Source organism: Papaver somniferum, unplaced genomic scaffold (genome assembly GCF_003573695.1).
Source record: "Papaver somniferum cultivar HN1 unplaced genomic scaffold, ASM357369v1 unplaced-scaffold_24, whole genome shotgun sequence".
NCBI lineage: Eukaryota > Viridiplantae > Streptophyta > Magnoliopsida > Ranunculales > Papaveraceae > Papaver > Papaver somniferum.
Window position 1 is genome coordinate 3,547,157 of NW_020634374.1, and position 72,089 is coordinate 3,619,245.

Consider the following 72,089-nt stretch of genomic DNA (forward strand, 5'->3'; position numbering starts at 1 on the left):
GTTCATGTCAAATGTTTGTGTATTAATTTCTTTACTCATTATACTTATGTAGTTGTTGTACTACTTATGTGCTTCATGTCATATCATAACTATTCAATCATGTTGTTGGTTTCAGAAAGCACAATCTGAGGAAGGTGCTTCTGCGAAATTTATAACTTGAATTGTGTAAGCTCATCTTCTTAAGAACCAAATATTGTCACCCGTGCTTGATATAAAGCCTGGAAAAAAAAGTAGTTGTTGTCTATTGCTTTCTTTTATATATTTATAATTATTAACTTGGAGTCTTGGTTCCCTGTTTGAAAACTAACTTGAATGGTTTGGAAACGTAGGCTAGCTTATTTGCTTTGTAATCGGCAACGTAGTTATCATTCTGAGGTCTCGAGTTATGTCTTAGCTTAATAGGTTTATCTGACAGATCCCTTTGGATTGTATCTTACTAATAATCTGTGAAAGAAATGCTTATATACATAGTATGATACACTTTCTTATTATGGGTTAATAAATGGTGTGATTTTTGAAACCTAATTTTGGCGTGGTCTATGTTTAGCAGTGATGGATCTATTAGGAATGATTATGAAAGAATATGAGATTATGAATATTTCTCCTCAGGTAGTGCATTATGTCTAGAGAACTACAGTTGGTGGTTTGGTTAGAGGAGACTCCAATTAATGATCTTTTATCCCTGTGGTACGCGAGTTATCAATGACAAGTTGTGTAGATTTCCTGGAAAATACTGTTGAACTGTACGTGGGGTATTTTTATAGACTTTGATCTTTTGTGCTTGTTGTTCCATGTTGGACTTGTAGTCTTTCGACCCTTCCATTATGCGTCATAGAATATTGATTTAAATCCCTTTCTGTTTACCTTTTCAACTGAAGTGTCAACTGAATCCCTTTTTGTTTTGTTTGCTGCAGGTGCACCAAATATATGAATTGTTGGGCTTAGTTCATCATTTTGCTGGTTTGCCCTTGTTTTTAGAAATTTTGAATTTATAAAGACTTGTAGCACATCTTTGAATAAACCTGTAACTTACTAGTACTTGTATTATAGTGAATAGCATGCCGAATCTTGGGTTATATTCTGCACCTTTTATATTCCACTATATATATATATATAACATGTTGCATATTGATACGAGCTTGAATATTATTCCCATGTGATATTAGTATTTGCATACCAAAAGCATTCCACAAAAGTAATTCCCTTATAGTCCTTTACTTTTCCTGAATTCCCTGCTTTCCTCATTTATGTTTTCACTCTTGTTGCATGATTGTATACCTGCTACTGATGAGCCAACTGTTGTTTACATGAACCAGATCTCGGTTTAATTTCTCAAATTACCTCACACGTGCTTCCAACACTAAAAGAAAGAATATGAAGTATACTCTAGTAACTTATTTTTTTCTACCGTGTATTATGAACTGAACGAAGTCATTGTGTTGTTGTTGATTTGCATTGCTGGAACGAAGTTCTTTGTCGTATGTGAACCAGGGACACAACACATGGACGCTCTACTTGATATCATTTATGAAGTATTGGCTAAGTTCATCTTCATCGGAGGAGCTAATTGTTTTGTTGATTAACATGTTTTTTTAGCTTATTGTCTATTAGCATCTTTTTGTTAGAACTTACTAGCTAGCTAGTTTGGACATGTATTGTCTTGAACCAAAATTTCATCATTTTTGTGTAATTTTAAACCCAATGGATAAAATGAATGTGTGGAATTCTCAAGTTTGAGTTTAAATTTGAATTTCAGTTTGGGTTTCATTTGACTTGACTTTGAGTTCCTTTTGACTTGACTTTGACTTCCATTTGATTTGACTCGACTTGACTTTGACTTGAGTTCAATTTGACTTGATTTGACTTTGATGCAGTCAGATTGTTTCAGATTTAGCCATTCAGGCATTTCAGCAAATCTGAATCTATATTTTTTTTTATATTATAATTTAAATCTGAGACCCACGGTTAAGGGTCTGTAGCTCGTTACCCTTAAGATACGTCATTATTTTGAGACACACGGCTTAGGGTCGTACGAAACAGCGACGCTTTATCAGAGACCTCAACAGAGACGGTTGAAAGTAGTCGTATAACACGTATATATGACTTGTCCTGACGGTCGCGGAACTTCTGTTTTCCACTAGTGTTGTTCTTCATTCTCAGTCTGGGATGCTTGTTTTATTGCTCTAAGTGGATGATATTTTATTAACTGGAAGTTCTGTTATGATGATTGATGCTTTGATATCTTATCTTAAACAAGAATTTGCAATGAAGGAACTTGGCAGTCTGGGTTATTTCCTTGGTATTGAAGCTGTTAGAAGTAATGATTCTCTTGTTTTAACTCAGAAAAAGTATAAATTGGAGTTATTGTCTAAAACTAATATGTTGGATTGCAAGTTGTGTGACACACCAGTAGTCAAGGGTCCAAGGGTTTCTTTACATGATGGTACAATCTTAGACAATATCAGTGAATATAGAACTGTTGTAGGAAGTTTACAGTACTTAACAGTTACTAGGCCAGAATATCTGTTTTGTTGTGAACTGTGTGTCACAATTCATGCATAAACCTACAGATGTGCATCTTCAGCTAGTAAAGAGAATTTTGAGGTATTTGAAAGGTACACTTAGTGTCGGTATTACTTTGAAGAAGAGCAGTTTAACAACTTTAACTACATATACTGATTCCGATTGGGCAGGATGTCCAGATACAAGGAGATCCACTTCGGGTTATGCAGTATTTTTGGGTTCTAATTTGATTTCTTGGTCCTCTAACAAACAACCTACTGTTTCTAAGTCTTCTGCTGAGGCAAAATATAAGTGTTTATCTGTTGCTTCAGCTGAACTAAAGTGGCTTGTGGATTTACTATCTGAGTTACATATTTCTGTTACAAGTCAACCTTTACTCTTGTGTGACAATACAAGTGCTTTGGCATTAGCATCTAATCCTATTTTCCACGCTAGGACAAAGCATATAGAGATACGGTATCATATTGTAAGGGAGTTGGTGGAAAGTGGCTTTCTAAAGCTTCAGCATATTTCAAGTGAGGACCAGTTAGTTGATCTGTTTACAAAAGGGCTTTGTTCACCTACCTTTTCAAGGTTTTTGCAGTCATTACTAGATTCAAGTACAAAGGCTTCTGCGAGTTCTTTCTCTGCTTCATCAAGTTCAGTTTCTGATGTTACTTAGTGGCTTCTGCAAGTTCTTTCTCTGCTTCATCAAGTTCAGTTTTTGAATACTTAGTTCTTTGTAATGCTTTTACTACTGTATGTTTCAAACTGTTATGTTCTTGTCATCCCCTAACAGTTTGAAATGTCAAGTCAAGAACTGTTGACTTGACCTGTCATGTGCTGTGTTTGTGTGAATAGTTTGTGTGTCTGTAATGACACTACAACTATAATGATTGGGGCAATTTAAAGATAACCATGTCTCTTGTAATTGTCACCTTATTCAATAAGATTTGATTACCTGTTTCTCAGTGAAAACACCTTTTCATAATTGTTTTAAGGGACAAATGGTAAAATGCCCCATCCCCAACCTTGTGAAAATGCCCCGGACGTCAGGGAATAGATCAAAATGCCCCAATCTGTTAGATTTTCCGTTAAAGAGAGTTAATTAGTCGAAATTTCCCTTCAGGGTACATTGTTCATAATTTAGGGTTCAGTGTTTAAAATTCAGGGTTCAGGATTTAGGGTTCAGGTTGTGGTGGTGGTGCGGTGGTATTGGTGGTGGCAACGGTGGTGATGGTGGCGGCGGTGGTGGTGATGGTGGTGGTGCTGGCGGTGGGGGTGGTGATGGTGGTGATGGTGGCGGTGGTGTTGTTCTAGTGGTAGTGGTGGTGGTGGCATCGGTGGTGGTTGGTGGTTGTTCATTTGGTGGCGACGGTGGTAGTGGCGGATTAGGGCATTTTGATTAAAAAGGATAAAAATGTAATTTCAAAACTCCATTGACCGGTCAAGATGCCCAATTTTGATCAAAATGTCCCAAAAATAACGGATTGGGGCATTTTAATCTATTTCCTAACGTCTGGGGCATTTTCACAAAGTTGGGGTCGATTTTGGGGCATTTTGCCTCTTGTCCCTTGTTTTAATAAGTCCTGATCATGTTTTGTAATTGGAAGTGTTTATGGCAACCATCCTCTCATTTTGGTTGCACCTAGTATTTTCAAAATTGGCTTTAGGGAAATGCCAGTGGAACAAAAATGGGCTTTAGTTTTTTTTTTGGTAATATGTATTTTATAAATACAGAAACTAGCTGAGCCTTACAACACGAGGGAAGGCTCTCCCCATAACATCACTAGTCAAAATAGAACACAAAAAAGCAGGAGGGGAGTCAACCCATACACAAGAAATACACTCATTAACAGCTTTTTTCGACAAAACATCAGCTGCAAAGTTCCCCTCCCGATAGTGATGTCGAAAACTTACACTTTCAAAAGTCTGAGACAAGTGCAAAATGTCTCTCTACAGACCTGTACAGTACCAACTACTATTGGTTTGTGTGTTGCAAAGATTAACAGCATACTCTGAATCGCTTTCAACAACAAGCTTGGTAACACCAATACTTGCTGCCAACTGCATCCCGTCGCGGATTGCCCATAATTCAGCAACATTGTTGGAGTTCTTGTGAATATAATGCGCATATGCAGCTCGAAAACCACCATCAGAATCACGTTACACACCTCCAATGTCTGCACAACCTGCATCAGTTTTAGATCCATCTACATTAAGCTTAACAAAGTCATCACTAGGAGGTTACCGTTGAATATAAGTAGATGTGTTATAACTAGCAGAAGTTTTGGAATTAACTGCACAAGAGAAATCTGCAGCAGCATTATATGCCGAAGCAAGAACAACCTTACAGTCAAAAGGATGTGCACTAAAAGCAGTTTTATTTCTGGCACACCAAATGTGCCAAAGGGTGTAGGGGATGATCGTCTCCCATTTAACTTTATCATCAGCTGTTTTCAAATGGAATATATCCATGAACCAGTCAAGAGACACCAAAGAACCCTTTACTTGAACACCATAAGCAAAGGCCAACATCTCCCGAATAGGCTGAACACAACCACATGATAAGAAAAGATGAGAAATACTCTCCTCAGCCTTCTGACATAGAGGGCAATAAATGGGGATATCCAATCCTCGACGTTGTAAATTAGCCCTTACTAAAGTCTTCCCATGAGCCAACAACCACAAAAAAATGTTTTATATGAGCGGGGCAACAAATCTTCCAGAGTTGTTTCCATTTACTACCTGTCCTAGGAGAAACACCCTGCGACTGCACTAACCGGTTATAACAAGCTTTAACAGACACACTACCGTCACGACTATGAGCCCACACCTGTTGATCCTTAGGAGGAGAAAATCTAGAAAGTGGAATTGCCAAAATCTGTGTCTGCAAGTGAGAGGGAACAACTGCAGATACTGAGGACAGATTCCATTCATGTGAGCTAGGAAAGATGAGATCAGAGACATGTAAATTTTGTTCCACATGGGACTCAGTACCGAGAATATGATCAAGAGGTACTTGTTAGAATACGGGCATCCAACTCAAAACCAATTGGCAATGAGTGAAGAGGCTCTAAGGATTATAAACCGTAGGATCTTAGAATGCCCAAATAATGTGGGACTAATAATTTCAACACGCCCCCTCACGTGTAGCCTCGTTGGGTCTAACACGTGGACAATTAAATCGGGTGACGCGGAGTAAAAGCGTGGTCTAATGACTCGTCGTAAATAGCCTGCTCTGATACCATGTTAGAATACGGGCAATATATTATATTTAGAGATATATTAATAGACAATATATTATATTTAGAGATGATATATTTAGAGATATTTAGTTACCATAATATTCTGGGAGAATACCAGATTTTCTGTAATACTCAAACTCTATTTATATGAGTTTATGGAATAATAATAATCAAGGATTGATTAACCTCCGATATGGTATCACGAGACCAACCTCGATCCATCTTCTTCTTTCTCTAAATTACCAATAATCATCCATGGCAAGTGACAAAAAAATCATTACATCCGGCTTTCGCCGTTTCTAACATCAAAGTTTTGATCCCTATTACTCTAGATATCAAACAAGATGAATATTCTTCATGGGTTTTCCTTTTCCAACTTCATCTACAAGCACACAACCTCGTTTTTCTTATTGACGATTCCGCTCCACCACCAGATCTTGATGCTGCCACCATACTACAACTTGATGCCAATTGGCAATGAGTGGAGAGGCTCTAAGGATTATAAACCGTAGGATATTAGAATGCCCAAATAATGTGGGATTAATAATCTCAACAGTACCTCACAACACCAAGAATCCTGCCATACATTCACTTTTTCACCAGTCCCTATAGCCCATTTTAAGCCTTGTTTAATAAGCTCCTTTTCTTTGAGAATACTCCTCCAACTCCAAGTAGCACGACTAGGTGAACTTGTTTCCCAAAAAGGAGAGTGCTTATAATATTTGGCATGCAAAAGCCTCGAGACTAGGGACTCAGGATGAGTAGCAATCCTCCATGCAGTCTCTGCAAGGAAGGAGATGCTACGATACTCTAAGTCCCGTATACCCAATCCCCCAATCCAAATAGGTTTACAGACTTTATCCCAACTAATATCATTAATTCGAGGCTTACCAGTCTGATGCTTCCATAGGAAATTGCGTCTCAGTTGATCCACTTTATGAAGGATAAACTTAGGAATACGCAAGGTACTCATTAAGTGGTTCAAAGAAGGGTCAAGAACAGACTTAATGAGAACATCTCGACCTGCAAAATTTAAGGCCTTATTTTTCCAACCACCGAGACAATTTGTAACATCCGGTGTTTTTAGCATGGCGCATGCTAAAAGATGCGTCGTGGCCTGAGATGAAGCTTCATCCAAAAATTCCTTCGCATGGTAAGATGCATTTGGCCAGGGGCCATATTTGGTGCCAAGTAAGGCACATCGCGTAGTCATATTGGCTAAGGCCAATATGGCAATAGTTGGAAGTCACATTCGCCAAGAGCCAATTTTACATCAAATGGTGCATTAGTCCAGTTGGGTAGATGGCCCTGGTAATGTACATCCAGCATGGCTGGACATCGGGTTGGCAGTGGACAGGAAACATGGTGCCAACATGGCTGGACACCGAGTTGGCAGCGGACAGCCAACATGGCTGGACATCGGGTTGGCAATGGACACCAACATGGCTGGACATCGAGCTGGTAACGTACAACCACCGAGTTGGCAGCGGACAGCCAACATGGCTGGACACCGAGCTGGTAATGTTCAGCCAACATGGATGGACACCGAGCTGGTAATGTACATCCAACATGGATAGACATCGGAGTTGGCAGTGAGCAGCCATCTTGGCAGGTCATTCAGAAATTCATGGCAACGGCCATGAATAGTGAAGCAAGCATGTCAATATGCTCCCCTTTCCATACTTGTAGAAATTCCATTAAGACATATATAGGGAGGGGTACTTGGTTGGAGGTGCATATACGGACCATGCACAAAGTAAGATAGCGTTAGAGATGTACAACCATCACGGCTGGACATTGAAGTGACCCATGGGCCAAAGACGGAAGTACAGCCATCACGGCCCTTTACGGGACCTGGCTCAGGAAATGTTCAGCCGTCATATCCGGACATTAAAACTGGATGGACTCTTCGTCTTTGGGATAAGTACAATAAAAGTACTGTTAAAATCTGAATTAAGAATACCCCTTGAGAAAAAATTCTGAATAACAGATATAACAGAGGGGCCAATTATATCCCAATAAGTCTTATAAAAAAGATACCTTCAATCTCATCAGGTCCAGGGGCCTTTAAAGGTCCCAGTTGATTAATGCTTTGGAGGATTTCATCCTCGGACACTTCCTTAGTAAGAAGTCTATTATCCTCCAAAGAAATAACTCTAGGAACCAACTTATCTAAACCCCCCGGATCAGGAGGGTTACTGGACGTATATAAAGATTTAAAATAATCATTGATAAGCAACTCTAGACCTTCCTCATCTCCTACCCAAGTTCCAGCATCATTTTTAAGATAAGAAATCTTATTACGGTACCGACGAACAAAAGTAGAAAGATGGAAAAACCTAGTATTTTGATTACCACATCGCAGCTACCGGACACGGGTCTTTTGGGCCCAAAAAAGCTCTTTAAGCCTTAACATATCCAAATAAGTGCGAAGAAAATTTTCCTCCCTTGCTTTGTTATCCACAGATGGAAACCTAGCAAAATTGTCCTGCGCTTGGCATAAATTGGCTCGAGCTTTAGCAACATTCTTATGAATGTCACCAAACAAATTTTCATTCCATAACTTAGCTTCAACCGAAAGCATCTTAAATTTTTGTAGTAATGTAAGATGATCCTAAGTAACTGGATTCCGCTGGGCCCAAATTTGATCAATTAAGTGTCTAAACCTCAAATCTTGCAGCCATATAGCTTCCAATCTAAAGGGCCTAGGTCTGTATTTAAATGTAGGATTTGTATCCAATAAAACAACTCTATGATCAGAAGTAAAAAAGTAGAGATGGGATACCTGAGCATTGGGAAACATTATTTTCCACTGAGCATTCATAAGCAGCCGACCAATGCGCTCCTGAATGTTCTTCCCATGAATACGTTTATTCGACCAAGTGAATCGAGGCCCAGATGGAAGTTTATCCATTAGCTGACAAGCATTCATGACTTGGTGAAGTTCTTGTAACTGGGCATAGGTTGGAATATTTCCCCCCTTCTTGTCATCAGTGGAATAAAGAACATTCAATTCCCCAAGTACTAACTACCTTCTATTTTGTTTGGCATAATATGACTGCTCGATCGTGGTAAACATATGGAGTGTTTCACCTACCAAACACACAACTTTTGAATGTAATAACTACTGCCTTTTGTATCTTACAACGGATTAAAATTGCTTCTCGGTATAAAAATCCCCCATTTTTTGCTTCTCTCATCTCATGCTACTGCTAGATATCAATCTTAGAAGTCGGTAGTCAGTTTTCTTTTCGTTCCAAATTCCAACCCCTTCAAATTATCTCTGAAAACCTTTAGAACTTCATAAAACCTTATAAATATCACGTTTTTTACAAAATTTCCCAAAAATCTCAAAATCTTATAAATATAACAGTAGTCTGAGATATCTCTCATTGTTTTTTCAAGAGTCAACAAATATCACAACAATCTTCTTCTCATTGTTAGAGATGAAGACCATGAACAATAGTTATTCTCTTGATGGTGGCGACCAAAGTAGTTTTAGTATTCTGTTTTTAAGAAATCTTCTGATTATTCATCCCAAAAGAAAGAACAAATGGGTGTTAATCAGTATCAGTGGAATCGGAAACGTATAATGCAGTGCAAGGCAATGAGTGTATTTTATATTGTGTTATTCGTGAATATCTGAGTCAGGTTATTTCTAGCCCCCGTTGTTTCACCAGATAGTGGTATCGTGTGATTTGTACACAATGATGGACTATCATGCGACTCGATGGTCTTTGGCAATTTCAAGTGGTTTAATGACACCGGCAATCAAGTCAAGTGAAATTTAGTGTTTTTGTTTGTTCTTTTTTTTTTGAGTTTCTAGGTTATGACTTGTGCCTTAATAGCACAGATTTTTTTTTTAAAGTTTATAGGTTATGACTTGTGGCACAGAATTGGTTTGTTCTCGGTATTATCAAACGTCTTCTGATAGCATTTTTTGGATCGACTTTTTTTTTTATACATTCAGCTGGGCTAGTGCCCAAAACCAAAACAAAAAATTACAACAGAAAAACAAAAAACAAAAACATCAAACAAAAAAACCACACAACAAGCCTAAGGCTTTCACCTAAAGTAAACTTTTCTACTGCTATCCTCCAGAAGAATAGTCTGTAAATCATGACTAAACTGACTGGTAGCTAGTCTGATGAACTTGCAACTAGGGTGAATACCAGCAAGAAAATCAGCTGCTCTGTTTATCTCTCTGAAGCAGTGACTAATCTTTACCCTTTCAAATTGGCTCAGCATTAAACAAACCCTTCTCCAAATGGACAGTGAATTCCAAGGTGGCTTGGGGTCAATCATCTTGAGAAGGAGAACAATAGTAATAGAATCAATCATGATATGAATTTTTGAAAGATTATGCTCAATAGCTAACCTCAGACCTAGTTTAACTCCCTGAAGTTCATGAGCAGCAACTAATATAGGCTGAGAACCTCCATAAGCACAGTCCACAACTTCTCCACTTCTAGTTCTAAGAAGAGCTCCAAAGCCAGAAGAATTTCCAGTTAAGGAACCATCAGAATTGATCATAATTTCATCTTCATCAGGACCAATCCACCAGCAAGGCTTCCAGATTTTGGGAGTAAAAATGCAATAAATATTCCAGTTCTTCATGAAGTATCTATTTGCTGGAATATCACTGCAAAACCTGATATGAGCACTGAGCTTGAGCTGGATATCTTGAGTAATGAGCAAACTGACTTGCAGAGAAGAATTACTAGTAGCAGCAAAAATTCTGTTATTTCTCTCTCTCCAAATCTGGTAAATAAAGCTAGTAAAAACTAACTTCTTTATAGAGCTAATCAAATCATTCCCATAAAAGAAGGTGAGACACCATTGAATTTCATGCTCCCATGTCTGAGTATTGCCCCTTGAATATCCTAGCTTCAGCAGTAAACCCCTCCAGATGAGGGCTGAGAATGGGCAGTCATGGAAGAGGTGAGCAGCAGACTCTACCATTATCACAGAGAACGCATTTATTAGAATCAGTAATACCCCACTTTACAAGTCTATCTCTAGTCTTCAGTCTGTTGTGAAGGGCTAACCAAGCTATGAAAGAGCGCCTAGGTATGTGCAATTTGAACCAACCAAGGGAATGCCAGAATACATGAACTAAGTGAGTAGATATATCTTTATAAGTATCCTTCATGGCAAAAACACCTTTAGAATTAGGTCTCCAGATAATAATATCCTCATGTTGTGGACTAAGCTTAACAGAAGCAATCTTGAGGAAAACATCAGCAGTAAGTTGGGAAGTAGGAGCAGGAAAAGACCAATAATTTCCATCAATAAAATCAGACACCGTAGCATTTTCATTTGGAATGTATTGAGCAATAATATCAGGATCAATCCAATCAATTAGCTTTTCGTTTGGATGCCAATGATCCAAAAGGAATAAAGTTTGAGCACCATTACCTACAATATGGGCAATTTGGCCTTTGGCTATGTCTCTGTGATCCAATATTCTCCTCCAACACCAAGAGGAGTCTTGAGGAGTTTGTATCTTCCAAAAGTCTATATTCTTTATAAGGTTTTTATGAATCCAGTCAGTACAAACAGAGTGTCTGTCAGTAACTAAATCTCAAATATGTCTCAAATTGGAGGCAGTGTTAGAAATAGAAAGATCCTTAACCCCTAAACCCCCCTCCTCATAAGGTAAGCAAACAGTATCCCATTTTATGGGGTTATGTTTTTTCCCTAGGTAAGATCCAGGCCACAAAAACTTCTTGAATATGCTGGTTAACTCCTTGATAACTCTTTGGGGAAATACAAAACAAGAGAAGCAGAATTGGATCATACCAGTAAGAACAACTTTAATAAGCCTAAGTCTGCCAGGAAAAGCCAAATGCTTTGCCTTCTAAGTTTTAACCCTAGCCAACACTCTAGAGATAAGGGGGCACAGTCGGCATAAGATAGTTTTGTAGAGAGCAGAGGTAAACCCAGATATCTAATAGGAAGTTTATCTGAAGTACAATCAAGACAAGTAGTAATACCAGTAAGCACTGTGGAGTCCACTGCTGAAGCATACAGAGCGGTTTTTTCTTTGTTAACATCCAGATCAGAACAGCTACTGAAAGCATCCAAGTAATTTTTCACGGTAGTAGCAGCTGCCACAGAACCTTTAAAGAACACCAGAACATCATCAGCAATGCATAAATGTGTCAATTTAGTTAAGGAGCATCTTGGGTGAAAACCATAAGAGCCTTGAGCAACTTGCTGTTGAAGAAAACTATTAAATATCTCCATAACAATAACAAAGAGGTAAGGGGAGAGAGGGCAGCCCTGCCTCAAAACTCTAGTGGCACCAAAGAAACCATAAGGGGCTCCATTTATGATAATAGAGTATTTTGCAGAAGAAATACACAAGAAAATCCAATTAAGAAATTTTTCTGGAAACCCCATTTTCTTCATAGTGCTGATGACTGCCTTCCAATTAACAGTGTCATAGGCTTTTTTAAGATCAATTTTAAGAGAACATCTTGGAGTACCTGGTCTTCTATGATAATTTCTCACTACCTCATGTGCTACCATAATGTTATCTTGGATGGCTCTTCCAGAAACAAAGGCTGATTGATTAACACTAATTAAGTCTTGCAGAACTTTCTTCATTCTTAAGGAAATAATCTTTGTGATGCACTTGTAGATCACGTTGCAGCAAGCAATAGGTCTAAAATCAGAGACCTTTGAAGGATTATCACATTTGGCTACTAAGGTAATAAAGATGTTGTTAATCTCTTTTAAAATTCTAGATTTTGAGAAAAAAATGTGGATAGCAGCAACAAAATCATCTCCTACAATAGACCAACAAACTTTGAAAAAGTGACTTGAAAACCCATCAGGCCCAGGAGCTTTATTTGACCCTATAGAAGAAAGAGCTAAGACAATCTCATCTCTAGTAACATCAGTAGTTAAACTCTCAGCAGTGGCAGAGTTAACAATAGAAGGAAATTGTAAAGAATCAATACCACTAGTATCAGAGTTAAAAGCACCTTCCTCATCAAAAAGATTTGAGTATAGCTCAATGCATTCTTTAGCAATAGGAAGATCTTCATCTAACACTTCACCTGAAGAAGAAATGATAGATAAGATGTTGTTTCTTGATCTTCTTTCCTTCATGGAGTTAAAGAAAAAAAGAAGAATTTGAATCTCCAAGGTCCAGCCACATAACTCTAGATTTCTATTTTAACATGGATTCTTCATACTTAACCAAATAAGAGTACTTCTTAACAGCTACTCTTTCCTTAGAGGTCACATGAGGACAAAGAGGCCTTTCTTGCACTTGTAATTGAGCTTGCTGCATTTCCTTCTTAGCCTCCTGAACCTTAGCAGACATATACTGAAACCTTTCCTTCTTCCATTTTATAATAATTTGTTTCAGTCTTTTCAGTTTTGCTACTAGAACATACATAGGGTTACCTTGGATTTTGTGCTGCCAATTATTCTTTACTAATCTCAAGAAATCTGGTTCCTCGGTAATGAAATTATAAAATCTGAAAGGGGGAGGACCATGTTTTCTCTTTTCAAAAATAGTAGCAATACCTGGAGAGTGATCAGAAATGCCATTAGTAAGAAATTCAGCTTTAGAGTCTTCAAACTGGTTTATTCACTCCAAGTTAACAAGGATTCTGTCCAAGTTAGAAGCAATCCTCCCATCTCCTTGTTGTTCATTACACCAAGTGAATAAGCAACCTGAATAATGAAGATCAAACAAACAATAAGCTTGTATGCAATTTTGAAAGTCTACCATTTGACTAGAAGTGACAGCAGCACCCCCAACCTTCTCATCAGAGTAAAGAATGGAATTAAAGTCCCTCATTATCATCCAAGGTCTATTATTAAAATCATCAAACGCTTCTAATTCATTCCACAGAGAGAGTCTTTGTCTTGGATCATTGAAACCATAAACAAAAGTAAGTATGAAATTAAAATTTCTAGAAGTAGACACATCCAGAAATACAGATTGTGGAGAAGAATGTAAAACTGCAATGGTAACTTCTAGAGGATTCCAACCAATCCAGATTCTCCCTGAATTGTTATTAATGTAGTTATCCACAAAATGCCAGCCTTCTTGGATATTATTTCTAATCTGAACTTTATTAACTTCTTGAACATGAGTTTCAAGGATGCCCACAATGGACAATTTATTCTGTCTAATTAAGCTACCTACTTCTACCTGTTTGAGGGGATCATTTAGACCCCTCAAATTCCAAGCTGCTACTTTAAGCATTATTAGTAACAGGAATATGAGGCTTCTTAAGTCTACTGACCTTTTTTGGGTCAATAGCTCTAACCTGCAATCCCTAAGAAGAATGATTAGAAGAACTGGATTTACCAGGAAAATGAGCTCTAGCAGTACCACTAGAAAGAGAGTCCTCCTTAAAAGTAGGTATATGAGAATCATTAGTAGTACCATTACCACTACCAGTATTGGAAGTATGTGTAATATCCATTAACACCCTTGAAAAAGAACCGGGATCTAAAGCAGTAAAAGTATTATTAGTAGTTATAGGGCACTGAACTAGATTCTGATCAGAAATAAGGTTTTCATCATCACTTATATTAGCAACAGAAGTAGAGTCACTTTCATCTTCAATAGTAACATCATCCTCATCATTAGGTTCTCTATTCCTTTTTGATGCTTTAGACTGTTTTACTACCCAAACTTCCTTCACTTGAGTCTTTTGCTTTTCTGCAGAAGCTGCAGCAGCAACAGCTTTTTCTATTTTGTCTTTAACACATCCATTCAGAGTATGTCCAAATACATGGAAATGTGGACATTTTGGAGGTTTCCATGAATACTCTACGTCAACCAAAAATCTCTTAGTACCATCAATCACCACAGGAATTGTAGTAGGAAAATCGAAATTAACATCAACTTCCACACAAACACGAGCATAACTCATTCTAGTACAATGTAAAGTCTGGTTATCCATCATAATTGGTCTTCCTAAATAACTAGCAATTCTGCTTAAACCATCAGAGTCCCAAAAATGAAGAGGAACTTTTCGAAAATTCATCCAGATTGGAACCGATTTTAATTCAGCAATCTCACTCTCAATATCTGGATGCCATGGCTGTACCAAGAACAATTGATTGGAAATATACATGGATCCATGTTCTAAGGCAGTTGAACGTTCATCATCATTGAAATCAAATATAAACGCAAATTCACCATGAATGGTAAGAGAGAAACTACCTTTAGGTTTCCAAGCTCGCTCAGTGACTCTTTTAACCAAATTGTAAGCCAAACGCTTGCCAACAAAAACCCCCACTACCAGATTTTCACATCGTTTAATTTTACGTTCAAGCTCAACCCCTTTCACAGCCACCACTCTTTGACCATCAACCAATGAAGTAGGAACAAATTTCATAGTAGCCGCCGGAAAAGCATCTTTTCGACCTGGGAATAAAGAAGAAGATCAAGTTTTACCATCCACCGCTGGAGAAGAAATCAGAGAATCAACCAGAGGATTCTCACCAACACTTGAAACCTTAGCACTAAGAGAACCAGATTGATCTCCTAAAGAAAAGCCAGCTACCCCTGAGAGATGGATGATAGCGGCGGAAAAAGCGGCAGAGGAGAAACCTCCATACCACCAGACGGAGAGGAAGGCGGCAGAAACCCTAAGAACCAATCAAAAGGCACAAAAACACCACAAAGAAAATCGCACCACCACATTGTTTCTCTCTCCTCACGTGAATACTCTTTTTTTTTTTTTTGGATCGACGTTATTGCATACATGTCATGTAATGGAATAAGAGTTTCCTAACAGTAAAGGAATTTTATTTGTACTTCGAAAACAAAATACCAACAATAATGGAATTTTATTTTTTCTATGGACATTGCATGGTACACTTGCTAGTCAAGGGAATAAGTAAGCGTGTTGAAACTTGAATCTTGTAGCCCCTAGAATTTGTGGTCTTGCGTGCCTGCATGGGTCCGGAGAGTAGCTGGCTTGAGATAAATGTTTGTACTTTTTTGTGTATATATATAGTGATTGATTTTTGTCAAGGATCTAACAAAATCTCCATCTTTTTTTGTATTTTCTTCAACGAAGGCAATATTCTCGATTGCCCAATCAATATTCATTCTCTGCTTCAGCAATGGAGTCTTTGACCAGAAGAAGAACACAACTGGCGATCTTCTTGGCATTCCTGTTTCTCTTCTTCATTAGCTTAAACCTCTCACTTACCATAAATTCAGGTACGTTTTTATGTAATTAGTTCCATTTTCAGTAACTTCAATTTAAAATGCATGATTAGTGAAGACTTACACTGAGTATGTGTATGTAACACTTCATCTTGTACAACAATTTGCAGCTCCATATGATAGTCATTTGAGGAAGTTGCTAGCAAGACCACCGCGAACCGCAAACCGGCCTCCTACACCTATGTCAAATCCTAATAAACATTTTGAAGTTCCTCCAGGACCTCCTCCTCCACAAGATGATGGGACGAGGTGATGATAATGTCGACGGACGATGTTCTTTCTGATCTCATCACACACACAGATATGAAGTATGTTGACAGACCATGTGTCGAAGACCAAGAATAATACAACCCGGATGAGTATGAGAGTTGTGTAAACTGAAGTTATTGTTCCGAAGATTTTAACATGTAGAAGAAAATAATAATGGCGTGCTGCAATGAAATCACGCCATTATCATTTAGGAAAAGTTTAGTCAAACTTTAAAAATTCATAAAAGTAGGCTGACCGATCGTTTAATTATTATTTTCTTCAAGTTATTTGGGCATCGGAGGCCACTCCTTGGTCCCCACACGCCAATTACTGGGACCCAATCTTGGGAAAATTTGGTGATTTGGTTTGCGAAGTTGTTGTTTGGGTAGCGTGCTCATAGTTAAATGAACCGAAGGCTTTGGCTGGAACCTGGTTTGCTCATCTTGCAGATTTGCAAGCACACTTTGGCACCGCGTCTTAGCCTGCTCATGCATAAAGGATAGAACTCAAAAGAAATTTACCGAAGTGTATGATAAGTTCCTTATTCAAAAGCTCTGGCGATCTCTTCTAAGAACTAGTACAAACACTAATAGACGTTGTTTGGATAGCACATCAGAAGTAAATTTTCGACTTCTAAAAAGTTGAAAAGTCAGAAGTTAGTTTGGCTGTCAGATTTCAAAACAACTTTCAGAAATCAAAAAGTTAACTTTTTATGAAGCAAAATAATGTTGTTTCTGACTTCGACTTTTGAAGAAGCAGAAGTCAAAAGAAGATTTGTATACAAACGCGCTATAAAATGAGGACTAGTTGGATACCTTTGAGCTTCAAGTAATCGTTGAAGCCGTAAAAATTGTAGGAAACTTTTGTGTTTTACAATTCATTTGGCGGTTTCCTTTTGGGATAAATATATATCATTTTGACAAGACCACCATCTAACTCCTTTAAAATCCTAAGCTCATAAGGCTCCACGTTGAACGGTGATCCTCACCCACTCACAGAATTGCTCCATTTCATTTTTCCTCGAAGGAGAGAAAAAAGAGGAATTCCCACACAAATTTCGCCCAAAAAACATAAAACCAAAAAAAACACATACCAAACCCTAAGAACCAGTTTTCTGTTTCGCTCACAAAAAAAAAAAAAAAAACCTAAGAACAAACCCTACGATATGCTTTGTTCATGGGATAATGATGATACAAAAAAAAGAAAAACAACTAGCCAATATGTATGACAAAGAAAAGAACAAACCCTAGGATATGCTTTTCTTTTCTCGCTCTTTCTTCTGCTCAGTGCTCTTTGTTTTCTCTTTTCTTTAGCAGGTAAGAGTTTTGATCTGTTGGTTTCGTTATAGGTTTCACCCACAATAGGTACAGCTATGTTCTTCTCTACCCAATACATCGAATATAGACGATTGGTGTAGTTGTTAATGAATTGTACATGATTATTGTGCTTTCTCTTTTCAGGAGAAATCGAAGCCATGTAATTGTGATCTTCTATTCAATCTCGTTAATCCAGTTACCAAAAATAGGGTTCTTTTCTCTATCAATTGTTCATGCATTGGGGGGGGGGGGATGAGGATAGGGTTTTTCTCTCTACGGTCACCCTCTATTAACTTCCATCTTTTTTTTCAATTTCTTTTACACATTCAGATTTTCTTCGCTAACCTATTGATTTTTTGCAGCAGCGTTAAAAGGAGTTCACTTGCATGAAAAATTGTTGTGTATATTTTCCAATTTAAATCATATATTGAAACACATGATTATGCTGAAGTTTCTATTTGATACGTATGTTCATTTAATAGTAATTTTTTGGTTAATTTTGTTGTAATATGATCATTTGATTTGTTGAATGATCCATCTTTCCATTTGTATTTGTGTTGTCGCATACATACGGTGTGCATATTAATTTTGGTCGGATTTATGTAAGTAAAGTTATGAAGATCACATGGATTCTACACTCTGTTAGCCATACTGTTGCGAGTCTTTCTCAAGACTCTCAACTGAGCCAGTCTACAACAGCAACCGGTCTACAGCCGTGTAACTAGGACTTATAGTTAGCAAAACCTTGTTCTTTCCTTGTTACCGTCTATGTAGCATCTGTAACAGTTTCTGAAATAGTTCTGATGAACTATTAGTATAAATAAGAAACTCATCTCCACACTTTGGTGTGGAAGATATTCACCAAAAATAGTGTTCTAAGTTGGTATCAGCTTGTCGATCCAACGCTTCCGCAAAAACACAAAAAAAAAAAAAAACCTAAAACACCACTAATGGCTACAACATCTAGCCTTCGACAAATCCAGATTCATCACCTGGTAACTCTCAAACACACAGAAACCAATCATCTCCTTTGGAAGCCACAGTTCAAACCTATCCTAAAGGGATATGGTCTCACGGGTTTTATTGATGGAACCAAGGTAAATCCTGCTAGAACCCTACCTGATAGTGATGATATCAACCCAGATTTTACAGAACATGAGGCATGTGATTCACTGTTGGTTGGATGGCTAAACTCCACTCTTACACCTGAAGTGCTCGCTGAAGTTGGTGGACTGGATACGGCAAAGCAAGTCTGGGATAAGCTAGAAAGCTATTTTACACCAAAAACCCTTGCACATCAGGTGAATCTGAAAAGGCAACTTCATTCACTACAGAAAGGTAACAAAACCCTTAAACAATTTTTGCAAGAAGCTGAGAGTTTATTTGAGCAGCTTACTGCATATGGATGCACGGTTTCAGATGATGAGAAGAAACAGGTCATTAGTAATGGTCTAAACCAAGCTTATGACTCAATTATAACATCGTTGAGCATTGCTGAAAATATGTCTATAGATAGCATTTATACTCATTTACTAACCTTTGATATGCGGTTAGAACAATAGTTATAGTCTTTGCAGCAACCTTTGGCTAATGTAGTTGTTGCGAGTAGCAAGCCTGATCAGAGGCGTTTCAACAATCATGGGAATCAATATCCAAACAACAATAATCATAACAACAGGAGGAACAACAACAATAATCCAAGAAACAACAACAATTCTCAGCAGCAACAAAGAGGAAATCAGGGAGATCAAGTCTGTCAAATTTGTAAGAAGAGGAATCACACGGAAAATCGGTGCTGGTTTCGATACGAGAAAAGCAATGGCAATCAATGTCATCCTGCAGCTTACATAGCATTACCAGGTGGACAGAATGATAATGGTTGGGTAACGGACACGGGATCTACTCACCATCTTACTGCAGATTTGAGGAATCTCACTATTCCCCATGAGTATGATGGTACTGAACAAGTACACATTGGTAATGGTAATGCACTCAACATTTCCAATGTTGGTAATGCCTCATTCCTTTATAAGTCAAGATCTTTTGTTTTGAACAACATTTATCATGTTCCGCAAATAAAAACAAACTTGCTGTCAGTTACTCAATTCTGCAAGGACAATGATGTATTTTTTGAATTTCACACATCTTACTTTGTTGTAAAGGACAAGCAAACGGGGGAAACACTGCTGTGAGGGCTGAATAGGAATGGTCTCTACGTCTTTTCGGGAATAGACATGCTAGCACCTTCAATAAAGCCGCAAGCTCATGTCTCTTCTACTCTACCACTGTGGCACCAACGTTTGGGTCATCCAATGTTGCGTACGGTCTCCAAAATTTGTCATCAAAATTCCAGTCTTAAGTAATAGCTTTGATTTCTGTCACTCCTGTCATGTTAGTAAAAGCAGGAAACTACCTTTCTCTCTTAGCGAAACTGTTTATGACAAGCCGTTAAGCTTGATAGTCTCTGATATTTGGGTTTCAGCCCAGCTGTCTAGACTTGGTTTTCGTTATTATATTCTTTTTATGTATGTTTATTCACATTTTACATGGATTTATCCTCTTGTCCAATGTTCTGATGCATTACATACATTCGTTCTCTTCCGTAAACAAATTGAAAATCTTACACATCATAAAATTAAGGTTTTTCAATCTGATAATGCACTTGAATACAAAAAATTCACATCTTATCTGAATGACTCTGGAATCCAACATAGGTTTTCTTTCCCACATACATCACCTCAGAATGGAATTGCAGAACATCGTATTCGCCATGTAACTGAGTCTGGTTTGGCTCTTTTGTTTCATGCACACATGCCACAGTCCTTTTGGGCTGATGCATTCTCTACAGCTTGCTATCTCATTAACAGGCTCCCTAAATCCAAATCTGAGACAACAACTCCTCTTGAACTCCTATTTAATAAGCAACCAGATTACACTTTTTTAAGAGTTTTTGGCTGCTTAGCCTATCCCTGTCTTCGCCAATACAATAAACATAAACTAGATCCACGATCTCTTCCGTGTGTTTTTATAGGCTATAGCAGTGCTCACAAGGGTTACATGTGTTTGCATCGTGAAACAAACAGAATCTATATTAGTCATCATGTTCGTTTTGAAGAGAGATCATTCCCTTTCATGCCTATTCCGCAGCAGCTGACGTCGTCTTGTTAAGGTATAAAACCCTCTTGTACTAGTGTACTGTTTTCTCATCCGTTTAGAAAAACAAGTATCTCAGCTGCTCAAGAAACTGGTACTCTGCAATCACCTCTTCATAGTGATTCGCCAGCTCAATCATCACCAGCGCTGTCGACTGATTCTGCATCACCAACAGTTCCAGGATCTCCGGTGTCTACAACGCAGATTATGGACACACTCAGTGTTTCTCAGGCAGTTCTTCCACAGACTTCAATCTGCAGATACAGCACGATGTTCAGCAGGAAGTTGAACAGCCAATTCAGCAAGTTGCAGTCACTCATCCCATGGTTACAAGGGCTAAGGCAGGTATCTCAAAACCCATTCAAAAATTGTTCTTGACAGCAACAAAGCATCCTCTTCCTGAGTCTGATTACATGGAGCCAACATGTTTTTCTGCTGCGAACAAAGATCCAAAGTGGAGGGGACCGATGGATGATCAGATCAATGCTCTTATTCAAAATGGTATGTACTCGTTGGTTAAGTATGATCCTGGCATGAATGTGGTTGGGTTGAAATGGGTATTCCGTGTTAAGCAAAATCCAGATGGGAGTATCGAGCGACGCAAAGCTCGTTTGGTGGCGAAAGGCTTCAATCAACAGGAAGGTGTTGATTTCGGTGAAACTTTCAGTCATGTCGTCAAACCATGTACTATTCGACTTGTATTATCACTTGCTGTGATGAATCAGTGGCAGCTGAAACAATTGGATGTTGAGAATTCCTTTTTACATGGCCATTTGGAAGAAGATGTCTTCATGAAGCAACCGCCGGGATATGTAGACCCAAATTTTCCCAATCATGTTTGTAAGCTTCACAAGTCGCTTTACGGACTTAAACAAGCTCCCCGAGCTTGGTTTTCGAAACTCAACAGTCACTTGTTGCATCTTGGGTTTAAAGCCTCCATTGCTGACAGTTCCTTGTTTGTACTGCTGTATGATTCTTACATTATATATGTCTTGGTGTATGTCGATGATATAATAGTCACAGGGTCGGATCCAGCTATGATTACCAAGCTCATTGCATATCTTGGTAAAGCCTTTGCTATAAAAGACATGGGTGATTTGTCTTTCTTTTGGGGTGTCGAAGTTCTCAGGCAAGGATCAGATATTTTTTTAACTCAGCGCAAATATGTCACTGATCTTCTACGACGAACCAAGTTGGATGGCGTTAAACCGGTCACTACACCATTAGCTTCAAATGTCAAGATTCAGAAACTTGGCTCAGAAAAGTTTGCAGACCCAACATTGTATCGTAGTGTTGTTGGTGCACTTCAATATTTACATCTGACGCGGCCATACATTTCAGTGGCAGTTAATAAAGTGTGTCAATACATGCATGAGCCGTTTGTGGAGCATTGGGAGCTGGTGAAGAGGATCATTCGTTATCTGAAGCATACCGTCGACTATGGTTTACATCTAAAATCATATAGGGACTTCTCATTACATGCATACTCTGATGTGGACTGGGCTGGCAGCCTAGATGATCGCAGGTCTACAAGTGGATATTGTGTATACTTTGGTGGGAACTTAATTTCTTGGAGTGCCAGAAAACAGAAGACTGTCTCTAAGTCTAGCACGGAAGCTGAGTATAGGGGAGTTGCGATTGCTACCTCTGAGGTAATTTGGATTCAGTCGTTACTTAAGGAACTTGGTATTGCTACAACAACTTCAACGCTGTGGTGTGATAATCTTGGTGCGACGTATCTCACTGCAAACCCTGTTTTCCATGCACGTACTAAACACATAGAGATCGACTATCATTTTGTGCGAGAAAGGGTAGCTGACAAGAAGTTACAGGTGCGGTTCATATGTTCTAAAGACCAACTGGCTGATATATTTACGAAGGGGCTCTCTTCTCCAAGGTTTCACTACATTCGGAACAAGTTGCACATTCGTCAACTCCAATACAACTTGAGGGGAGGTGTTAGCCATACTGTTGCGAGTCTTTCTCAAGACTCTCAACTGAGCCAGTCTACAACAGCAACCGGTCTACAGCCGTGTAACTAGGACTTATAGTTAGCAAAACCTTGTTCTTTGTTTGTTACCGTCTACGTAGCATCTGTAACAGTTTCTGAAATAGTTCTGATGAACTATTAGTATAAATAAGAAACTCATCTCCACACTTTTGTGTGGAAGATATTCACCAAAAATAGTGTTCTAAGTCACTCTATGTATGCGACCCATCTTACAGCTGACATAAAACGTCAGTGGTAGTATTCATATATATTTCTTCTCAGTCGGATTCTTTTATTTGACTTAGTTGAGATTAAAATCTTTTACTCAGATTTTTTAGTTTTTTATGCATGGGTACTTTGGAAGTAATTTGAGACTATTGCAGGTGGATATTCTTTGTACATTCTTCTCATATGCATGAGTATTTTAAAATTATTGGATAAATCAATGGATTGAAATAAGTAATTAGAGACTATTGCAGGTGGGGATTCAAAGAGTATTCACCAGCAATTCAAAAACCATGGGAAATGAAGAACCAATAGAATCAGCAAGACATCATATACAGGGAGTTACCGGTTCTTCATTGTCACTTACCTGTAGCCATATTGTTTTTTAATCTATTTCTTCATTGTCTTCTTTTCTCCCATGGATTTTTAGCGTTATTAGGGTTTCTAAATAAATATATTCAGTATCGGGATTAAATAAGACTTTAGTATGTCCCTTATGGGGCTTCAGTGCTGATATATATGCAGGAGCAGGTGTCGTTGGATTGACATTTGTAGTTCCTAAGAAATGCAGGCAAGAAACTTCAGTAAATCTATTTTTTTAAATCAAACTTCAGTAAGTCCAAAGTCTCCAACAATAATGTAACTTAAATAATCAGAATTATCAATGTTCCCGGGTGTGTTATATGCAATGAATTGCAGGCCAAACAGCAGAACCACAAAATTTTCTAACAGAAAATATACCATTTCTTTAAATGAAAGATAGGGTTCTAGAGAAAATATACCAAAGCGACGAAGAACACCAAAAACCAGACTCTTCTTCAATCATCATGAATGGCGGACGGTGATCCTCATATGGGGTAACTTTTTCCTCTCTATTTTTGTTTTTCTGTTACGTTTTCTTTCTTATGTTTTATTAAAAAAAAATGTGTTCTTTTTGATCATTGGAAGCACAAACATCTCCATTGAACATACTATGAAAATAGACATTTTCTTACTGTTGGAGTAAGTTTTCGCTCTATCAACTCCATACTGTCATTTCTTAATTGTGTATGCTACTCATGGGTGTTCGTGAGGACGTTTTCATTTTCCTCAGTTGAGCTTAGCATCTATTATCGGCTCACTATTTACAATTTTTACAGGTAAGCATGTCATTTCAACGGTTTGATGTATCACACTAAGTCTTGAAGTTTTGGTCAGGTTAATCTCGCTCCTTTAGACCATGCGGTGTTTATTGTTTTACTTTATGGGAATGCAATTGTTACACACATTTTAGAGATAACATCATGGAGTCTCCGACCAAGGTTTAGTGTAGCACACCTTTTAGTTCCTTGGGCGAGGCGAAGCCGAGCTATACCTACTTAAATATCGTTTATCTTTTTTTCTGACCATGCTATTAACACAAAACTCTGCAATGGACAAGGATAAGATAAGAACTTGATAGACAATGTCTCAATCCTGAAATTGAATATATTTTTGTTTTTGGTCGGCATTGAATCTAGAGGGAATGGTACTATATAGCTGGAACGGTACTATCACAGAGGGTCTATTTAAATGTTTTACATCCAAGTTTCTTAAGATTTTAATTTGTATGAACCTCAAGATCTTAATTTGTTGGAAAAGGTGTTGGCAGATTCTGCTGGCAAGCAACGTTTCGAGAGCTAAATCCAATTGTCACGGTCTCTCTATTCTCCAGTAAAGACCAAGTACATGAGGAATTTAATGTCCACACTAATGTATATATGCTTAATTCATTCAAGGAATTATAAGCTTCACCTCTTCTGTACATAAGTTTCAGTTGGTTCAAATATAGACGTTATACATTTACTGCAAACTTCGAACATGACTCATTTCTTAAAATAGCCATGAAATTTTCGAACTTTACGTACTAAAATTATGAGATTATGTCGTTTCACTCTACAGTTGACTCAGAAATTTGAATGGTCTATGTTCTAAATGTGGTGGTAGGCTTATGTTTTTCTTATGTTGTGACTTATAGGTGCCTGATATTGTTGGTGGTGCTGTTGCTGGAGACAGTGTAGCTCTTCATTGTAGTTTATACTCTTATCTATGTGAAGACAAGGTCACTTTGATCTTCGTGCATATGAGAAGAATATACAAAGACCCATGGTTGATTTTTACTTTATATGTACGTGTCTGCAATTAGAACTAGAGACAACATATACTATCAGTCTTGGCACAATACTTAATCTATGTACTTTTAGGGAAATTAAACTTATACTCCCTCCGTTCTTTTTTAATAGGCCAGTTTTGTCTTTAGTGAAATTTAAGGAAATTAAGAGAATTAATCATTGAAAGTAATTCTCATGACACTTGTCAATAAAAGAAGTGAAGTGAAATGGTCCCCATGACACTTGTTAGCAAAAGAAGTAAAGTGAAGTGGTCCACATGACACTTGTCATCAAAAGAAGTTAAGAGAAAAGTGGTCCCAAAAAATAAAATAACATTTGACTTTCCCAATTAGGAAACTGGCCTATTTTTTTGAAACTTTTATTTATAGAAACTGGCCTATTAAAAAAGAACAGAGGGAGTAGTTCTTATTATATGAATTTCTGATAGCAGTATATGAATTCATGGTCCAAATAATTTTCAGAAACTTGAATAGGAAAGCAATATTTAAATTTTTCAAATTGTCTGAAAGATCGGTTGCTATTTCTCAAATTATCTGAAAGTTCACCTGTATTGAAATGTTTTTTCGTTTTTATTCATATTGTTCTTCTCAAATCGGGCAAGGCGAAGAGTTAATTGAAGAATTCTGGACTGGGGCGAAGCCGAGCTTTACCAAATTAAATGGGAACTTGGACGAAGCCGAGCTTTACCAAACCATATCGGGACTGGGGCGAGGCGAAGCCGAGCTTTACGAAATCATATCGTGACTTGGGCGAGGCGAAGCCGAGCTTTACTAAATCAAATTGGGACTGGGGCGAGGCGAAGCCGAGCTTTACCAAATCATATCGGGACTGGGGCGAGGCGAAGCCGAGCTTTATCAAATCAAATGGGGACTTGGGCGAAGCCGAGCTTTACCAAATAAAAAATATGGTTCAAAGAAAGAGGCATTGATGCATTGTATTTGTAGTTGTAGATTGAATTGGTGAACCAAGTTTGAGAAGCTGCCGGGATGTAGTTTGGGCACAAAATCTAGTTTTTGTTAGTTATCGTACCAAAATACACTTATACAACGCTAATGAACCCAAAACTCTACAGATCTCCATTCTCCGAGGATAATCCCCTCATCTTTCTGCGTGCCATGAAGATTTTCAAATATATCTTATGGTAAATCGGCCTTGAAAGGACAAGTCCAATTGTTATGACCGAGATAGACAGACAAACAGTTGCGGCGCGCGGTTAGAGATCGGCTGAGCGGCTAAGTCATATTGGCCAGCAAAGACGACTGCCAAATGTGAGGGTCAGATTAGTATTTTATTCTGTGAGGAAAACTTTTAGGGTTTTACTAATTGCATAAGTTCATTTCTTCATTTCTATTCCTCCTCTAAACCATGGCGGCAAAAGATTACTACGGCAGACACAGTAACCCTAGATTTGGATGATCTAGACTGTGAACTCTCCGAGGTTCTTTGGCTTTTTAAGCGATCTTACATCTTCTTCTCGCTATGTTGGGATGCAAAGAGCTTGCTGTATCGTCTGAGGATGACTTTGAAAGATCAAATGAACCGCACCAGATTTTCATGGATGTTTTCTATGGAAGAAACGTTGCAGGAGATGCTTGCAGCATTACAGGACCGAGTGATGGTGATTCTGGTTGTTTTGTGACCAGAAATATTGCTGGATTTGGATTCGGTCCCCTAAACTACAGTGTCTGTATCTCACGGTATTATCTCGATACTTCTACTAAACGAATGAAGCGGTCAGACGGCGGCGTGCTTTCTGCTCCGGCAAATGAATCCTCCAATGGTGATTTACCTATAACAGTTCAAGGTCGTGCTCGTGATGGGAATGCCTCTCAAAGTAAGTGTCACAATCGAGTTACTAGAAGTAGTACAATCACATATCCCGTCCATGAAAAATCTCATCATGAATCCACTTCTTTTGCTTCAGATGCAATTGCAGCCACTGTGTCGTCATCGAATAACTCTTTGACGGATCTATATTCTCGTCTACGTGACAATGTAAACTATTTACTTAAGGCAGCAGGTTGGTCAGTTGAGAAGAAGAAGGTAGGCAAAAAGTCTTCTGTGCATACATCTTATAAGTCTCCCACTGGGGAAATCTTTACTGCATTTTACAAAATTTGGGACTTATTTGGTGATAGTATGTTTGCTGGTAATTACAAAATGATACGGCAAGAAGACGGCAAACAATGGATTAATATTAAAGAGTTTGGCTCTGACCTATCAGAAGCACTGATAGACTTTGAGAAAGAGGATTGCAGTCAAATGGAACCTTCGTATGCGTTGGTTCGCAAATGGAGTCTTCTGGATCCTTTTGTTACAGTGGTGATGATTAAAAAACAGATTCTTACCCTAAGAAAGGGAATGCCAGTCAAAGTGGCCACAACTGTGGTGTCAGATTTGGCTAAGGGGATTGAGGCTGTGCCCACTCAGCAAGATAGCAGGTTAAGTTTGGCATTGGAGTTGGGGCAATCAAACTCGAAGGATCTGAAGGAAACTCAGGGTAATGAGAAAGCACCGGATATTTTCACACTTGCTGATGCAATTCCTTAATTTGAAAATGCGCGAAAGAAGTTTGAACAATCCGGCTGCAGTGGCACTGCAGCTTCAAGCTTTAAGATGGACCTCCTAACATCTGGAACAACAGTGACTTGGCTGACAAAGAAGAGGCGGAGAAGGAACTTCTGATGCTCAACTGTGAAAAACTAAAAAAAAAAAAAGAATAAAAAGTTGTTCGTCTGTCAGATTTTCTGAGCACCAATTAGCAGTGGTTTTTAGTGTTTTCGTAGTCAATTGCTCTTTCATCTCAGTTCTCAAGTAAGGATATTCCTGTTATTAGTTGTTACTGATTAGTTTACCAGTAAGTAAGAATATTCTTGTTATCACTATCGAATTTCCTTTTCGCGTGTACACTCATTGCATCAATGAGAAATGGAAGAAATACCTCGTGGATAATGAGTATCCAACTTGGACGGATATCCAGTTTCTGACAACTTATGTATATTGGTCTTGGCATTTTGAAGGAAAATCATTTTATTTTCTAGTTTCTAAGCATATATACTTAGTATCTGTACTGAAAAGTCCAGGAATAACTATAGTGGCTGTTTTTTGGCCTCCCTACAAAGCTTACAAGTGAGGTAGAAATCCTACAGTGCTTACGCTAATAAGTATTACCGAGTCCTAGGTTGGATCCAGGGTTTGAAAACAGTCAAAACACCTTTTCATAATTGCTTTAACGAGTCCTGGTCATGTTTTCTAATTGAATGTGTTTCTGGCAACAAGCGTCTCATTTTGGTTGCACCTAGTATTTTCAAAAATGGCTTTAGGGAAATGCCAAGGGAACAAAAATGGGGTTTAGTTACTTTAGGGAAACTGGATAAAATGACAACATAAAGATGCACTTGATGCAACCAAAACCAATAGCTCTGAATTGATCAAAAACTATACATTATTCTCAGAGTTACAACATAAAAGAATCAATCACACCCTCGCTGAGACAAATCTTTCGCTTTCATACTCATCGATTTGTAAAAGTGGCTACAAAAGAATATTGTACAAAAACATCAAACACACCTAATCTAAAAGAAGCTATTTCGCTAAAATGTTTCACAGCATACAAATAACAACATTTTTCACGAGCCTGGTGGGCTGCATAGATTCTTCACGTCACCTGGTATGAGGATTAGCAAGGAATGATTGCACCAGTGAGAGGCTTTTAGCCTTTTGCCTCTTGTATTCATCGTAACGCAAAAAGAAGTACCCAAGATAATCGAAATCGATTGGAGACATCTTAGCCTGCTCATGCATGAAAAATAGAACTCAAAAGATTGAAATACATCTAGATACCAAATGAAATAGAGAGAGATGTTATTTGAATTATCCGATTATTTAAAGGGAGAAGTTGGGATATAAATAACCTGGATTAATGCCCATAGCGCCCAATACAAGTGCGACGCTAACTTGTAAGAATCTGTCTCGACATATAGAGCTTCAAGATCTTTATCAGACACCTGAATAACCACAACAAAAAAAAAACATGCTTAAAATAGTCGTCGCTGCATATTCCTCTGCCATATATTCAAAGAAGCACAAGGACACTACATTTTCCAGGTTTAAGGTTTCAGAATCCAAATCTAGACATGTCAGGTTATCCGCACAATGACTCTTTTAGTACAGTTCAAAAGAAACTACAAAATGTATGATTAGTTACTCAAAAGCTCTGACGATCTCCTCTCAAAATAAGTATAAACACTACAACGAGGACTACTAAGATACCAAAATATTTTGCATACCTCTTGTGGTACGTCAGGCTTCAAATAATGCCTAAAGAAATGATACTGTGCATCCTTATTGGGGTACCTACATCAAAACCACATAAGCAACAATTAAGCACATTTTTTCAGAATTCCACTTAGAGTGAAGAGGAACTGATGTAATAAGAAAACTTACAAGCTATAGTCACAATCAAAGCCTGCATATTCATTGAAGTGGTTTCCAATATCATAGCCTCTGTAGCTGTACGACCCGTACTCGAAATCAATGAAATAAAGCTTTTCTAGACGTCCAACAAAAATGGTTGCAGAAACGTAAATGTTAGTATCAGCTTATTAGGTAAACCAGATATCATACCAAAAACATACATTGTTAACTATCATGCTTTGTTCACTTCTCCCTTCTTCTTTTTTAAGCAAACTTCTCCTTGTTGGTTGATGTAGAACGTATATATTGTTCTTTCATCTTTTGTGCTAGAGTAATATAACTACCCATTCATCTATGGTAACCCATTCATCTACCCAGACAAGTTTACAGCGACTAACCTCAATAATGTCATAATCAGAAAATAGAGCTTATACGAGTCGTATCGAAGAGTATATTTACCCGATTCATATGCTATCTTACTCATCATAGAGTCGGAAATTTATATAAGCCTTTTTTTTTACTTTTAGCCAGATTATTAAGATTAGGAGTGCAGTCGTATCACAAGTCTCAGTTATCAAGTCATGGACTGATCTTAAAAACAGGCTAGGATTTAACGTGTTCAATGGGAGAGCAGCCATCACAAAATAGCTACACCAAGTCTAAGAGAGAGCATCGACTAATGGGCATTTTATGGTTCTTCAACCATTTTCATTGACCACTCAACAATAAAGAGATGGAGGAAACAACCCCAAACAATAATCATAAGAAAAATGCATACCCCTTAACTGCAAATTTAAAAAATAGTAAGAGCATAAGATTACCTTCATCATCATTGAGCATCAAATTTCCAGAAAGCAAATCATTGTGAGAATAAACCACTGGAGCATTAAGGAGGTCTGTTAGATGCTGTTAGAGGACAAAATTAAGTTTGAATCAACTCGTGCTTTTGCGTGTGAAAACCACATTATGAACACAGAGATAAACTTACACCAAAGATATATCAGCTTTGAAGTTTGAACTAGTGACATCACACTGTACACTAGAATATCTAAGCATTCTTCATTATGTTTATTTCAAGAAATGAATATCGCAGGGATGACATGAAGGTAACAAACAAGTGAAACTCATCAATTGGAAAAACTACCTTCAGCTCATTAACAGCATGACGAACTTCTTCAAACGATATTGTCTCATACCTTCTCTGCTTTTCATGTTCATCAAACTTAAGACCAGATGCTGCAACAGAAAGAAACTATTCCAGTGAATTTTGGAGGTCCAAGAATATTTGTTTGCATTGAGGAGAGAATAAATGTGAAAATCCAACATTATATGCCTAGTTAAGGGCGAACCTCTTTCAAGGAACTTGAAGATATCGTTCCACAATTGTGGCTCTTTAGAACCTGGTATCTCCACCTGATGAAATTTACTGAGTTGGCGTGCAATTTCAGCAGCCAGATTTGGCTTTTTCATGTCTGTCCCAAAGAAAGAAAAATATTAGACAGGTTACAGAAATCTAGATGAAAGACTCAATGGAAATCTTCATGTCATTTTTTGTACAAAAAGACTCCTCCCTCTTTGACAATGAGGTAAATTCTGAATCGTCGCATTACTATGCATCAACGCTAGGCTAATCTTGAGGGTCTTATCTAATTACTCAAGTGCAGATAAATAAGTAAGCTTCCCACATCCTCACACTACTATGTTTTAAATCCAGCTCCTTCTAATAATTTTCGTTACAATGGTGCGTAAATGAAACCCATTACCCCGGAAGGACCGGGACTCAGGACTCAGGAGTAACGAGGGCATCAAAAGTACTCTCACCTGGACCCTAGAGGCAAACCATCGAGGTGTAAACCTCCACTACTGTTTAGAAAGTTGAATTAAAAACTTAATCACTAAAAATTAGAATATCGCAACCCTGTGATCATGAAGGTCGTCTATGGGTGTCAAATAAAGTTTTTATATGAATCTCAAGATTACAACATCTGGCTTTTGGCCTAACCTGATGGTTCAAGCGTACGTGCGTTGATGAAAGATTGCACCATGCCATTCCCAAATACTCCAAACAACTCAGCACCAAATCCAGCTACTGAGAGATATCTGATGGACTGGAAAAAAATAGGCTGTGAGTAACTTACCACTTCAAAGCATGTTAGTTAGCAACAACAACAAAAAACTGAACCACCAAATATATGAAACTAACAATGTCAACATTCCCATATTGACTGCCTCCTAAAATATGCTCTCTATACAAATTGATACAACATAACGCCAACCTGTAATACTCCATCAAAAAATTCAATCAACTAACAAGAAAAATCGATTACTCACCAGAAGCTCCCGTTGTCGGTCAATCACATATTCAGTATTTGGTCCATACAATCTAACAGTCATGAAAACAGTATTCCCATCTTCTTCTCTCACCGTAACCTTCAACACTACAGAAACAGATAAAAAATTACATGAATTCAATTACATTTTCACCTCAAATCATTGAGAAACCTACATCTTTAAATATAACAATAAGAATAAGAATACTCACATAGATTAGTTATGCCCCCAGAAACAGTCTCCACTGAAAAACGAGAATCCTCCAAATTTGACCATTTCTTAAACAGATCCTTGCACAATTTTCTACACACAAAACCAAAACCAAACCAACATTCATTCTCAGAACTCCAAATCTCTATCATATCAATCCAAAATCAAACTCAACATATATGTTAAAACATACTTAATCAAAAGAGACGAAAAAATATTGAAACTGAATCAGAATCCGGAAACAAAAATTAAAAAACAAGATACAAACGAAATTGATAGATTCATTGATTGAATTTTACCACATACATGATTTGAGGAATCATATCAGGGAGAGGAAGAGAGATCTCAATAGTAATAGAAGATGAAGGATTATTAGAATTACTAGATTCTCGAGCTTCTTCTGCAACTTCGATGGCGTTCCAGATGTTTTGAGCTCCCATGGCAATTCTTGTTCTTGTTGTAAGAAGAAAAGTAGAAGAAGGAATTTTCTTTAGCGGTTGTTTATTTTCCTTTTTTCGATTATGAAATGAAATATAGATATTTTTGGAATTGGACTTTCCTATCCTTGTTTCGTTGGAGGAATCACAAACATGTCTTTTTCAGATTACGGTTATTGGGATCCCGTGCACGTTACAAGATTCCGGTTGGAATCCGAGATTCAGACTTTTGGAGCCAGGAGCTGTTTGGTTGGAGCTTTGAAATCATTTTTTCTTTTTTTTGAACGTTAATAACGGGAAAACGAAAGAACACGCGTTGGTGGTGGGGCGGTGGGAAGTTTTTTTTATTTCCGGCTTTTACAAAACTTCATTTTATAAATCGGAAAAAAACGAAAATGATATAATCGTGTTTGTATTTTATTATTGGCCGTGAAATGGGGGTCACCGGAACAAAGTTGTGTGAGTGTGACAATTAGTTCAAGAAAGTCGGTTGTACCGAATTTTTATACGAAATTAATGAGAGAAGCTGAAATTGGGTTTCTAGAAAGTTTCTGCAACAGCTGTAGTATAAATAGACCAGCAACAGATTGGCAAATTAGCAAGAACATATGTTGCTGACTCGGGAAATTCCGCAACAAAGTCAAGTTGTAATTCAATGTTTACAAGGGTATCACAAAATTAGATGACAGGAAAAAAGAGTGTACCAATGTCAGATCAAAAAGAGTAGTTTTCTGTGAATGGTCCATCCTCCCGTATATAGTGTCGAGCTAGATAAAACCTACACCAATATGCTCATTTTCCTTTTGTAGAATATAAACAAACTGGCACTGATCTAGGATCAAGCTCCCAACAGCCACACAGCTTGCCATACCTTGCCTCTGTCAACCTGAAAGCAGGAACTTGATGCGAGAACCTATACAATTCAGTCCACGGTATTGCAACCGCAATAGAGTCAAGCCCTTCTTTTTCTTTAGCACTGAAGAGCATCTTAAAACCGGTAACCCTTTGCAAAAGGGAAACGATTATCCAACTGGCATCAAACACCTGTAAAACTTCCACCATGTAGTACTCGCAGCTCTTTAAGTCGGAGCACTTCAAGTCAGAGGAAAATTTACTGTACAGAGCCCACACTTCCCCCACCCTTGGGTACATAGTCTGCAAGTCATTACCAGCTGCTACCCCACTTACTTGATGAGAGAAAGAAATTGAATCATTAAAGACAACACCATCACCAGATGCAACCTTAAACGTCCCACAGCACACTGGCATTCCCTTGTCAACCCATGGAATAACGGCCCTTGGTGGATTGCACGATTTAAGCCACTTTACAGCCAAATTAAAAAGTGGATAAGATTCGACACTCTCTATCCGAGCATAGTTCTTGGGTAACTCATCCAATTTGCAATACAATGCCCATACCTGACCAGTCTTAAACTTCTCGCAGGATCGCTCATTGTCAAAGTTGTAAATTCAGTCCCTGGTTTTTCAAAAATCTTCAAAGGAGAAGGCGAAGAGGGGATTTCCTTGTCCAAACTGACAGGTATGGCATCCACACCATCTGGAATCACTTTCTTAGCGTTAGCAGCAGCGTTTTCCTCATAAATATCTGCCAATCTGCGGAAAGTGGGGCCAGCGCAACTTTTCTTGACAACTGAAACTGTGGTTGCCTTTCTCTTACGCTGAGGTCGACCAGAACTTTCTGCAATCCGCATTTCCTCATAATCGTCTGCCGATCTTGTAGACGAGTTACCTCCTATTGGTTTCCTTCTTCCAGCCAAGGTGCTTTTATTTTCAGAGTTTATTCTCATTTTTGGCTTGCTAAACTTGCTACACTGCCTTTGGGATTTCACAATTGTCCAGATGGAAAGGTCCTTGGGTACTTTGCTCAGCAACAAAATTAGAATTGGTGCCCACGCCATCTGATCCCATCTCCTTAGCACCAGCCTGGTCTGCAAATGAAGCTTCTTTGGAAAAACTGGAACTAACGGAAGAGAATAAACAAAGAGGCACTGCTTTAGGATCCAACTCCCAACATCCACGCAATGTTCATTCTTTTTCATCCGTCAACTGGATTGCAGGAATCTGATGAGAGAACCTAAGCACTTCACGGCTTGGTATCTCGAGTAAGCATTGATGCCCTGCTTTCATCTGAGCCTTGAACACCGTCTTATAATCAGAAACCTTCTCCAAAACCAACACCTTGTATATATCGCTCACCTGTACAACTTCGCATATATCATACTTGCATGTTTGGAGGTCAGAAAAAGACCACTCTGAACTAAAATTCTTGTATATTGCCCATACCTCTCCATTCCTTGGATAGATTGCAACCTTGTTTTCCATCCCAGCAACTGTTCCTTTCACAAGATGAGAGAAAGACAAAGTATCATGAAACTCCATGTCATCGCCACTGGAGAAAATTCCACAGCATGTGGGTATTTTATTGTCAAGCCACTGGAGACAACTCGTGGAGTGCAAATTTCAAGCCATTGTATGTTCACTTTGAACTGCGGAACCGATTCAACCTTTTTAATCCGAGCATAGTACTTGGGCAAGCCATCCAACTCGCAATACACAGCCCATAACTGACCAGCTCGGAATTTGTCTTGAGTCTTGTCAATTTCGAAGAAATAAAATTCCGACTCTGGAAGTTCACAAGGATCAAAAGTCGAAGAAGGAATTTGCTCATAACTGCTCTTTGCCACAGCTTTCACACAATCGGAAGATAGAATTTTCCTCTTCTTTGGCATAGGAGGATTCTTTGATACAGATTTCATGGAATCATTAACTTTACCATCAGCAGTTTCAGCTTTCTCATCAATGAAATCAGAAACTTCTTCAAGGTTATTAGGCAGTGAAGCAGGATCAAGCTCAAAATAACCTTCAGGGACAGTTGTAAGTTCCCTACCATTCGTTCTAAATGAAGGAACCCTGTGGGAGAATCTCAACATTTCATTTACTGGTATCTGAAAGGAAGGCATGCCATTGTTTTTGACTGGCTTAAACAGGCATACATAACCTTTTAACAACCAAAATGCCAGACTTGGTGTAATCTGACAGGACTACAACAAATTCATACTCGTACTCTCTGTGGTTGTCTGGATCAGAACTCCATTTCACATTCCAATTCTTGTAGAGAGCCCAAGTTTCACCTTTCCGGGGATAGATCTTGTAAGTATTTCTAGCACCTTTCTGCCAGACAATCTTATGAGAGAATGTACTTACACCTTCAATAGTATGGGTCTTCTCATGTTTGAATACCCCACAAGCAACAGGTAACCCACTTCTCTTCCAAGCAGTCTCATCTATATCATTAGCAACATAATCCAACCATGTGAGATCCACCTTGAAAGGTGAATATACCTTATTGATCCGAGCATACCATCTAAATCGTCAAAAATTGCCCACATCTGATCAACTGCAAAGCATTCTTCACTCCGATGCCTGTCAAAGTCATAAAAATCTGAATCGGCAACGGCCACTGGTTCAGGTCCTTCTTCATAGTTGTCATCATCTTCAGCTACGTGCTCTCCACTATTCTTGCTGGGGGCTTCATATCTAAGTGTTGTTCTTTTTTTGTGTGGGTCACATTCACGGTTTGTGTAGTTTGAATTACAAGATGATCTATCAAACTCAGGTTTCACTGAATGCCTGCAAAAATTACTGAATCATTAGAAGCAGCTACTTGGTGAAAAACCTTCAACCTTAACACACCTAAACACTAGTACTGCATGCTAACAAAACAAATCTAAAAGATAAAAGCTGAAAGAGATGTACTTACTTGTTTCCTGCATGCCAGTTTTCAGATTTTTCATCTTCTGCAGTTATACTTGCATGTTCTTTTAAATCTTTTCCTTTGTTTGTCAAAGGCTTCGACTCAGATTCTATACCTTCACGATCTCTTTTCAACACAGAGTGACATATCTCATAATCATGAGCTCCTGCATACGTTCCTTGAGCATCTCCACCCGTTCCTTGGCCATTAGAGAACTTTGATGTGAACCCTGGTGGAGGCTTCATATCTACGTCTTGTTCTTTCTTTGTGTGGGTCACATTTATGGTTTGTGAAGTTTGAATCACAAAATGATCTAATCAAACTCAGATTTCACTGAAATGCCTGCAAAACTACTGAATCATGAACAACATCTACTTAATGAAAAACCTTCATACTAAACACACCTAGATACTACTAGTAGTGCAAGCTTAAAGAGATTTACTTACTTGTTTGCTGCATACCAGTTTGAAGACCTCTTTCTCTCATTCTCTACACCTTTGATAATGAATGGAGTGAAGAGTAGATAGAAAATGCAGCATTTAAAAGTTAATGCAGGCAGTTGAGATGGCTGAATTTGAAGTTAATGTTTATCATGTTAGAGTCCTAACGGGAGACATTAAAATGCCATGTTACCTGTACTTATGAAGCATTAGATGCACCAAGGAAAGTACATATGGGAGTTCATTAATTAGGAAAGTTCTTTTTGATGATATGAACTGAATATAACAGGGGCATGAGTGACACAAATACTCCCTTAAAATGTATAGAGAAAATGTTTGGACCTGGGTAAACTGAATCCAGAATCAGGAGACGTTTCCCTTTGAGGCTCTACTGAAGTGAAGTGTAACTCAGCTCCACTTACAAAATCCAGCATCCCCAATTAACATTTTGTGCTCCCATGGTGATGATGATTCTTGTTGCCTTGTTGGAAGAAGAAGAAGAAATCTATGTCTATTTTGTTTAGCGGTAATATGTTTCTTTTGCTCATGAAAATGAAATCAAACTAAATACAGATACTTTTGTTATTGGACTTTTCTATCCTTGTTTCATTGGAGGAATCACAAACATGTCTTTTTCATTCCGGTTATGGGGATTCCGTGCATGTTACATGATTCCGGCAATTCCCAGTGTGGTTGACGCCTAGATTTGTTATTTTCAATTGCTATATATATAATTATACACCATTTCAGGATAACTTATATACATTTTGCACTTTGGATACCCACAGATGAAATGGTAAGCCGGAAACAAAAAAATTAATATTACAACCTCTGGCAACTAGTAATTTCCCACCGCTTCACCACCTGCAAGGCTTCCCTTAGCAAAAAAAATCTGCAGAAGCGGTTCTTTCTGGTTGTGTTCGTTAGTTTATCTGTCTGTTTATGAATTGTATTGTACCAGATTTTTAAATTCCACTTGAGGATGTTCTGTTTATTCTTTGTGCACCCAATGTTGGAGCAGCAGGTTTGGCTCCGCGACCTCTTCCAAGAGACAATGGCTTGGCGCTGGTAGTTGGTTCAGGGCGGCAATGGCTGCCCATGGATCATCCTCGTCAGCTTTTGATGATGATGCTCTCATGTTCGAAGATGAAGATGATGCCTGCATGCTGGAAGATGTTGACCTTGGGGCAGGAGCGGCAATAGATCCCCACAAGTCCTCATCCTTGGCTGCCCGTACTGGGCTCTTAAGTTTCACATCTGTAACTGAATGATAACAGAAAAATCCAAGTTCATTTAGAAAAGGTGAAGGCAAAAATGTCTTTTCCGTTTTGAGAAAGAAATAGAGGTGAGGCTGAGATTCCTTTCACCTCGCTTGGTTGACAAGCAAGTTATACTTGAATCATATCAAAATTTAAAATTTGCATACTTGACAAAGTAATTCAAAGTTCACGCCCAACACTCGAATAGTCAAAAGATGATTTACCTTGCAACTTTGGTTGCACAATGGGTCTTTTTTTAGCAGCTTGAATGCTGGCAAAGGCTGCAGGTTTCGGCTCCTCAAGTGGTTCAATATATCCCATTTGTCTTTTTCATCATTGCCTTGCTCTTCAATTATACCATTCTCAATTTCTCCCCAACCATCTGGTGATGTTGGAGATGGTGGGATGGGTGTATCAGCTGGATCAGTAGTAAAAGTTGGATAGGCCGGGATTCCATGGGGAGGATCCACCACTAGAAAGTCACAAGAAAGTGAACTCAGTAATCTTAGATTCTAAGTGAAAACAATGCATCTACTAATAAAACAAATCATTAGAGTCCCACACCTATCACCAACCAATCTAACCACAAACTTCTAAATCACACTCTAGACATGGATGCAAAACTAAACACAAAGGCTGTTTTATATTTCATTTTGGTTCCTTATTCACAAATTTCACACATTGGCTTCCTGAATTTATGAAAGCTTATATAAGTTGCAATTTCAGAGATCACCCGTACAAACGGTAATGCTACAAACGTCCACTTCACTTAAAAGAATGGGGTCAAACAGTTAGACTGGCATATGGTTAAGGGCAACGTGAATAAGAAAACAAGTAATCGAGACACAAACCTGAGCTTGAGACTGCTGTAGAAAGTTGGCTGCTTGATTCTGCTGACGCAACTGGAGCTTGGTCAGCTTTTCCCTTGATTGTCAAAGAGTTCATCGCCCATCTGCATTTCAATGTGTATTTCAAGTTTCAGATACATATTTAGTAGTAAGTGAATGTTTGTGATTGACACCATTCTACAGAGAGTGCGTATGAGAGAATTTGGTAACTGACATCTGGTAATAACTCAAAAGACCAATTTGACTTACCCGAGGAAACCTGCATTTCCAGCAGACATTCCCATTCCTGAAGTTCCAGTAGTATCTCCACTATTAATCTGCTTAAAATATTCAGTCTGAATGTTATTCAACAGATGAAATGACCACTGCTTGAATAAATAAATCAAAGCAGCAGAGATCAACCAAACCTTTTCATCGAGCTGCTTTACAATCTGTAAAAACAGATCAACAGCTTGAAACGCTTTTGATCGAACATCACTGCAATGTATAATTAAAGCAATTTATGTTATAATCTCCTCTAAATTGACTACAACCAAAATGTTGCTTCTCTGAGGGAGGAAAAAAAGGTTATTTGAGCTTGCCTATCGGGATCAATGGTAAGTACAACGATGTTTGGCAAGATACGAGTTGCAATCTCCACTCTGTCATAATATGAACTCGTGGCACATAAAGCCATGACACCTTCAACAATACAAATTTCATGTGATTATACTCAAGAAGATAATAGTACAGAATATTATGAAAGATATTATAGTCTTTACTCAAAATTACCAACAATTCACAAGCCAGAATAATGCCAATCAGGAACATGCACATGCGTCCTAATTGTATGAATATAAGCATCTGATGCAGCTGACGAACCCTTACTATTAAAACATTCATATTACATGAATGTGTACATGTGCTTGTGATACAGAGCTAGAGTTGGAGTTATTACCTGCTCCACGGGCGGGCGAGAAAGTATCACGTAGTGCACGGACCGCAAATGCGTTAATCAAGACTCGCTTTCTTGTCTGCATTTTTGTGTAGACCCAAGGATATGATTACAAGCTCCAAGTGTCACTGGAAGACATATATATATACTGCCTAACTACTACCGAAAGTCTAGTGTAATCCTCGAATGATAATATTCTTGATACTCGCCTAAATAAATAAATAAATAACCTACCGCAGTGAATCAAAGTAGTGATATATTGTAGAACTGTAAAATAAAAAATAAGGGGGTCGAGAGTCTGACCCCGTCGTTTAGATAGCTGGCAATATTCCCGAGTAGAAACGTGGTGTTTGTTCTAATAACTGCTTCTTCATCCACCTGTACGACTAGCAAATTATAAACTACAACATAGACTAACCTAAGATATACAATTAATGAACAACTGCGAGGAGTTAGTAGCTTACCTGTAACTTTGAAAGATACTTCAACAAAGATCCTGCAATAGTTCGCTGGGACAGCTGCAATTTCAAGCCAATCAAAAATTATCTATTTTGCACTCAACTGTAAGTAGGAAGTTATTAAGTGCAGAAAATTCAGCAAAAGGTTAACCAGATTTTCAGTTAATGAGCCTTACACCTAAAGGGTACATCTATTGTTTATTTATACAACCAGTCTTATCTTGTGTTTACTCCGTACTAACAGGAAAATAAGTAGATTGTATCCATACCTTGGGTGCCAAAATGAGCATCGACTTTAGTGTCAGTTCCCGAAGAACAGCAGATGTATCAGAAAACCCAGTGGCAACATGAGGATAAACCTAATGCAAGCAACATTAAGTCCATTCAGAATTTCCAATCAGATGGTACAATAGCAACGTGTATTTACTAAAAAAATGTCCACTCCAGAATAGAATTTCCCCTCTGCTATTAAAAGACCTGTCAACGCCAACCACGTACCTGCTCATCTACAATTTGAGAAGATAATGACTCTCCATACTGATCGAGATGTTGTAGAAGGCCTACTCGAATATCACGGTCATTCGAGGCAAATAGTTTCACAACAGTTGGCAATATCTATTAAAAAAGAAGGAAGCGTCAGAACCATCAACACAGATATAGAAATAGAGACAGGTCAAAAGAGATGGGATAAAAGGGGCTGATCTTTGTTAATAAAGAATAATAGAAAACGAGAGTCGTTGAAAGCAAATGACCTTAGCAGTGAAATCTTCAGTAGACAACCACGAAGCCATTTTCAATAAAGCAATCAAGGCAGGAGCAGCAGCTGAACCAAATTCTAGCGCAGACGCTAGCAAAGGAAGTAACTGCAGTAGCATGTGATAAAAGTAAAACCATGGCTCAGATACTGAGAACTAACAAGAAAATGCCAAAAAATGTAGGAAAAGGATAAAAGGCTAGGTGCAAACATCAAGTGCAAGACCTTTTTCAGAACAACTGAGCGAGGAAGCTGCTGAGCCATGTTTGGAAGTTTATGGAAGAAGGTATCTTTCTCAACACTATCTTTCAAACTTAGGATTTCCATGAATTGGATTGTCTCCACAAGCCTATTCTGGAAATACTCTGACAAAGCATACATGCTGATATATCAGTACTGGGTAGAAAAAACATTAGACAGGCAGGTCACGAGAAAAACAAAGAAATATGATATACCTTCAAACAATAAGATCACATGGATTATCTAAACCTCAACAATAAAATCAAAGACTAGCTCAAACATGTACGAGAATAGAGAAAAGTCAGCACACTCAAAACATAAAACTCACCACTGTTCTCTATAAGTTTCGAAGTATTCAATCTGTGAGGGGGCATTATATTCAAGAGCTTCTGGTAATCTGGAAGTAGGGACTGTGAGACGAGAAAAGGGTCAAAAATGCATATGGAGTGAAAAAATTTCAATGGAGAGAAAATATACAAAAAAACTTCACATCAATGTGCATGCATAACTTAGAGAATCCATAGAGTTTACATACACTTTAAGCCTACTTTAGATGTCATTCACGTTGCTAAGCAAACAACCTAGATTTCACTAAAGAAGAAACGCTGTGTAAAATGAATCGTCAAATCTCCCAAAAGGAAGACAGTGTGAGTAAAAAAGGTTATCTTCTTCAAAGAATGTGTTCTTTCTTTCCTACTTTAGATGTCAGGTACACAAATTGCTCATAGTTGTCATCAGAAATAGAAAAATCTTGAGAAAATATCACTTCAGTCAATATGTGTGTTGTTAGTTATTATGTTATTAAGTATGTGATGTGTCACAACAAATGCTATATCCTACGTAAAGACAACATTATGGGCTAGAAAGCAACTAGTCAGAAAAAAAAATACGTAGTTCAGCTATAAAAACTAAGTAAAACAACATCACATAGTTCAACTGTAGGTAATAACAAAACTAAAAACGGACCCCATGGAGATCCTACAAAGGTTATGTGCTGACCTTTGGAATTGGTGCTGTATTTCCCAGCTCTTCTGTTTTGGCCAATCTCATACCAGAGAAAAGCTCGTAAATAAGACAGCCTATCATAATTGTTTAACACAAGACACCAACAAAATTGCATCAGTATGGATACAAGGAACAAATATCTAAAAACAAAAATCTTAATATCCAGAGAGCTCAAAGATTGAACATTAACCAGTGAAACCTAGAACAAAACTGTTGTCCTGTATTTTTTGTGCTCCGGCTACGAAGCCAATACCCATACCCACAGTATAGGTACCCACCTCTTTACAAGACATGTGGCAACTCCAGTTAAGTAAAATGTACTCCATCATTAACTACTAATAATTGATTAAACAATTACTCAATTACCCATAAAATTAGATTGCCATATTCCCCAAATTTAGTAGGAAATCTTTACCATACTTTAGGTACTACATTGTTCCAAGTAAATGAAATATATTGTAAGTTATCTTTTTACAATAACAAAATTTATAAAGAACTTGCCTTTGGTATGTTACTGCTCTTCAGCAAGAGCTCGTCTACAAATATAATGATATGACGATTGTGAAGCAGGTACCAGAGTCATAAGCGGGTGAATTTGTACAACTGATGGCCATCTGATTCATAGGCTTGGTAAGTTACCATTTGTTGCTCAACATCTAACTGATTAAGGGTACCTAGAGAAACGTGCAGGTACAAGCCACTTCAACTAATTCAAAAACTTAGATCTTCATATAACTTTTAACTACGGTTTTCTACATTACAATAAATAACTTACCAGTATATCGACTAGGAAAGATGTAATAAGGATTTCCTACTAAATTCAAGGAATTTAAGAATTTAATCTTATGTGTAAGTTAGTAATTGTGTAATAGCTAAACATTAACTATTTATTAGACAAAAAATTCCTAACTGAAGTTGCCACATGTCATGTAAGGAAGAGACTACGAATACTCATACGGTTCACATCGTATCTGGGGTGGGGTTTTTGATGTGCTTGGTATTTCAAAAGCAGCGGGGATAAAACTAAGAAGGGTCAACTAAAACTTACCCAGTCCCCAAGAATCAATGGCATAAGGTGGTGATTTTCGGATTGCTGCCCAATCAGATTTTGCCAATTCCATCGGTTTGTGCTGTGCCCCAACTAGCCACTCATATTGCTGCAAAATGTTTTATTTAGTGAGAAACCATTAGAAGGACAAGAAAACAACAGTTTCCAATGAAAAGTGGGATCACATAACAGACCATGGTGGCCTACAACTTATGCATCCACAAAAGCTGCCAAAAGTTGAAGTCAAAAACATAACTTTAGAACTATTTTGACTTGAGAATTACCAGCATTGGTCCAGTAGAACCTTCATTATTTCCATCAAACTCAGATAGGACATCGAAAGCATGTAGTTTCCAGTCCAACGTAGGAGTCACAACAACACTTGCCAAGCATACATTACCATGAACCTGTAACAGTCAGAGGAGATCAAATAAGATGATAAGATCTGACACAATACAAGTTCCAAAATAGTGAGATACTAATATTTATACTAATGTAAATATGTGAACTAGGATAAAGATCAAAGGAACACGACTTTAAGTACATGTAACAAATAATTGATTCCTCGCCAATAATGATTTAGTCAGGGTTGTAAGATGATCAACAAGAACATAATAATAAAGAAAAAATATCAGGTAAGCGCTCTTACTAGTTAGCAGTCGTTGTTCAGAAAGCTTAAAGCCTTAGATATCTGATGCAGTCCCCATGCATAATACTCATCCCTGCCACCAAAGTTATTACAAAAAAAGTTAAAAATTAACATACTAGTAGCTAGAATCACAGCAAAGAATAGATCAGAATATAACAAACTAGAAGTATTAGAAACTCAGATCCAAATAAGGAAAAAAAATTGCAGTGCTAAGACACTTAAAAGTTGAAAAATAACTAAAAGAAACTGGATGAACCTCATAGGCAAACTTTATTACTTGAAAAGAATACATCGACCAATCTATAGAGATATATACCCCCCACAAACATTCCCCATGCAGTTATGTCCATCATCACTAACAGTTGGAAGAGAACCCTACAGTTAAAATAGAAGTAAAAAAGATCCCGGTATACCTTTGGGTACCTTCAAGGCCTAATTCCTTAATCTTCTCAGAAAGTGGCATGACAGGCTCTGTAACAATGTAGATGGTATGCTTCGGAGTAGCCCCATCAAAAATCTCGGCCTCTGTGCTGTGAAGAAATGATAAGATATTTGGATGCCTAACCTGCAAATGCGCCCAGAAATACGCATTACTAGAGGAGAATCTACTAATGAACAACTATAATTTTCCCAGTACATGCGATTATTACCGTTCGTAGACGTCTGACACCATTACGACCAGCAGCTAAATGTCCATCCCCCTGAGCATTACTCCCTGTAAGTGAAAATATAGACACCAACGAACCATCATCCTGGTAAAAGAAAAAAAAACAGACAAACAATCACAAACAACAGCAAAACATTGCATGATTCAGTTTAATTATATAGCAGTATCTTGTTTCACTAGTGCTAAATAAACCTAAAAATTTCTATCGAAAACCATGTCCAATTCAAAATTCACATAATTGAAAACGGTATACTATTGGAATCTCCATCGTAGACCTCGGAATCAAACTAGTTATCTTAACTCATCACTAATGTCCACTCACGGTTGCTGTAATTCGAAAAATTGGAATCGTGATTCGTGAAACTAATGAATAATGTGAGAGAATGAAGAAGAAGAAATAATACCTTGGAAGTGCCGCGAGAGTGAGTCCAAGAACCCCAAGCAGAAGAGTAAGGTTCACCGACGTTATAAGGTAGATCTTTCAATCCTGTACCAGAGCCACCTACTACGCCTATCAGAAACTTAAACATCTCTTTCTCTCTTCCTCTACAATTCTTCTTCTTCTCGATCACAGTAACATAGAGAATACACTATATGTTTCACGCTCTGTGTCTGTTTTGTTAACCCGGCTAAATTGGGCGGAGAATAACTCGGCCTTCCGGGCGGCGGTCTTCTGAATTTTAGTCCCGTCTTGGGAAAATTTGATATGGGGTGTGTAAAAAGATTCCAATTCCTAATCTAAATGGGGAAATAATCGGTTGGTCCATTTATATTTGAGACCACAAACAGTTTGGTCTAGTGGACGCGTTTCTTGCTGGAAACACACGCATTGTTTGGTCCATAATTATTTAGAAACAAGCCTCTAACCCGGTGCATACGCATCTGAATTGTGTAAAGCTTGCTGAGTAAAGTTGGCACTAACTCACCCCACTTTATTAATTTGAACTATAGCTTCAAATATACTTTGAGTCGGCATCTTTAATCGGTATTCCTGCTGGTACGATTTTGTCATCGTTTGAGGCTGAGTTTGGTTTAGAAGGAATAACAAAATCAGCGCATGCGGAAGCTCATGCTTTGCAATTCGATGGTGTAAATTGTTGAAACAAATATATAAGTAAGATATGTAGCATGCATTATCTTGAGTTAAATAATAGTTTCCGCACCTAGGTTCCCCAATCATGCCGAATGTTTTTCCTTCTCGCAAGTCTTTCATTACCATTAGTTGATTTAATTTAATGCTGAGACAGTTAGGGCGGTCTTCATTTTCTGACCTGGTATCGAATTCAAAGATTATTTTTTTTTATAAATGGCCACATCCAATCACATGTGAAACTCATGAACAAATTCCGAGGTCCTATAAATCTGCATATTGCTATTGTATCATGATAGTGTAGTAATATGTGCGTCGGGCCTTTGGTAAACAAAGATTGTAACACAATATAGATTCCCAACGGATGGAGGTGATGTGCCGCCTCACATCAGCACTGCATTTTTCAAACCGTTGTAAAGTTAACCTCCCAATACGTCTAGGTTCCAACCAAGCTCAATCTGGATTTTTTTTCCCCAAATATTGTTGGAATAGACGACTTCCCTGAAATTTGTAATGAGGATTTTCATTTGGTCGTTGTTGTGCGCTACATGCATAATACTAAGCTTTTGACATTTTTTTCCCTCTAGTTGAGGCGACATTCATCTCCATATGGGATATCTAGGGTATATCCATCTCCATCTTCAGCATAAGGAAACAGTAATGGGTATTTCATTGCTTTAAAACTCGGATGAATTTAGTGATCCTCTTTGAGCAGATCTCTTGTTGTTGACCATTATATCTCTGCACATATTCCTGCTATTACCACCCCCTGCGATTAGAGAAGACAACTCCGTTATAGGTGATGTATACTGGCTTCCATCTTCTTCACGATGAAATGAATATAAATCCAACGGAAAATGGGTCATTTTTCCAAATATTTTTAAATCACGGTCCAAATGGACGAGTAAAAAATAGTTTGGGTGAAATGACCAAAAAAAAAATAGCAAGGATGAAACTGGATTCATCCTAGCTTAAATTTAAAAAATAACAAGGATGAAACTGGATACATCCTGTGTAAATTAAAAATAAGAAAAAATATTTGAAAATTGGCACGATGAAACTGGTTACATCCTGCCTATTTTTACATTTTTGTTCATTTAAACAGTATCAAAATCTAACTGTCCATTTCACCCAAGAATTGTTGATTTTGGTCTTTTTAACCAATTTTGTGTAAATCCAACTGACACCCTTCAGATTCTTGATTACTTTCATGTACAACTTTGATCATGCGTTTCGCACTTCAGCTATGCGGAAAAGTATCGGCAGTTGCCTCCATAATTGAACCAAGGCACTTCACCATTATGAACAAACCAAATAATTCATTGGTTTTAACTGCTTCTACCACAAATTGCTCCGTAAGAAGAACCCCAAAATTGAATACATCACTGCATTCATTTAACATGCCTCTCAATGGGTACTTCCATTTCTTCCTATCGACAGTAAGAGATCTTGGGAATGGTTGAATGGAAATATTGATGTTTCGTTAAAAAAACTGCTCATAACTTGCTTTGGTAAAATGTGTGACCCAATCTGCTGGGTAAGAATTCAGTTTTACCTATAATCATTCTGTTCTCGTGAATAACATGATGAGAATTGGGGAAATGTATTTCGAACGTTTCTTGTGTTGCGCCTCTCTTTTTTTGCTGCAAAATACTCGCCCTTGCACTTGCATCATGTTCGCAACTTTTCTTTTATTTTGAACTGTTACACCATAAGATATAAATTTTATATACGTATATTGTGTCGATGCAGTACCTTTTGTTCCAAATGATTGTTCTTTTGTGGTTCCAACAAAAGCAGTCACCATTCTTCCATACGTTTTTTTTTCTTTCTGGCGCAGGCTTAGTTAACTATGATTTGGAGAATTCTTTCAAATGGAAGTGCAGGTTTTTCCTCTTTTCTTTGTACAAATTTACAAGTTTGGTGGTTCTGGTAGTTAGTTACTGAAACGTTTTTATAATCAGGCAACCGTTGGTGGTCAATGGTTGTGTTTTCTTTGTGTATTTTTTTTCTTCGAAGGGATGCGTCTTGTTTTGAATATTGATGTAGTGACCCTTGAATTTGCATCTAATATAGAAGTGACTGTTGGATTAGCCAATCAAATTACGCTGACTAGGGAAGGCAGTGCTGATGGCAATTAAAAATTTCTTTTAATTTTGGTGTCGTTTCAAATATTTTAAAGTTCAAATAGACGTCTTTAAGAAAGTTTCGCCAAAGATATTCACGACCATTGGTGGTGCCAAATAGATTGTGATGGCTGGGAAAGTGTTGTTGATGTGGCTTTACTACAATCAAGAGTGATTGTGGTGTCGACATGTGGCGATTTTGGGGTCTCTTATTATAAAGAAAGATATTAAATGGACCAAACTGTCATTTTATGTTAAATACTTATTTTTTATAGCAGTTCATTATGTCTGATGAACTCCGGAGTTCATTCTAATGAACACCTAATAAAACCTAAAAAACTTTGCTTACTTATTTTTTGTAGCAGCTCACTCTGTCTGATGAACTCTGAAGTTCATTCTTTCAAATGAACACCTAATAAAACCAAACTAAATCACATATGAAAATAGGGTTCATTCTGTAAAATGAACACAACACAAAACTTCATTATTATGACAGAGTTCATTCTTTCAAATGAACACCTGATAAAACCTATATGAAAACAGAGTTCATTCTTTTAAATGAACACCTGATAAAACCTATATGGAAACAGAGTTCATTCTTTTAAATGAACACCTGATAAAACCTATATGGAAACAGAGTTCATTCTTAAAATGAACACCTGATATAACCTATAAGAAAACAAAGTTCATTCGAAAAAATGAACACCTATCAGAAACTAATTAATCCAAACCTAGAATTGAGTTTATTCTTTAAGATGAACACCTAATTAATAAAGATCTAAAAATAGAGTTCATTCTTTACATGAACACGCACAAAAAATCCATAAAAATCAGAGTTCATTATGTTCGATAAACTTCATCGTCTTCATCATCTTCAAACAGCAGCAGAAAACAAATTCTTCGTCATCTTCAACAGCAGCAAAACTTCATCTTCAACACGAGCAACAAATCATCAAAATCAAGATTCTTCAACAGAGTTCTTCACCAACATGAGCAGTAAACATCATCTTCAAATCTCGGTAAATCAGTCTTCAAATCTTCTTCGTCGTCTTCGTCATTTAATTGTAGCAGCAGAAAAAAAACCTAGAAAAAATCACAGCAGAAGCAACAGTTGACGAAAAACTAAAAATCTTCGTCGTCTTCATCATCATATTCAACAGTAGCAGTAGAAATATAGAAGAAAAAACCAAAAAAATATCGTCGTTCTTCATCGTCTTCATGAGCAGCAGCAGAAAAAAAATGGAAATGTGAGATACTAGATCTGAAAACAAGAAGAGAGAGAAAGTAAACCTGAAAATAAGATATTTTCTAGGGAGTTTATCTATATATATGGTCCCAATGGGATATTTCTGTCACTACCAAATGATAATTACATCATGCGTGACGTCATCCCGCGTGGGTATTGTCCATCCTATGACCAAACTATTATTTTTAGGACCAAATAGTAATACATATTTTTAAAATGGACCAAACAGACAGTTGACTAGGTCAACTAGACCAAACTCTCTCTAATATATTATTTATAGGACCATATGGTATTTCCTACATTCTAAATATACTTATTACTGGATGTTTGAGAAGTAGCTTTCCAAAAAGTCAGAAGTTAGTTTGGCTGTCAGATTTCAAAACGAATTCTAGAAGCCGAAAAGTTAACTTTTTTTAAGCAAAATAGTTCTGCTTCTGACTTCGATTTCTGGATAAGCAGAATTCAAAAGCAGATTTGTATCCAAACGCTCTATTAAACTCAAAATCTATCTAAGGGATTTAGATACGGGGAAAAAAATCTTTTAAAAAAAATAAAGAATTTTAAAAATTAAGTTTATGAATGTAAGAACAATCCGCAAATTTGTTCTGTGGATGGATGTTTATGATGTTCTTCATAAATAAAGAACATCAATTACAAGTTTACAATCGGTATGTTAAGTATTTCATACCTGCCGATTCTAAGTAATTTTGGTTAAGACATTCTTTATCATCCCCAACAAAGAATTTTTCTTATATAAATCTGAGACACTATCACTAATTGGAACTTAATTCACTAAATACAATTGCACTATTTAAATATGGGGATTTTTTCCATCAACAAAAATTTGATTGGGTTTAAGGAATTACTTGCAGATAACTCTATTTAGCAATAAGTTTATCTGGAAGTAATTTAAGAACATTATTCAATATGCCCCAATTAAAAGAGGTAGTCCCCAATTTAGCAAGATTTGTTAATTGGAAAAAGATTGGAAGCACCGAGAAGGAAAACGATAAAAAATGCTTAACTTACTTCGCTCATCGTGTTATACTAGCCAAGACCAAGTAATGTGTTTATGGATCCTGGTTAAGCTCAGATAAAAAGTTTGTATTTAGTATTCATCCATCCATCCACTCATCATCAGAATCATGATCTTATGGTTGGTTCACATGAATCATTTCGGACCTAGTAGCACAACAACAATAACTACTTGAGAGATTGATTCTCTTACAATATATTACACTATATGACTAGTTTTATTTTATATTTGTAAGCAAATAAACGCGGTATTAGCAGTGGTTTTTATTGTTAGTGCTACATCTATTGAGGTATATCAGTTGCCTATTTGTTAGTTGTAGATACCAAAAATTGTGTGAAGTGGTAGACTGAGCTATGGGGTTTTCAGTGAGAGTTGCGAGAGATTAAGCACAAAATGGCCTCGCCTAAACCAATAGGAATGGTCGTTTTAATATTACTCCAATCAGATGAGAGAAGAATTAGACTAGTCTTAGAGAGGGAAGCAGATGAAAGAGGGAGATCAGAGTAATTATAGGTTTGTAAAGGAATGCTCAGAGAGATGTGTTTAGCTAAGTCGATTAAATAACATATTTATAGCTGAATTTTGTAATCTCAAGTCGGTGAAATGAGGATTGCTTGTCTTGAGGAGCACTTTTTTCTGCGATAAAAAGAATATGAAAAAGCGGGGTCTAACAACCACGCCCAATATTTCGTTCGTCAATCTGAATGGACTAACTCCAATATACTTTCAAGAGAATCAACTGGACAGTCAGACTCAATCTTTAAAAAAGTATATTAAAGAGTTATATCTCAATTTCTCAATTCAATCCGCAATCAAACAAATAAGAATTTGCGAGCCCCGATTGAACAAGAGATATAACTTGGACGGTATCACAAACCGATATCCAAGTGTCAATCAATTCAATCAACAACCCAAAGGCTGGATTCAAGAACTAATTGAACTTAATGCACATCCTGTGATATTTCAATTATATAACAAAATATAATGCGGAAAAGAAATGACACAGACACCAGAATTTTGTTAACGAGGAAATTGCAAATGCAGAAAAACCCCGGGACCTAGTCCAGCTTTGAACACCACATTGTATTAAGCCGCTACAGACACTAGCCTACTACCATTAAACTTCGGACTAGAACCAATCTCACACAGATCAAGGTACAGTTGCGCTCCTTACGTCTCTGATTCTACACACTTGATTCCTTTAGCTGATCTCACCCACAACTAAGAGTTGCTACGACCCAAAGTCGAAGACTTGATAAACTAATCAGTATCACACAGAAAAGTCTATTGATATAGATAAATCTGTCTCCCACAGAAATACCTATGAGTTTTGTTTCGTCTTATGATAAATCAAGGTGCACATGAACCAACTAATAAACCGGACTTATATTCCTGAAGAACAGCTTAGTATTATCAATCACCTCACAATAATCTTAATCGTATGGAAGCGAAACAAGATATTGTGGAATCACAAACGATGAGACGAAGATGTTTGTGACTACTTTTAATCTTACCTATCGGAGATAAATCCAAGCAAATCTTAGAAAAGATAATACTCAATCACGATAGTAAAAGTAAGATCTGAACACGTAACTACAGAGAAAATAGTTGGGTCTGGCTTCACAATCCCAATGAAGTCTTCAAGTCGTTAACCTACAGGGTTTTAGAATAAACCTAAGGTTAAAGGAGAATTGACTCTAGTCGCAGATAGTATCACATAGAAGGTGTGGGGATTGGGTTTCCCAGTTGCTAGAGTTCTCCCTTATATAGTCTTCAAATCAGGGTTTGCAATCAATGCTACCTTGGTAACAAAGCATTCAATATTCACCGTTAGATGAAAACCTGATTAGAAATCAAGATAATATCTTTCAACCGTTAGATCGAACTTAGGTTTTTACACACAAATGAAATGTACCTTCTTTTAAATATGGGTAACCGTACCTAAACGTGTAAACTAGGTTGGATCAACAATAGTTAACCGAAGTTATCCACGTGAACACTTTTATATCAACCTTATTCATCTTAATCACAACTAGTTCAAATTACTCAAATGAAACTACTTATAGAGTTGTTCAATTGTTATATTCTCATAGAAGTATACAAGAACACAATTGAAACAAAATCGGTTTGATTTACTCGAATCAATTCATGAACATTATAGTCATGGTTTGCAAAAGATTTCATTCCTTATTATATAAATATATTGGTTCATGACACAACCAATTCTTGAACATAACCCACTCAAGTATGCAAACTAGTACGCATACTTAAGTATCCGGATTTGGACTGTGCCCGATAGTATGAGTACGGGTACGCATATTATCACACATCCAAAACAACAATTGAATTAGTACGCGTACGGGTACGCATACATTAGTTCCCGAACTTCAACTGAGTTCGCCAGTACGCGTACGAGTACGCATACCAAGGCTCCCAGACTTTACTCTGCCTCGCCAGTACACATACAGGTATGCATACTATACCGGTCTTGGATCAACATACATGCAAGTACGCATACTATGTTTATAACCCAATTATGGTTAAGTGTTTTGAACTCTATTTCAATCATTGAAACATTCTTAGAGGATGACAATAGTTGTTTTCACAAACTATTAGCAGCAAAGCTACTTTCAAATGATTGACATAATTCATACCAAATATTCCGAGTCTACATCAAATGATGTTATAAGGCGATTTTCATATGATCATCTTTTGACTTTCGTCAAGAACATATGATGAACTTGGTTAAAGCGAAAGCTTACCAACACATATTTCGAGAAATATGTAAGCGAGTTAAACTTAACTCGAAATATCACATGTGTATAATCGAATACTATATAGCTATACGCATGTTATCTCAGTATAGGAGATAGAGTAGAAATAGACTTTCCCGAGTGATAGATGAGTTTCAGTCTCCACATACCTTTTGTTGATGAAGTTCCACAATCTCTCCTTAGTATTTCTTTGTCTTCAATTGATGAATGTCGTGAAGTCTAAAGCTCAACTACTCAATCTATCCTAGTCCGAGATATAGCTATAAGTAGACTCTAAATCAAGACTTATAGTTTTGATCACTAAACTTGACAAACAATCTTGAGATAGCAACGCTTGCGAGTTTGACCGAGAAGTGCTCTAACAATCTCTCCCTTTGTCAATTTTAGTGAAAAAACTATCAATACAGATGGATTACAAAATAAATAAACTCTGTATCTTCTCATCCAAATGCTTGATCTCCTTGGTGAAAAAGCGGGGGTACAACAACCACACCCAATATTTCGATTAGAAATCTGTATCGACTAACTCCAATATGCTTTCAAGAGAATCAACAAGACTTAATCTTAATAAAGTATATCAAATAGTTATATCTTTATTTCTCGATTCAATTCTTACTCAAGCAAATAGAAATTTGCGAGTCTAATTGAATACAAGAGAAATCACTTGAACGGTACCAAAGACCAATGTTCAAGTATAAAGCAATTTCAATCAACAACCAAAGGTCGTATTTCCCAATTGATTGATTCAAACGCACAACTGTGATATTTCAATTATATAACAAAATAGAATGCGGAAAAGAAATAACACAGACACCAGAAGTTTTGTTAACGAGGAAACCGCAAATGCAAAAAAACCCCGGGACTTAGTCCAGATTGAACACACAATGTATTAAGCCACTACAGACACTAGCCTACTACAAACTAACTTCGGTCTGGACTGTAGTTGAACCCCAATCAATCTCACACTGATCCAAGGTACAGTTGCGCTCTTTACGTCTCTGATCCTAGCAGGATACTATGCACTTGATTCCCTTAACTGATCTCACCCACAACTAAGAGTTGCTACGACCCAAAGTCGAAGACTTTAATAAACAAATCTGTACAACACAGAAAAGTCTACGGTAATAGATAAATTTGTCTCCGACAGAAATACCTACAAGTTTTTGTCTCGTCTTTTGACAAATCAAGGTGAACAGGAACCAATTGATAAACAGGACTTATATTCCCGAAGAACAACCTACTATTATTAATCACCTCACAGTAATCTTAATCGACGCGGCAAAAGAAGTTATTGTGAAATCACAAATGATGAGACGAAGATGTTTGTGATTACTTTTATATCTTGCCTATCGGAGATATCAATCTCAATCCAATCGTTACGATTATACTCAATTGAATAGAAACCACAAGATCATATCACACAACTACAAGAAAGTAGTATTGGTCTGGCTTCACAATCCCAATGAAGTCTTCAAGTCGTGAACCTACAGGGTCTCGGTATAAACCTAAGGTTAAATGAGAATCGACTCTAGCTTATATAACTAGTATCAGACAGGAGGTGTGGGGATTAGGTGTCCCAGTTGCTAGAGTTATCCTTTATATAGTCTTTCAAATCAGGGTTTGCAATCAATGTTATCTTAGTAACCAAGCATTCAATATTCACTGTTAGATGAGAACCTGATTAGATTCAAGCTAATATCTTTCACCGTTAGATCGAAAATTTAGCTTATTACACACAAATGAAATGCACGTTTTAGGTTTGTGTAACCGTACCCAATGTACATCCGTCGGTTCAACAGTAGTTAACCAAATGGTTAGCCATATGATCACTTTCAACCATACTCTTCTTTACCATAACTAGTTCAAATGACTCAAATTAACTAGTTAGAGAGTTGTTTAATTCCTTAGATCTTATAAAAGTATACAAGACACAATCAAAGCAAAAAAGGTTTGATTCACTCGAATCAATTCATGAACTTTATAGCCACGGTTTGCAAACTTGCATTCCTTAGTTAATATAAGTATAAGTTACGAATAATCGTTTTTAGAAGATAACCAACCTAAGTACGCGGACTAGGTACGCGGACTTAAGTATCCGGAATAAGTTTGTAAATAGTTCACAAACTCCAGCAAATTTTCTCGGGAACAGAACCCTGACAGGACGCGGACTGGGTACCTGGACTGGGTTTGTGGACTTTGTTCCGGTTTTCCTGAGCAGCAAAGTACGCATACTTTGGTTCAAGGAATAAGGACTTATACATGTATGTGTTTCCACATAATGCTTATATCCAACAATGGTTATAAAATCTAAACTCTCATTTCAATCACTGAAACATTCTTAGAGGACGTTATATAGTTGTTATTCACAAACCATTTTTCGTCAAATCCATTTTCAAGTGATTGAAACATAGTATGACTTTCATCACTAGGTAAAGAAGAACTTGGCCAAAGCGAAAGCTTACCAACACATATTTCGAGAAATAGATAAGCGAGATAAACTCGGCACGAAATAACAAATGTGTATATTCAAAGTCTATATAGCAAAACGACTTTTGTCTCAAGATAAGATATAGAGTAGATAGACTTTTGCGTGATAGATAAGTTCAAGTCTCCACATATCTTTTTGTCGATGAAGTTACACCAGTTCCTTGAGTAGTTCTTCGTCTTGTATGATGATCGCCATGGAGTTCTTGAGCTCAACTACACTTTCTATCCTAGTCCGAGACTTAGCTATAGTTGACTGGAAATCAAGACTTATAGTTTTGATCAGTAACATTGATAAACATGCTTGAGATAGCAACGCATGCGAGTTCGACCGAGCAGTTCTCTAACAATCTCCCCCGTCGTCAATTTTAGTAATAAAACTATCAATACATATGGAATACAAAAATAGATAAATAAACTTCTGCAGCTCTTCTTCCACATGCCTAGTCTTCAACATTACTCGAAATCTTCGTCACTTCCAAGTACTCCAATGATTCCAAAGGTTGTAAGTTTAGAATCATCGTTGTTGAAAATCCGTAACTATAACAATGAGAAAACAAGAATTCTCAATCATTGTTATACAGTGTCATAGTATTATTATACATCATCAAAGTTCAATTGTATCACAACTTCGACAACAATACTATGGTGATATGTATAACTCTCCCTTAGTCAATACTCCACCTCACATGGAAACCACTCCCCCTTACATAATGATCCGAAAACCATATGTATTTGTAGTGTGAACTACACATTAATTCTGCCCTTTTTTGTCAATAAAATTGGCAAAGGTATGAAAACGGGATCCTAATGAAAATTTCCATAGAGACATTTCATGACAAAAATAAAGCACATATCAACTTATTTAGATGCAATCATATAGCCGAAGCTAAATACTTTCATCAAGGAGTTTATAAAGATATAAGATTACTCCTATAATATTCCACGACCGCACTCCCCACAAAGATTTGGCAATTAAGCACAAGTTCAATTAAGAACTCTCCCCCATTATGTGTCATTCCCGAAGGAACAACAAGAGTGATCTTAATTTCAAAAGAAAAGAAGGATTTCTTTGGACATAACAAATCTCATACGAATATGAATTTTGAATCCAAAAATACTCCATTAAATTAACCACAAAAAAACCCATGATTAATTCAATCGGAATACACAACTAAATTACCACAAGAGTGTGATCAATTCAATTGGCCATGCTCGACATAAGAGAACTTACGGAGTCGCACAGTATATACATAAAATATGGATCAGGGAAGATCAATACTACGGAATAGACAAGGATTCATTCTATTTTCCATCACTATTTGCACAATGACATACAATAGACATAATCCTTGTAAACAAAAGTTCATCCTATCTTCCATCAATATTTTCATAATGACATAATAGGCTTCAAACTTTGCGGTGTCAAAAGTTCATTCATTTTTTTATCAATACAAATGTATCGACATACGAAAGACTTAACTTTTGACAAGGTATGGGACAATCATAGTTCACGGACGCAAACACGCATATCCCATAACATATTGCAATATATAAAACTATAAAGATTAATAATGCAAAAATCATCTTCCAAACAATTTTAGAATTTAAACAAATAAACCTAAAAACATGAAGATGAAAATGTTGTACATATCTATGTGTAATCACAATAATGGATGTTCCAAACTATAGTTATTCTTCTAAACAAAATAAGAAAATAAAATTCTCATCCGAAGATTTACTAGACATAATAAAATCACATTTCATTAAGAACCTCATACCTTTCAATGAATCCGTCAAAGAAGGTATTTGTTAGAGCATTGCTCGGTTGAACTCGCATGTGTTGTTATATCAAGCATGTTTGTCAATATTAGTGATCAAAATTATATGTCTTGATTTCTAGTATACTTATGACTAAGTCTCGGTCTAGGATAGTTAGGAATAGTTAAGCTCCATAGTCCATGGAGATTATCTTGCAAAGATGAAGAACTACTCAAGGAACCGGTGGAACTTCATCCGACTAAAAGGTATGTGGAGACTTGAACTCATCTTGTCGCTCAAAAGTCTATCTAATCTATCTCCTACTCTTGAGACAACAATCGTATAAGTATGATAGTTTTCATACATACACATTTGTTATTTCGAGCCGAGTTTACTCGCCTATCTTTTTCTCGAAATACATGTTGGTAAGCTTTTGATTTAACCATCTTCATCTTTACCCGTGACGAAAGTCATGATGACGTTTCAATCTTGAAAATAGCTTTGATGACGATAGTCGATTCTTTATGTCTAACGACTGTTATAACATTATTGTAGAATGTTTCAATGATTGAAATGTATAGTTGAGAATATGTAACCACCTATGGATGGAAGCATTTAGTGTGTTCGCACATTTGTGTATAAATCCATGTACCGGAAGACAAGTGTGTGCATATGTGTGCATGCGGTATTGGTTAAGGAGACAGGTTGGGTATGCGTACTCGTACGCATACTAGCGGAAGTTCACGTCCGTGAAATTCTGCTGGGTTTGAAGTTTACGAACTCAAAAACCGGTCACCTTAGGTATGTGTACCCGTACGCGTATTGGCGGAACTTTTTCACCCGAAAAAGTCTGCTGAGTTTGGAAACTAAAACCAACTCAAAATCCGGTAACCTAGGTACGGATACCCGTACGCGTACCCAAGTTGGTTATTTCTCAAATCGGTAGTTCATGGACTTAAAACAATAAATTATAAGGAATGCAATCTTTGCAAACTGTGGGTATATTGTTCATGAATTGATTCAAATGAATCAAACCGATTTTGTTTCAATTGTGTCTATGTATAAAGACCTAAGCAATTGAACAACTCTTGAACTAGTTCTTATGAGTCATTTGAACTAGTTATGAGAAAGATGAATATTGTTGATATGAAAGCACTCATATGGATAACCATTGGTCAACCATTTGTGAACCAACCAATGTATACGTTTAGGTACGTTTTCTCAATCCTAAATGAATACATTTCATTTGTGTGTGACAAGCTAAGTTTCGATCTAACGGTTAACAGATATTATCTTGGATAAATCAGGTTTTTCATCTAACGATGAATATTGAATGCCTTGTTACCAAGGTAACTTGGATTACAAACTATGATTTGAAAACTATATAAGGAGACGTCTAGCAACTGTGCAAAACTAATCCCCACACCTCCTGTGTGATACTAGTTGGTTTGATAGAGTCGATTCTCCTTTAATCGTAGGTTTCTTCTCGAGACTCTGTCGATTAACGACTGAAAGACTTCATTGGGATTGTGAAGCCATACAAAACTACTTCTCTTGTAGTTGAGCGATATGATCTTGCTATTTTATATCGTACGAGTTCAATTGGAATAATTGACTTGAGATTATATCTCCGATAGGGCGAGATAAAAAGAAATCACAAACATCTTCGTGTCATCGTTTGTGATTACGCAATATCTAGTTTCGCTACCATACGATTTAGATTATTGTGAGGTGATTGATAATACTAGGTTGTTCTTCGGGAATATAAGTCCGGTTTATCAATTGGTTTTTGTTCACCTTGATTTTTATCAAAAGACAGAACAGAACTTTTAGGTTTATCTGTGGGAGACATATTTATCTATCCTTGTAGACTTTTCTGTGCAGATTTGTTTATTAAAGTCTTCGACTTTGGGTCGTAGAAACTCTTGGTTGTGGGTGAGATCAGCTAAGGGAATCAAGTGTGTAGTATCCTGCTGGGATCAGAGACGTAAGGAGCGCAATTGTACCTTGAATCAGTGTGATATTGATTAGGGTTCAACTACAGTACAGACCGAAGTTAGTTTGTAGTAGGCTAGTGTTTGTAGCGGCTTAATACAGTGTGGTCTTAAATCTGTACTAGGTCCCTGGTTTTTTCTGCATTTGTGGTTTCCTCGTTAACATAACTTCTGGTGTCTATGTCATTTCTATTCCGCATTATATTTTGTTATATAATTGAAATATCACGGGTTGTGCGTTGTATCGATCAATAGTGAAATCCAACCTTTAGTTGTTGATTGGAAATTGATTGATCCTTGGACATTGGTCTTTGGTACCGTCCAAGTTTATCTCTCTTGTATTTAATCGAGACTCGCAGATTTCTTGAGTAAGATTTAAATCAAGAGATAGAGATATAAGAACTCTTTTATATACTTTTCTATTGATTGAGTCTAACTGTCTAATTAATTCTCATAAAAGTATATTGGAGTTAGTCCATACAGATTTCTAATCGAAATATTGGGTGAGGTTGTTAGACCCCCGCTTTTTCAATTGGTATCAGAGCAGGCAAACACGTTCAAGACCTTAAAAGTCTGTGTTTGTAGCGATCTGACTCTATGGATAGAGGTGTTATCTCTATTAACATACCACCAGTCTTCGATGGCTCGAATTACTTATGGTGGAAAATTGTTATGCGTGTGTTTGTTCAAGCGCGTGATTTTCAATCATGGGTATATGTTGTTAATGGCTATGATGCTCCTGTTGTCGCAGTAGGTAACATTAATGTTCTAAAAAATATTGGCGAATACGATGATGCAGAGATACTTGCTGCAAAGCAAAACTCCGACGGTTTGAATGCCATCATACATGCCATTACCCCAAATCTTCATCATCATGTATCAAATTGCACTAGGTCTAAAGATGCGTGGGATATCTTAGAAACCGTATTTGAAGGAAATACCAGTGAAAAGGAAGCTAGGCTTCAAGACCTTAATTCCGATTGCGAAAACCTTCGTATGGCAGATGGGGATTCATTTGATGAGTTTAATCATAAGGTGTATGAAATTGTTAATGCATATTTTGCATTGGGCAAGACTATTCCTGAAAAGGACATTATGATGAAAATTCTCAGATCGCTTCCATCTAGATACGATTCTAAGAAGCATGCCATCGTTGAGGAAAATAACCTTGATAACCTCTCCAGAAATACGCTGGTTGGGAAGCTTAAGATCTTTGATCATGAACACTCGTCCAAATCTAAGGATGTTGCGTTCAAAGCACTGAAAGACACAAAATTACTTGATAAAAGTAAAAATGTGTATATCTCTGAAGATGATCACTCTGAGACAGATTCATCAGATGAAGATCTCGACAAATCAGTCTCGATGATCACAAGACAGTTTAGAGATCTTCTGTTGAAGAGAAGTAAACGGTTCTCCAGAGATAAGCCAAAGGCATCAGTCAAACCTCATAATCGTATTCCTTCTAAAAACAGGGACACAGATGAAACTGATGACGAGGATATGCCTCAGTTCTTCAAGTGTAAAGGATTTGGTCATTTTGCAAACGAGTGCTCAAATCGTAGAAAATACACTGGGAACAAAGGTCTTGCTGCGACACTTGATGAGATGTCTGACAATTATGATTCTGATGAAGACAAGAAATCAAGTGTTGCTCTTCTGTCTGAAAATATTGATTTTGATAATTGTATCAATACATACATCAATCTTGATAATCTTTTATAATAGAGCCCAATCAAGATGGAAGAATCTGACCCGTCTTCTGGAAACCCTTTACTTAATGTTTCAGGATCTACTATGTGCCTAGCAGCTTGCATTTCAAAGGCTCCTGAACCATTCTTTGCGTTGACATGCTCCTATTGTTCTCTCAAGGGACATGATTTTTCAAAGTGTTTCAAGTACAAACACAAGATGAAATATATGTCAACAAGCTTCAACGAAGAGCAGATCGTTTAGCCAATAAGCTTAAACTCGCGGAGAAAACAACTAAGGTATGTAAGATCTTGTCCTCTTCGATAAGACTGGTTTCCAAAGAAAAATATAGACCATTACAGAGGAAAAACTGGTCTAAACATACGGAAAGGCAGAGTTCCATTGATTCCGTTCAAAAGGGTCATGGTGGACAAATCGTTGTTCACCACAGCACAACCTGATTGTGTTGTTTTTTGTGCATCTTGTCTCATGTGCCTGTTAAAAAGAGACAAGATCTTGCACACCTCAGGCTTTAAAATTAAAATAGAAAATATTTTCTTTTCTTTTGTTTTTTAGCTTTGAGTTGTTTGGTTTTGGAATTTCTTCATATCACTGTTGGTATTGGAAGGGACCAATTTGCCAAAAAAAGAGGGTTATTATCGACAATTCCGCTCTTTATAGGGTTGTGAGTTGGACGTATACGAACCTTTTTAAAAGTTTCAAATCCCTACATTCCTTTTTCCGTCTCTGATACTCTTTATATCTTAAGACTGCTTGTTGAAGTTTAATTGTGAACTCCTCTCACAATTTCATACCATGGAAACTCCAAGCACAATGTCTTTAGATGGTAAAGATATAAATATGATTGTTAAGCCATCAATCACCAAGGAAAAAGAAAAATCTCTTGTGTCTCCATCCTTGAAAAGAAAAAGAAGGAGTGTGAGGAAGCCAAGGGAAATTCCTTCTGACTCTCAGAAATTCTCTGATGTTCTTGATGAGTTGAAAGATACAAGAAAGTAGATTCGACAAATAAAGGCTTGTGTACTAAGATCTTTGAAAATTCAGAAGGCCCTGGTTCGACATCTTCATCCAAGACGGGTTGTTGGTATTGACTCCTTCCTCCACGAACCTTATGTTCCAATGGCTGTTGACGACAAGGAGTTCGGGAAAGATGCATAATTTCTCAAAGATATCAATGTCTAGAAAGTCTTCTTATGAGAATTTATTTATTATGTCTTAGGAAGAATAACTAGAGTTTGGAATAGCGATTATTGTGAGTACACATAGCTATGTCCATTGTTTTTTCATCTTTATTTTTTTTAGGTTTATTTTTTTAAATTCTAAAAATTGGTTTGGAAAATGATGTTTGCAGTATTAACCCTTATGGTTTTATATATTGCAATATGTTATGGGATATGTGTGTTTACGTCCGTGAACTATTATTGTCCCATATGATGTCGAAAGTTATCTCCTTTATATGTCGATATGCATGTGTTGATAAAAGAAGGAATGGACTTTTGACAAACAAAAGTTAAGCCTATTATGTCAATTATTGATGGAAGATAGGTTAAAATCTTTTGTTCGCAAGGATTTATATCTATTGTATGTCATTGTGCAAATAGTGATGGAAAATAGAATGAATCCTTGTATATGCCGCAGTATTGATCATTCCCTGATCCATATTTTATGTATATACTGCAATACTCCATAAGTTTTTCTTGTGTTGAGCATAAGACGATTGAGTTAATCATTCTTTTATGGTGAACTTAGTCGTAGCTCCGTAAGTCTTCTTATGTCGAGCATTTGCAACTAGACTAATCATAGATTCGTTTGTGGTTATTTTGGTTGTGTATTCCGATTAAATTAATCATGGGTTCTCTTGTGATTAGTTTAATTGAGTTTTTTGGATATAGAAAATCATTTCTTTACGGTTTTTGGTGTCCAATAAAATCCTTGTTTTCTTGTAAAAGTAAGGTCGCTCTTGTTGTTCTCTTGGGAATGACATCAAATGGGGGAGAGTTCTTTTGAACTTGCGCTTAATTTCCATATCTTTGTGGGGAGTACGGTTGTAGAATACTTGAGGAGTTATCTTGTATCTTTATAAACTCCGTGATGAATGCATTTAGCTTCGGCTTTATGATTGCATCTAAACAAGTTGGTATGTACTTTTCTTTGGTCTTGAAGGGTCTCCATGAAAATTTTCATTAGGATCCCGTTTTCGTACCTTTGCCAATTTTATTGACAAAAAGGGGGAGAATTAATATGTAGTTCACACTACAAATACATATGGTTTTCGGATCATTATGTAAGGGGGAGTGGTTTTCATGTTGAGACGAAGTATTGACTAAGGGGGAGTAATACATATCACTATAATATTGTTGTCGAAGTTGTGATATGAGAACTTTAATGCTATGTAATAATACTATGACACTGTATAACAATGATGAAGAGCTTTTGTTTTCTCATTGTTATGGCTATGGAACTTCAACAACTACGATGCTGAACTTACAACCTTTGGAATCATGGGAGTACTTGGAAAAGACGAAGTTTTCGAGTAACATTGAAGCGTCAAGGAGATCAAGCATGTGGACAAGAAGCTACAAAGTTTTACTTATTTTGTAATCCATATGTATTGATAGTTTTCTCACTAAAATTGAAAAAGGGGGAGATTGTTAGAGCATTGCTTGGTCGAACTCGCATGCGTTGCTATATCAAGCATGTTTGTCAATATTAGTGATCAAAACTATATGTCTTAATTTCTAGTAAACTTATGACTAAGTCTCGGTACAGGATAGTTAGGAATAGTTGAGCTCCAGACTCCATGGCGATTATCTTGCAAAGACGAATAACTACTCAAGGAACCGGTGGAACTTCATCCGACTAAAAGGTATGTGGAGACTTGAACTCATCTTGTCACTCAAAAGTCTATTTACTCTATCTCCTACTCTCGAGACAACAGTCGTATAAGTATGATAATTTTCATACATACACATTTGCTATTTCGAGCCGAGTTTACTCGCCTATCTTTTTCTCGAAATACGTGTTGGTAAGCTTTTGCTTTAACCATCTTCATCTTTACCCGTGACGAAAGTCATGATGACGTTTCAATCTTGAAAATAGCTTTAATGACGATAGTCTATTCTTTATGTCTTACGACTATTATAACATTATAGAAGAATGTTTCAATGATTGAAATGTAGAGTTGAGAATATGTAACCATCTATGGATGTAAGCATTTAGTGTGTTTTCACATTTGTGTATAAATCCATGTGCCGGAAGCCAAGTGCGTGCATATGTGTGCATGCGGTATTGGTTAAGGAGACAGGTTGGGTATGCGTACCCGTACGCATACTAGCGGAAGTTCACGCCCGTGAAATTCTGCTGGGTTTGAAGTTTACGAACTCAAAAACCAGTCACCTTAGGTGCGTGTACTCATACGCGTACTGGCGGAACTTTTTCACCCGAAAAAGTCTGCTGAGTTTGGGAACTAAAACCAACTCAAAATCTGGTAGCTTAGGTACGCATACCCGTACGCGTACCCAAGCTGGTTATTTCTCAAATCGGTAGTTCATGGACTTAAACACAATGAAGTATAAGGAATGCAATCTTTGCAAGCCGTGGGTATATTGTTCATGAATTGATTCAAATGAATCAAACCGACTTTGTTTCAATTGTGTCTATGTATAAAGACCTAAGCAATTGAACAACTCTTGAACTAGTTCTTATGAGTCATTTGAACTAGTTATGAAAAATACGAATACGGTTGGTTGATATGAAAGCACTCATATGGCTAACCATTGGTCAACCATTTGTGAACCAACCAATATACACGTTTAGGTACGGTTACTCAAACCTAAATGAATACATTTCATTTGTGTGTGACAATCTAAGTTTCGATCTAACGGTTGAAAGATATTAGCTTAAATAAATCATGTTTTTCATCTAACGGTGAATATTGAATACTTTGTTACCAAGGTAACTTGGATTGCAAACCCTGATTTGAAAACTATATAAGGAGACGTCTAGCAACTGTGGAAAACTAATCCCCACACCCCTGTGTGATACTAGTTGGTTTGCTAGGGTCGGTTCTCCTTTAATCGTAGGTTTCTTCTCGAGACCCTGTCGATTAACGACTGAAAGACTTCATTGGGATTGTGAAGCCAGACGAAACTACTTCTCGTGTAGTTGAGCTATCTGATCTTGCCATTTTCTATCGTACGAGTTCAATTGGAATAATTGACTTGAGATTATTTCTCTGATAGGGCAAGATAAAAAGAAATCACAAACATCTTCGTGTCATCGTTTGTGATTCCGCAATATCTAGTTTCGGTACCATACGATTTAGATTATTGTGAGGTGATTGATAATACTAGGCTGTTCTTCGGGAATATAAGTATGGTTTATCAATTGGTTCTTGTTCACCTTGATTTTTATCAAAAGATAGAACAAAACTTTTAGGTTTATCTGTGGGAGACAAATTTATCTATCCTTGTAGATTTTTCTGTGTGATACAGATTTGTTTATTAAAGTCTTCGACTTTGGGTCGTAGCAATGATCGTTGTCGTATGCGTCAAAAATAATTTCACTTTCTTACTCAACTAAATTTAAATGAAGTATGTGGTAAGAAGGAGTTCATTCCCACATAGAGGCTTTTGTTGTTATAAAATTTCAGTTTCTTAGTAACCAAGGGGGAATTTTTGTTTTATCTAAGCAATAAAATAGAGCAAAGCAAATAAAATAATTTGAATAATCAATAAAGAGAAGATATTGGTCACGAGATAGTATCATTCACGAACATGTATTTTCATCAATGACTATAATTGGAATTTTAATCTCTCATTTACTAAAAGTCCTAGGATATCTTGATCGCAAGTCTATCCCGCTAATAACCTGATTTCATCACAACCACATTAAAAGATGCATATGTGAATTCTTCCGATAAAGCAACCTAAAGTGTAAAAGCACAATTAAGTTTTATGGAATAAGACTAATCAAGGCAATCAAACGTGTAAAAGCACTAATTCGATTTAACCAAGGTTATGATTCATTTGTGACTAGTAGGATATATCACTACAAGCACTACCCACAATTATGCTACTTAGAATCACGGATAAACAACTTTTTCGTATTGAAAACCCTAATATAGCTTTAGAAATGAATGCAAATCAGATTGATTCCGGACTCACCCAAACAAACAATCAAATCATATAACAATATAAACCATGAATCATAAACAATAAATTTGAGACAAAACTAATTCATTGAATCAAATATCATTTGTGAAATCCACTTTATCTCATTACCAATAATAATGTTTAGTTACTCATAGTAATGGAGTTCATCATAATCATTTTCATAAAATAAAAAAATGAAAAATATACGAAAGCAAACCCTAATAGAATCGCCGCTCTCCTCCAAAATTCCAAGTAGAAAAATACGTGATCCTCAAAGTTGTAGAAAACTTTCCTTTTTGTAGCTCTTCTTAGGTCAAGTCTTCAAAAGATTAAGTCCAATCTCCAAAGTCCAATAACAAGATATCCACCAAGCCACCAAGCCCATATGTGAGGAGTACCCAAGTGAAAATATGTCCCAAAATAGGTCACCGGAAAACTGGTACATGTGCCGGAAGTTGGCCGGAAAAGTGACCGGAAAAAGTGTCTCAGGTGACCGGCAAACTCCACCCGGTCACTGGTCAATGAATCAGCTCGGTTAGGTCAACCGAGTTAAAATGAGTCAAACATACTGGTCAAGAGAGTCAGTTAGTTACCGAGTCAGAAGAATGAGTCTGAATCGACGCAGCTGACTGGTCTGAGTTGACCAGGCCAATGCCATTGCACGGCCATCAACTCTGTTATAGCTTCAGTATTGCACCATTATAATGCATTATCCTTCGTTGTAGCTTCTACCAGCTCACTACATCATCCACTGCCAAAATCCATTCATTCTCGGCATCACCAGAGCTGCACCTCTGAACCAGCACACTCTCAACACCTGCAATCTATTGTCTTCCCTGCAGCTACCAACTATTCCATTGTGTTGCCACAAAAACACTCAAATCACCAGCAACTGCATTATTCTTCATAAGTTGTTCATCCAATTTAAGCTCCTGCAGTTCTTCCTTGTAAGCCATATAAACCAACAAACCATTTCATTTCATGGCACCAACATAATTCAGGCCAACCAACACAACTTCCTTGCAACACTGAGTTCCAGTCACCAACATTTGCTCTCCCTGCAATCTTCTTGGCTTTGAGACACCAACAGCAACACAATGTCTTCAACACTAAATGCAACTCCTCTCTGTCACATTCTCATCCTGTTACTCCCAAGTTTCAATCCAATACACTGCTTGAACTCAGCCATAGCTCCACCTGCAATAACCTACAACTCACTGCAACAGCTGCAAAGTACATCACCATCTCTCATTCTTGGATCCATCACTGCATTGCTTCAGTTAAGCTGCAACTGCACCCATTCCTTATAACAGCAACTGACATTTCACACCGCCAGAACCAACAACACTTCCATGTACATCTTCACAGCAACCACTAGTTTCAGCCCTGTATCATCATGCCTGCATAACCAATTTCTACAGCTTCAATCATTTGTTCATAAGCCACAGTTTCATTACCATTCTCCATAGTCACCTGTAACAACTTCAAGCTCATGTAGCTTCACAAATAACACCAACCACTGACCATTCTTCTTGCTTATCTCAATCACTGCAACCTCAAGAATCTGGTTGAGCTTCAAGCCCATAAGCGACTGGCAAGAACACCATCTTCTCTCTGTCTGTCATAAACTCAAAACTAACAGAACCCCATTCACCATGTTCTTCTCAGTACTTCAATCTCCATCTTCATAACACCATGACTTGACTGAATCATCTCTGCTGCATCTCAACCTCCACTGTCCGAACATACATCTAAGCTCACCACCAACTCCATGCTCTTAACTGCACCATAGATTCACTGACTTCTACAGCCTTGTAATCTCCATGGCATCATTAGCTTCATTCGACAGCAACAGTAACAACTCATCACCATTTCAGTTCTTCATGGTTTGTCTTAAAACTGCATCACTACAGATTTACAACCACCAACACCAGTTCAACATTAGTTCAGTTTCAGCTCTGATTCCACCATCGTATCTCATCACAAGCAACTCCAATCCACCAAACCCTAACATCCTTCTCAGCTTCAATTAACAGAAACAACACCATATTCATTCTAACTGCCAGAGATTCTCAACACCATCTTCTCACCTTCTTCTCAGTCATTCTTCATGAACAACACCAGCAACTCATCTCTCCGATCTACTCAACCATCTTTCTCGGCATTAGACTGCAATTCGAGCTAAACCCATCTCTTAATTCGTACCCTAAATTCGAGCACCAGATCCCCTTTCTTGTTTGAAACCCATCTCTCCAATGTGTTGTTCTTGGTTCTAGGGCAACAGATTCCTAATCCAAACAAAACCCTTATCTGTAAATCCAAAGCACCATCAGACCTTCAAGCTTACTGCAACAATTTGAATTCAAGATCCCATCTGAATCTTCTCGTTCTTCCCTGTAACTCTTACAGCAGCCGTCAAAGCTTCTTTTCTCTCTTCTCTGAATTTGAGAAAATGATTGAGAAAATGCTTGAGAACCCTGGAATATGGGGCTAGGTAGGAACCATAATTGGTATAGGCACCCTACGGATTGATATATGCCACCAGAATGATAGTCACTTAAACAAAACTCGTCTTGGCATGGCTTGACTCCCCTATCACTCGCCTGTAAATCGAGCTTTTCCTCTTTCCGCTCCAAATGAATGATTTCTCCTTCTTTTGCACCGAATAACTCCATTGCACCTAATAAACTCAAAAGCAAACATAAGAGATGCAATTCACAAGGATAGTAGCAAAGAAAGCATATATACTAGATATAAAATTAGGTGTTTTACAACACCTATCAAGCAACTCTTTGGGTGAGATCATCTAAGGGAATCAAGTGCGTAATATCCTGCTGGGATCAGAGACGTAAGGAGCGCAATTGTACCTTGAATCAGTGTGAGATTGATTAGGGTTCAACTACAGTCCAGACCGAAGTTAGTTTGTAGTAGGCTAGTGTTTGTAGTGGCTTAATACAGTGTGGTGTTCAATCTGGACTAGGTCCCTGGGTTTTTCTGCATTTGTGGTTTCCTCGTTAACAAAACTTCTGGTGTCTATGTCATTTCTATTCCGCATTATATTTTGTTATATAATTGAAATATCACAGGTTGTGCGTTGTATCGATCAATAGTGAAATCCAACCTTTGGTTGTTGATTGGAAATTGATTGATCCTTGGACATTGGTCTTTGGTACCGTCCAAGTTTATCTCTCTTGTATTTAATCGAGACTCGCAGATTGCTTGAGTAAGATTTAAATCAAGAGATAGAGATATAAGAACTCTTTGATATATTTTTCTATTGATTGAGTCTAACTGTCTAGTTGATTCTCATAAAAGTATATTGGAGTTAGTCCATACAGATTGCTAATCGAAATATTGGGTGAGGTTGTTAGACCCCCGCTTTTTCAGTATCATTGATTTCCTTTACTTTCTTGACCGTAGACACACCATGCTCGTGAGTTAGAACACTCACTTTACGATCAACAACCCGAGTAAGTTGTCTTGCCTTGACGCAGTCCATGATGAGCTTCTTTTGATTATGTATCAGAATATTCTGATTCGTAAGGATTCTGGCCTGACCATTTAAGAGTTGGTTTATTTGCAGTTGAAGATTTGCAAACTCGAACTTTGAATCGTTCTGAAAACGCATTAAATCCTTGACGGAATCATCAATCCAGGAGTTTTGTCATTTCTTTCAAGCATCTTCTTTAGAACCAGATCTTGAATTGATTCACGTCTTTGAGTGTCATCCTCCATATCATGGTGCACTATCTCTTGAGATTTTGCAGAGTTCTCCATATAATTTTTGTTAGGGATGGAAAAACACAATATAGAGTAACTATATATGTGTTTGTAAACAGGAGAAGGGAACTCTTATTATGGAAACCCTATGAACTCGCAAGAGGAGGACGCGAACGTTTGTGGACCATCAGCACAAGAACTCAAACATAAAAAGTAATATACAACATACTTGAGCATTTCTCAATTATTGTCCTTGCACCTCTCAAGTTAGAAACAAGAAAAAGAATACCTGGAATCAGGTGGTAAAGTGAGAAATAATCCCATTATGATCATTGATAAAGGAGTTGTACATATCATCTGACAGTTTGATCTTTGTGTTCTTCGCCTTACTTCGGTTGAATTTCATCCCAGAAGAGTAAGACACAGCTTGTTTAACATATCCATCAGAAGGTTTTCTCTGAGGACTAAATCTAGGACCTCTTGAGATTGGTTCAAGAGGATCAGGATAAAGAGGAATCCGTTTTCTAGACTAACACTTACCAGATTCATTCTTATAAACACATGGAATGTGTTCATTAGTGGCACAAGAATTTATACCATTAGGATGAACTTGTACCCTGTGATGATTTCTAGAAAAGAGATCATTTTTGTAAGGTTTCTTGTTTTCTATGGGCACGAGATTCACTGCAGAAGTCGGCAGACTATTTACTCCATTGATAGTAGAAAGAAGCAAATTATGAAGATTCGAGATTTGTTTCTTCCTGGAAAAACAATGAATAACATAGTGATTCTTTTTCCCACAGAATGTACAGTGTCGTGGAGGAGAAGCAATAACTGGCACCTGTTTTAACTTCATAGCCATATGAGAAGATTGTAAGTCACGTAAACCTTTCTTAACACAACGTTCTTCTGGAGGACATCTCTTCATGTGTTGTAATGGGAATTAGTTGGTACAAAAGAATTTCTCCTTAAGACAGAGTTTTCCTTTTCCAAGGATCTGCACTGTTCATGGGCTAGAGTAAGAGATGCATCTAATTTCTCTTTTTCGACACGAAGTCTGTTTGGATCTGATGAATGCGTCTCGATCAGACGTTTTTCTCTAATTGAGTCTTTCTTGACAATATCCTCAAGAACACTAATCTTTTCACGATGTATAGTAGTTTCTTGGAGAAGTTTTTCAATATTGTTAGAAAAGGACTCAATGATGTAATAGAGTTCACGTTCTCGACCAAGAGATTTTTCAAATTCATCAATAAGCTGAGCATGATCTTGAAAATCAATAACCTCAGTAGAATTTTTTGAGATTCTGGTGAGCTCCATTTCAACTTTTGCCATAGTGTCAAATGTCTCATTGGAGGGAGAGATGTCAACATTTGATGGAACAACCTTCCTACCTCGGGATTCGGAAGAATCAGCTAAGGAGTAATCATCTGAGGTATTCCCAAAACATTTGGCATAGTTAAAAGCTTTAGAGACATCTTGTTATGCGTATATGCCAGAGAAGAGAATCTGTCCTCAGACTCAGATTGCCACAAACACAGACTTGTAAGGTCTTTAAACGTGTTTCCTGCTCTGATACTAATTGAAAAAGCGGGGGTACAACAACCACACCCAATATTTCGATTAACAATCTGTATGGGCTAACTCTAATATGCTTTCAAGAGAATCAACTAGACTCAATCTTAATAAAGTATATCAAAGAGTTATATATCTCTTTCTCGATTCAATTCTTACTCAAGCAAATAGAAATCTGCAAGTCTAATTGAATACAAGAGAAATCACTTGAACGGTACCAAAGACCAATGTTCAAGTATCAATCAATTTCAATCAACAATCAAAGGTCGGATTTCCCAATTGATTGATTCAAACGCACAACCTGTGACTTTTCAATTATATAACAAAATATAATGCGGAAAAGAAGTAACACAGATACCAGAAGTTTTGTTGACGAGGAAACCGCAAATGCAGAAAAACCCCGGAACCTAGTCCAGATTGAACACACAATGCATTAACCGCTACAGACACTAGCCTACTACAAACTAACTTCGTTCTGGACTGTAGTTGAACCCCAATTAATCTCGCACTGATCCAAGGTACAGTTGCGACCCTTACGTGTCTGATCCCAGTAGGATACTACGCACTTGATTCCCTTAGCTGATCTCACTCACAATTAAGAGTTGCTACGACCCAAAGTCGAAGACTTCAATAAACAAATCTGTATCACACAAAAAAGTCTACGGTAATAGATAAATCTATCTCCCACAAAAATACCTACAAGTTTTTGTTCCGTCTTTTGATAAATCAAGGTGAACAGGAACCAATTGATAAACCGGACTTATATTCCCGAAGAACAACCTAGTATTATCAATCACCTCACAATAATCTTAATTGACGCGGCGAAAGAAGATATTGTAGAATCAAAAATGATGAGACGAAGATGTTTGTGATTACTTTTATATCTTGCTTATCAGAGAT

At 37.3% G+C, this 72,089-nt stretch overlaps 4 protein-coding genes, 2 long non-coding RNA genes and 1 pseudogene across 6 annotated transcripts in view; 3 read left to right on the top strand and 4 right to left on the bottom strand.

Moving 5' to 3' along the window:
• LOC113341007 overlaps positions 1-951 on the top strand; it is a 1,405-nt gene extending 454 nt beyond the window's left edge. Inside the window, exons 2-3 of the long non-coding RNA XR_003355714.1 lie at positions 116-165; positions 915-951. This is a non-coding gene — a long non-coding RNA (uncharacterized LOC113341007). The remainder of the gene's footprint in view (positions 1-115; positions 166-914) is intronic.
• A 13,102-nt stretch (positions 952-14,053) lies between these two features.
• LOC113340872 lies at positions 14,054-15,124 on the bottom strand. Its single transcript, XM_026585924.1, has one exon. It carries the CDS (start codon positions 15,122-15,124, stop codon positions 14,054-14,056), a length of 1,071 nt encoding a protein of 356 aa, XP_026441709.1.
• A 583-nt stretch (positions 15,125-15,707) lies between these two features.
• On the top strand, positions 15,708-17,135 carry LOC113340809. Its single transcript, XR_003355653.1, has 2 exons — positions 15,708-15,957; positions 16,074-17,135. It is a non-coding gene; the product is annotated as an uncharacterized LOC113340809 (long non-coding RNA).
• A 9,286-nt stretch (positions 17,136-26,421) lies between these two features.
• LOC113340820 lies at positions 26,422-27,928 on the top strand. The gene is made up of 2 exons (XM_026585884.1): positions 26,422-26,880; positions 26,971-27,928. The coding sequence occupies exons 1-2, from the start codon at positions 26,526-26,528 to the stop codon at positions 27,594-27,596; spliced, it is 981 nt and encodes a 326-aa protein (XP_026441669.1). The 5' UTR covers positions 26,422-26,525; the 3' UTR covers positions 27,597-27,928.
• Positions 27,929-28,448: 520 nt separating this feature from the next.
• On the bottom strand, positions 28,449-32,643 carry LOC113340822 (probable ethanolamine kinase). The gene is made up of 11 exons (XM_026585885.1): positions 32,310-32,643; positions 32,005-32,096; positions 31,794-31,900; positions 31,465-31,570; positions 30,812-30,934; positions 30,607-30,698; positions 30,284-30,368; positions 29,493-29,598; positions 29,336-29,402; positions 28,961-29,053; positions 28,449-28,838 (listed from the first exon to the last, which is right to left on the bottom strand). Exons 1-11 carry the CDS (start codon positions 32,441-32,443, stop codon positions 28,710-28,712), a joined length of 1,134 nt encoding a protein of 377 aa, XP_026441670.1. The 5' UTR covers positions 32,444-32,643; the 3' UTR covers positions 28,449-28,709.
• Positions 32,644-34,486: 1,843 nt separating this feature from the next.
• LOC113340875 lies at positions 34,487-36,460 on the bottom strand. Its single transcript, XM_026585927.1, has 5 exons — positions 36,222-36,460; positions 35,823-36,091; positions 35,460-35,745; positions 34,988-35,371; positions 34,487-34,850 (listed from the first exon to the last, which is right to left on the bottom strand). Exons 1-5 carry the CDS (start codon positions 36,458-36,460, stop codon positions 34,487-34,489), a joined length of 1,542 nt encoding a protein of 513 aa, XP_026441712.1.
• Positions 36,461-37,601: 1,141 nt separating this feature from the next.
• LOC113341037 lies at positions 37,602-45,222 on the bottom strand (annotated as a pseudogene).
• Between the last annotated feature and the right edge of the window lie 26,867 nt (positions 45,223-72,089).

Excerpts from the sequence above, each read along its gene's own strand:
- LOC113340872 (XM_026585924.1), bottom strand. The coding sequence starts at position 15,124 with ATGAAATTTGTTCCTACTTCATTGGTTGATGGTCAAAGAGTGGTGGCT.
- LOC113340820 (XM_026585884.1), top strand. The coding sequence starts at position 26,526 with ATGTTGGGATGCAAAGAGCTTGCTGTATCGTCTGAGGATGACTTTGAA. Across the intron at positions 26,881-26,970 it reads TGATGGGAATGCCTCTCAAA|ATGCAATTGCAGCCACTGTG; the intron begins GTAAGTGTCACA and ends CTTTTGCTTCAG.
- LOC113340822 (XM_026585885.1), bottom strand. The coding sequence starts at position 32,443 with ATGGGAGCTCAAAACATCTGGAACGCCATCGAAGTTGCAGAAGAAGCT. Across the intron at positions 31,901-32,004 it reads TGGGGGCATAACTAATCTAT|TGTTGAAGGTTACGGTGAGA; the intron begins GTGAGTATTCTT and ends CTGTTTCTGTAG. Across the intron at positions 28,839-28,960 it reads CGCTATGGGCATTAATCCAG|GCTAAGATGTCTCCAATCGA; the intron begins GTTATTTATATC and ends ATGCATGAGCAG.
- LOC113340875 (XM_026585927.1), bottom strand. The coding sequence starts at position 36,460 with ATGAAGCCTCCACCAGGGTTCACATCAAAGTTCTCTAATGGCCAAGGA. Across the intron at positions 36,092-36,221 it reads AACTGGCATGCAGGAAACAA|GCATTCAGTGAAACCTGAGT; the intron begins GTAAGTACATCT and ends TAATTTTTGCAG. Across the intron at positions 34,851-34,987 it reads GAGTTGGATGGCTTGCCCAA|TGGCGATGACATGGAGTTTC; the intron begins GTACTATGCTCG and ends AATTTTCTCCAG.